The 72,089-nt window shown below is 36.4% G+C and overlaps 3 protein-coding genes, 1 long non-coding RNA gene and 1 pseudogene across 6 annotated transcripts; all 5 read right to left on the reverse strand.

The window, feature by feature from the left end:
- Positions 1–273: 273 nt before the first annotated feature.
- On the reverse strand, positions 274–15,252 carry LOC132306544 (lysine-specific demethylase JMJ28). 3 transcript variants are annotated; one of them, XM_059803983.1, is made up of 13 exons: positions 14,302–15,252; positions 14,031–14,176; positions 8,485–8,587; positions 8,261–8,393; positions 8,099–8,162; positions 7,271–8,021; positions 5,824–6,153; positions 3,132–3,692; positions 2,972–3,044; positions 2,757–2,842; positions 2,116–2,235; positions 1,954–2,022; positions 274–653 (listed from the first exon to the last, which is right to left on the reverse strand). In XM_059803983.1, exons 1-13 carry the CDS (start codon positions 14,905–14,907, stop codon positions 651–653), a joined length of 3,045 nt encoding a protein of 1,014 aa, XP_059659966.1. In that variant the 5' UTR covers positions 14,908–15,252; the 3' UTR covers positions 274–650. The 3 variants fall into 3 exon arrangements, with proteins under 3 accessions (XP_059659966.1, XP_059659957.1, XP_059659948.1); XM_059803974.1 differs by having other exon boundaries at positions 274–659; positions 7,271–8,018; positions 14,302–15,251; XM_059803965.1 differs by having other exon boundaries at positions 274–659; positions 14,302–15,251.
- Positions 15,253–17,590: 2,338 nt separating this feature from the next.
- LOC132306560 (equilibrative nucleotide transporter 3-like) lies at positions 17,591–22,323 on the reverse strand. The gene is made up of 10 exons (XM_059803994.1): positions 22,242–22,323; positions 21,577–21,628; positions 21,379–21,483; positions 20,769–20,924; positions 20,488–20,631; positions 20,259–20,364; positions 20,013–20,176; positions 19,773–19,933; positions 18,805–19,063; positions 17,591–17,986 (listed from the first exon to the last, which is right to left on the reverse strand). The coding sequence occupies exons 1-10, from the start codon at positions 22,247–22,249 to the stop codon at positions 17,876–17,878; spliced, it is 1,266 nt and encodes a 421-aa protein (XP_059659977.1). The 5' UTR covers positions 22,250–22,323; the 3' UTR covers positions 17,591–17,875.
- A 5,048-nt stretch (positions 22,324–27,371) lies between these two features.
- On the reverse strand, positions 27,372–30,286 carry LOC132306568 (equilibrative nucleotide transporter 3-like). The gene is made up of 9 exons (XM_059804006.1): positions 30,245–30,286; positions 30,025–30,129; positions 29,402–29,557; positions 29,167–29,310; positions 28,942–29,047; positions 28,694–28,857; positions 28,433–28,593; positions 27,817–28,075; positions 27,372–27,703 (listed from the first exon to the last, which is right to left on the reverse strand). The coding sequence occupies exons 1-9, from the start codon at positions 30,284–30,286 to the stop codon at positions 27,593–27,595; spliced, it is 1,248 nt and encodes a 415-aa protein (XP_059659989.1). The 3' UTR covers positions 27,372–27,592.
- A 9,084-nt stretch (positions 30,287–39,370) lies between these two features.
- On the reverse strand, positions 39,371–40,552 carry LOC132307514 (uncharacterized). Its single transcript, XR_009482255.1, has 3 exons — positions 40,307–40,552; positions 39,972–40,156; positions 39,371–39,891 (listed from the first exon to the last, which is right to left on the reverse strand). It is a non-coding gene; the product is annotated as an uncharacterized LOC132307514 (long non-coding RNA).
- Positions 40,553–68,658: 28,106 nt separating this feature from the next.
- Positions 68,659–71,860, reverse strand: LOC132306622 (equilibrative nucleotide transporter 3-like; annotated as a pseudogene).
- Between the last annotated feature and the right edge of the window lie 229 nt (positions 71,861–72,089).

Raw genomic sequence — 72,089 nt, forward strand, 5'->3', positions numbered from 1 at the left:
TAGAGACAGCTGGTCAATCATCTGGTTAGGCCCAGTACCCGGCCCAGCCCCAGGTTTGCTTCAACTTTTTTATTTTCAAATACAAATATACAAAAGTATACATTATAAGAATACACCAATATATAAATATATTATTGTATTATACATTGCAAAAATGAGCAAGAAATTTATCCACAATGACCGTTGCAAAAATATATTATTGTTTGGCATTCTTTGTTCACCTCTGAGCAAAAGATCATTACTCTTATATATTGATTATAATAGCAAAAACACTAAATACAAAGCTCATATATCATTCAGCCTGCATTATTGTTTGTTGTTTCACAAGTGACAGAGCTACCAAAAGGCCTTTGAAACATACATAAAATTGTTTAGGAAAAAAAAAAAAAACATACATAAAAATTGTTTCTATCCCATTTTATTTCATGTACTGACAGATAATTATTTTGTATACATAAGCAAAATGCGAAGATGGAGGAGAGGGGTTAGGAAAATGGAAGGAGGGAATGCACAGATGAAGCAAAAAATGTTACACAGAATACATGCTACTTACATAACAAAATTGCCATGTAGGTCACGATACGGTGAATGATGATGATATAAGGTTCCCATGAATCTCTTGGATTTTCGGTCGTCGCTTCATAAACTCATCACTGGTCCTGGATTGTGTAGAGTTATAAAAGAAATGGACATAGAACCTTCTTGCTAAACTTATCATAGATAAAATATATCAAAATTTTCTCAGATATTTAAACTTGAGCAGACTAACAAATAACACATCATATAAGCATTTACCCAACACAGCATGTCGGAACATTATGGTTTAAATTGTATTTATTTTCTTTTTAAAATAATAACTTATAGAATAACAAGTAATATTACATCCACCAACCGTAGAACATGAGACATAAAGTGATAAAATTATCGCATTTCAAAGAATCAAAGATCTGTGCTACTACACAAAGTAATTAGTGGTTACAAAGCATACATTCCCAAAAACCCTATTCCTCCTAAAAGTGGATTTCAGGTGGCAGAGATGCTAATAAGCAACATTATTGAGTGCTACGTTAATTAGACGGGTTTGTAGTGTGTGTGTTTATTTAAGTGTCCAATTATCAAATACTCAAATTCAAGGACACAAGAACATGACTAGATATTCATATTCTTTAAAGTCATTATTTTTTTTTTTTCTAAGGTAAAATGATTTTATTTAAGTAAAATAAAGATAGCTAAATAGAGGGGCTTCATTACTTTTCAAGCAATAATGTAATAAAAAATAATTTGGTGCGTTCAGGTTGTGTCACGACCCACCCCATTGTGTAGATATCATCCGCTTTACACACACTCCATGTTTCGAGTTTTCAAAATGCGTCAACACAGTTAGGAGGCATCCATACATGTAAGTGCCAACAACTTCTCCCCCAGGCAATGTAAGACGTCGCACACTCCCCCATTTCTGGCTAGGGATTGGCTTTGATACCATTTGTCACGACCCGCCCTGTTTTGTAGATATTGTTCTCTTTGTACACTCTTCATGCTCGAGGTTTTCAAAATGAATCTACATAGTTAGAAGGCATCCACACATATAATAGCCTGCAACTTCTCCCCAGGCAATGTGGGACGTGATATAAGGGTACTTAAAAGAATTATGTAACGTATTTTAAGTGATAAATAATATGTGTGGAAAACTTTAATTGTAAAAGATCTAGCAGTTAAAATCACACATCCTTATTCAAGAACATGACATTTTTAATCGTTTTATACTTAAGAAATGCCACAAGCAATACAACACTGGCAGATTTGAAGTAGATACCCTGGAAGGATTACCTTTGACAAGCATGTGCTATATGATGACTAATTTTACAGAAGCTTATCAACACCAAAGAATTGCAAGCAACAGAAATCAGTCATGAGGCACAAAGTAAGATTTCGTGTTTCAAGAAGATTACTCACTTTGCACGTGTTAGGTTTACAGACTTCTTTAATTGCTGCACTGATACCATAAAGGGTCATTTTCTTCACCTGTTAAAGCCATTTTTTTATTTTGATGCATTCCAATAAGAATAATTATCAAGGAATGAAGATACAAGTAATTAAGATTGTTATGAAATTTACCTCTAACATTTTTGCTTTGGCTTTATGATGTACAGGAAGTAGACGCAGTTCATCAATCAAATTGATGCATTCTTTGGCATTTTCCGGTGAAATGAAGTCCAAAACGACATTAACACAGGACTGCAGAAAAATACATTAAACTTACAGAAAAGTCTTACTCCTTAATCAAGCTGATGCTGTAAGGTTGTGTTGACTACACTAAATGAGAAACTCTTTTTTTTTTTTTTTTTTTTTTTTTTTTATTTTTTATAAGTAAAAATTTTATAAAAAGTGCTCAAAAAGGGGAGCGAATCCCAAAGAAACACAAAGCCACATATTGTCTCAAGCCTTCAAAGAGGCCAAAAAATAACAATCTCCTCCACAGAACGAAAATCTCTCCCAGAGACCGAACAAAAAAGAGTGGAAATAATGGAGAACTTGAGCATAGAAATAGGCTTCTCCTTTCCATCAAAATATCTCCGATAACACTAAATGAGAAACTTGCGTGCAATTAAAAGCTTACTCTACAAAACTTAAAACAGATACAAACACACATGTTGCACATGCCAAAAATGTCAATATATATATATATATACACACACACATACATACATATATTGATAAGTGCCAAAAAAAGTCAACATATGCCAAAGTGCCACTACCTTAAGTTTTCTAATTTGATACGGACATCCAGCAGGAATGATGACAGCTTCTCCAAGGTGTTGTTCAAAAGACCATGGTTCAATATCTGAAAGAAGTGATAAGTAGGTTAACTCATTAAAGTTTATGCTAATTTTAACAACAACAACAAAAAAAAATATATAAATAAAAATAAATAAATAAAAATAAAAATGAATGACTGGAAAATAATACTTACTAAACTCGTCCTTAAGCCTCATTTTATGAGCTGCATCAAGGAAGAAACACTGATCAAGAATTGGATGAACAACCTGTGGCAGATGCACAACTAAATCAACATTAGCTCTGATAGTCTGATCGCATAGTAGAAGCTATGGTTTGCTCTGTTCTTATCTTACTTGCTTTGGAAAGCAATATGTGTGGCTGAACTCATTAGAGTGTCTTCTGAGGTATTCTATAAGCTTTGGGGCATCCTGTCTCCGGAAAATGTCCCATTGGGCACCGCAAGAATTATATTCTAGTTTCTTTCTAGAATAACCAGCGCTCTCTATATCATCCTGGACAGAATTCTGATCATCTGATTCTTCAGAGCTCTGAATGGTTCCGCTAAGAAGTATTGAGGCCTCAGAATCAAATTCAGGATCATGTTCCTTGGCATGGGACCTATCTTTGTCTTCAACACTTAAGATACTGTCTTTATGTGAGTCACCAGAGTATAAAGATACACTAGCAACTCCATTGGGTAAGTCCAACCCTTCTCCAATCATGTCCTGCAAACCTAACTCTTCAGTATTTTCACTATGCAGTGGTGATTCTCCTTTCACTTCATTTGTTTCTTTTTTATCAATGGTAGCAGCCTCCCTATGATCTCGAGCCTTATACTTCTTCATTAACTTTTTGATGTTAGAAAGCTGTTCTGTGGAAATAGGAACATCCGTAGCATGTGCCAGAATATTAACCTGAGCACGAAAGGCAATAGCATGAATGACAAGTATCATTTAAAAATTAAAAATAATAAAAAACCTCCAGCATATATACTGGCTAGATTCTATTCCAATAGGTACGAGGATAATTTTGGATAATCCCCGAATTATATATACAGGAGGGCGTGCATGAGAATTGAAATGTACATTATGATGCTTCAATATAAAATTCATATAATTACTTTTTTAATCTATGGCAATAATTAAAATTTAAGATGTTTGTTCAGACAAGAAAAATGAGGACAATATAATTTAACTTGCTATGTTGCTACATCCTCATCCTTCTGTGCATAGAACTTGGTATATTTAGTAGGGTGGCAGATGGTGCCTCCATTGTCCTCTAGCAAGTAGTGAGATCACATACTTCAGTTAAGACCAAAAGTTTCCTGCCTATGAGATATAGCTAATTCTCACCCATCTTCCATAAATAAAAAATAATAATATTACAATCTACTAAGATCTACAAAAAAATAAATGTGTATTACTTGTTAAAATGTGAACTGGGGGCCATCTCTTAAAGAACTAATTTTTTGCCTTCAGACCAACATACAAATAGAGTATCACAGAAGAATCCACACGAAGGACAAAAAGAAACACATTAGCACAGAGAGACGGCAAGAAACATATTAATTGAAAGAACTCTTTGAACTCACCCAATCCAAATAATAGAGATTAAAGAGCTACTCCAATCATTTCAAACATTGATAACACCAATTTTAAACCAGCCTCTGGATAGAATCATCCCACAATTTGAAATGAAGGATCATCTGCAGTACGTTGCAAATAGGATCCATCCTTCTAGGCAGTGGTAAAATAAAAAATATGGAAACACATAATCCTCCAAGCCCAGTATGTAAGGATAGGATTGTCCGAAGCGGAAAAATATATTACAGATGATATCATAAACCATTAAGATTAAAAATAAAGAGTGTGAATATCAGTATCAAATAATAATGCTAACTGAGAAAGATTTTAGTTTGTAACTCATTGCAGCACTGCTAACAAGAGACACACAGAATGTACACATGGTAATGAGTGGAGACAGAGGAAATTCCCCCACTTATGATCAGAGGTGCCACATATGGTTTGAGGGAGAGATGATTATCTTCAAACAAGTAGTGCTAAAAACCATGACTTTGACTTGGGCTGCCTTTGGTGGTGTTGGTAGTTGTGCTGATGCCAATGGCAGTTGTGGGGCAACCATGACAAAGAATGACCATCAGTTTCATATTTACTATATCATTTATCTGAAATATACGACAAACGCAGAGAACCAAGAACGAATTATGAATCACGACTAAAATGTAAACACGCCACACACAAAGAACTCAAATATTCACGTGGTTCGACACAAGTTGTGCCTACGCCACAGTGAAGATCTGATGAAAGATTTCACTATGCAAAAATCAGGAGAATACAAGTTCCAACCCCGAAACCCTAGCTCTTGCTCTCTCTCTCTCTTCCTGTGATTTGAGTGTCTCTCGTTGTTCCACTCCAAACCCCAAGTGCCCTTATATACCGGGCTACAAGAGAATATTAAACAGGGTCCACAACCAGCAAGCAAAAAACGGGTTAAAAAAAAATTTTGAGTCACGACATAACCAGAGCCGAAACAAAATTTGGACCACAGCATAACATACACACACACATATATATTTTGCCTAAAAATGTTTTCAACATTATTGCTAAATAGATGGGATGGGGCTTTGTATCCAAACAAACTCTGTGGGGTTCTTCAAAAAAAATATATTTTATGGACTAAATAAGGGCATGGCAGAAAACAGTATGCCATAGCACATAATTTTTGGACTTTTTCATAGAAAAATAGAAGGGATTTGGGCATCAGTTTAATGTGTCGCAAAGAACAAAAAAATCTCAGATTGCCAACTTCTTAGAAGGATGAGTGTTCTTCACTAAAAATCATTGAAGCGATGTACCATGTTGCAGAGATGCATATCATGCCTAATTGTACTGGTATAGTATACTACTGAAGAAAAAATTCATTAGGGTGCAGATATGTTGAAGATGAAATGCATGAATCCAAAATAAATAGAACAATGCAAAGGGAAAAAGTAATTGCAATGCAACTGGAGGGAAGTAGACCTACCACATCATAAGATTCATAACATAGTTTTGTCAAAAAATCACCCTGCATAAGTTCCTCAGGTCCTCCATATGAGATATAAATGCATGGACCTAAGTCAGGCTTTGGTATTTCCTGCGGCAACTTCACAGCTACATTTAGCAGACCGGATGTTGGATTCATATACTCTTGAAGTGGTAGAGAGCGTATTATCTCAGAATAATGAGCTGGAAACTGTTCTTGAAATATATGAGAAGAAAGCCAACCTTTAAATTTCAGCATCTCACGCCACACATTTGCATGTGTCCGCCCCTCCAGAGACCCCATAAATATCTGCTTAACCCCAATTTCTATCTGCAAGAAAACAGAAAACTAAAATATAAGAAAACTCACTTTCCTGAAGAGCATAATGTGGCGAAACAAAATTTTCCTTTTATAACATAATCAGGACATATACAGCATATAGATCAAAAAATATAATCTTCAAAATAACACCATGCAAGTTCAGTTATCAACTGCAACTCCTCCAAAACAAGAAGTGGTACTTTTTATTAAGTGACACTGAATCCCATGAGAAAATCAACAAAACACCAGTTGAATATCGTATTTGTAGCCTTCTTTTCCCATGGAATGAAGTTAAGCCACCACACAGCATATGACAATGTACTTCCACACCCACCCCCCTTGAAAAGGTACCTTTTACAACTTACAAAGAATTGTTTGGTATGCATAATCAGGTGTTAGGCCTAGGTTGCAAACTTTATTGATATACTGCCTTCCCATATCTAGGTTTGGAACACAAGGTCATATCCTTAACATCAGCCAAACGCAATGAAAACTAAATGTTGAGTGAAATAATGAAATTAGAATCATATTGGGGCAACATAAAAAGGGTCAACAAGAGATGTCAAAAAGTTTATATAATAGATGGTGAGATATAAAATAGAGGGTTCATGTTAATTACCAAAAGAAAAGGTGCAAGTACGCATAAAACTCTAGAAACTTTTAATGGAAAACCCCAGAAGATCAGCTTGAAATTCACAAAAGCTTCATAATGTTGAAGAAACCATGTTTCTTATTGCCTCCACATGTAAGTTGTGAAAAGCACTGACATATTGAGGCAGCATTTTTCAAAGGTTTCTTAGATCCAGACATCATAAATGGGATAAACAAGATATTGCTCATATGGAACCTTGAAATTTTGGTATGCTTTCAAAGAACTTCTAGATCTATTTTAAAACAAGGAGCCATAATTCTGTAGGCACTCTTTTGCATCATAATTTTAACAGATTCCTGCTGTTAACAATGAATAATGTTCAAAAAGTCTCTACAATTGTTAACTGTCACGCGTGCATGCACACACAGGGACGTGGGGGGAGGGGGATATTGCATTTCTTCCTATGGTTTGACAATGGAAAGTAAGCAACCAAAAAGTTCAAAAATAGTATATGACTTGACAAAGAACACTGACCTCACACCAATCCAAGCAATTTGTAGCTTTAACGGAGTCCTTGTCACTTTGAGGTTTGGCACTGCTCTTCTCAAGGTAAGTACAGAACATGACAACTGGATCCCAACTCAAATCCGAAGCACCCTCAATCACATTTCGAACTATAACAGGATGACCTTTACCCCAGTGCTTCTGGAAGTGTTCAATTCTTTCATCACAAAGATCCTGTACAGCAGGATAATATAGAAGGTTGTCATTGGAATCTTCTCTTGCAACCACTCCTTGCAAGAACTTGGTGCCACCAACTTTATGATCCATGCCTCTACATGGTGAGCAGCATGAAGAAACATCTGAAGTCCCTGGAAAGTCAGAACTGGAAACTACTACTTCTGCACTTACTTCAAGCTCTTTGGTCCAGTTGAAAGGGAAGACACATCTTAAATCAAGAAGGCCATCACCACAACCACCAAAAGCCACAGGTGGGCAAGATATACTGCCATCATCACAAGCTTTCCAGTTTAGCAATAACATGGAAGAAGCAAGGTATGTACTGTCACAGCTTCGCCTTGAGATGCTTATATGCTTCGCATTCGACAGAAGCTTGTCACCAGTCATACAAGCTTTCCTTCTATTGGGGTTTTTGGAGAGAGATTCTTGAATATTTCCCAGTGCACTTCCTCGACAAATCTCCAAAGAACAACTTAAGCATAACTTGTAGGAACAAGTTGTGCATTTTCTATGGAAATCCACAATAGAACTTTTGCAGTTACTGCTGCGTAGGAAATCAAAGGACACCACACTTGTAAATTTTCATAATTACATTAAAATTTTAAGCAGTATTAGACATACCAGCAATATAAGTTATTGTTCCCAAATCCAATATGCTGAATCTGGACTTCTGAGGGTGTTTTGCCTGTTACAGGTAGATACAACTCGGGAAAATATATTTATAATATAAAAATAAAAATATGACTTGGGAGGAGAATCTGGGACAAAATACTCAACCTTTACCTTTTATTTTTGCTTCTATTTCCAGCTCAATTCTCTGGTCTTTATTTATTTGTTCCAGTACCGGAAGTAGCATAAAGATCAGATAATGAAGAAGATAAAGCTTGTCAACCAGCTTTCTATCCCTAAAAAGATCCTGAAACAGGATTTATGTGTAAACAGAAGTGTCAGCATAAACCTAAGCAAGTATGCCATAGTTCACAATTCAGCCAACTCTGACATCATACCTTGTGTTTAGGGTCTTTAGATTGATTTTTTGAGCATGCCCTACAGCTGCAAGTTCCACGACATACTGGGCATGACATCCTAACTTCTTGCTTGTCAAAATTCCTAAATTGCATGTCAAAGATTATAGTTTGCCTGTGATCCTAATCCCATTTAAATTATACACTGCATGAAAGTAAGTTTGAATTGGTGTGTGTAAAAGATTATAATATATTGTCCCTGCTTCAAAGGATACCTAAGAAAAAGTTTGCTTTAGGGATGCTGTCTCAGGAGCCCAACAGGGTCACCAGGCCTATTTGTCTGGTTTCTGGATAGGCTCTTTTGTTGCGTATCTCAGAGCCCAGTGAAAATCCCGTTACATGTGTAACTTGTGAATCACCAACTTCTCTTAAGGCCAAAGCTCAAGCTATTAGAGAGAATGTAAATTTATTTATATCCACTAACACTCTTCCTTACTAAGCTTTGAAACCACGTTAAATACAATTCTTCAAAAAGCTTAAGCTAGTAAAGAGTGTTTAATTTATTAGATTCTTCTAAAGGAGTGTAGAGAAGGGCGGAACTTCCAAGAGGGTAGAGACCGAAGGAGCTTGGATGGCCAAATTAAGCCCAACCGGCTTTGAATGGGTTTCATCAGTTATTTTTGTTGCTTAGGCTGGCAATTGGGTTGAAGATTCTCAACCTGACCTCAATTCATATTCAAGTTAGGCTTGACCAGAGGTGCTGAGAAGCATGAACCTGACCTATATAGTAATAATGTTCTTATTAAAATATGAGTAATCCGAGCCTAACTTGACTAATGTGACCACCATCATCATCATCCTTGCCTTTATTCCATTCTTTCCAACCCTTCCTCTTTTAATAGGTGCATCATCGAGTCTACGTTAAATATGACCATACCACCTAAGTCTACCATACCCGATTTTATCATTTATGGGCACTATACCTAATATTCCCCTCACACATTCATTATTTATCTTATCTCTTGAGTGATTCCTGTCATCCAACGTAGCATCCTTATTTTTGCTATACGATTGCATTGCACTTGTGTCGTTTTCAACGCCCAACACTCCACTCCATACAATATTGTCGGCCTAATAACCAATCTATATAATTTTTATTTTTATTTATTTGGTATTTGTTTGTCACAAAGGGTACTACTAGCTTGCTGCCATTTTGTTCACTCGGCTCCAATCCTACGTACTACATCACCATCTTTTTGTAATATAGATCCTAGGTAACAGAAAGAGTTCTTTTAAGTAACTTTTTGGTTTTGCAGTTTAATTTTTATATTGTCATTGTTTTCTACATTATCAAATTTACATGTCATATATTCTGCTTGAGTTTTACTATTTCTTTGGCCCCTTGATTCTAATGCCTTTCTCCATATTTCTAATTTTGTTGCTAAGGCTTTGTATCTATTAATACCATGTCATCCCCAAAATAACATACAACATGGGATGATGTCTCGAATGTATATTTCGTTATTTCGTCTATATTATTGCAGATAGGTATGGACTCAATACCAATCCTTGGTGTAGCCCCACCTTTATTGGGAAGTCATTAGTTTTCCTGCATGTAGTGTTAGCTCTAGTCAATGCCTCACTATACATATCCAGAATAAGAGTTATAAGTTTTATAGGTACTTGGTCTCTTGTAGAGCCCACCAAATTATGTCTCTTAGCACTCTATCACATGTCTTCTCCAAATCTAAGAAAACCATATGCAAGTATTTTTGTTTGGAGGAGTGCTAGGGGCAGTCGCTTAGGTGACTATCCCTCCACACTCGCTCTTTTTATTGGTGGAAAAACCAATCATTAACTCTTTCCAACTTTATGGAACTTTAAAAACTTAAACATTTTTTGACAAAATTACCCTTTTAAATTTTTACTTTACATCTTTCTTTTCTTTCCTACATGTATATAACCCTCATTCTTTCCCTTTTTTCTTTTTTCAGTTGCTTTTAATTGTTTATATATATATACATATGCTCACCGTGGTTTTTTCCCTATCCGCTAAAACTCAATCCCATAATATTATTTAAATTAAATTTTTCAATGATGAAAACCCAATAAAGAATCCATCCACAATGAGCATATATATATATATATATATAGAGAGAGAGAGAGAGAGAGAGAAAAGAAAAGGAAGAGGGAAGATCTTAAAAGGGTAATCTGGTCCTAAAATGTTAAGCATTTAAAGTCCCCTAAAAGTAGGAAAGTGTTATTAATTATAACTTCAATGATCGGTTTTTTTCACCAATGGAAGGAGAAGTGTGGAGGGACAGTCGCCCAAGCAACTGCCCCTAGCACTTCTCTTTTGTTTATTCCTATGTTCTATAAGTTGTGTTATTAAGTATATGGCTTAAGGCTTCCATTGTGGATCTACCTGGCATAAATCCGAATTGGTTATCAGATATTGATGTTTTTATCCTTAATCTTTGCTATATTATTCTTTTTCCACAATTTCATTATATGATATGACTCATTAATTCAATTCCTCCATAATTTCCACAACTTTGTATATCCCCTTTATTTTTATAAATTGGTACTATGGTGCTTTTCTGCCAGTCTCTTGGCATTCTTTCTTCTCGTAGAATTTTGTTAAACAACCTTGTTAACCATTAAATGCCTATCTTTCCAAAATTCTCCAAGCCTCTATAGGTATGTTTTCCAGTCCAAGGGCCTAATTTTTACCCATTTTTTAAATATGACATCTACTTCCTTGTTATGAATTTCATTTACCATTCCTACATACAAGTCGTTACTTACGACTTCTTCTCTAGTATAGTCCTCATTTAGTAATTGTTCAAAGTAATTTGTCCATCTTTCTAATATATCTTTATCATGTTTGATTTATATCTTTAATACACCTAACTTGATCCATGACTCTCGTCAACCTCTCCCTATTCTTTGCTAATTTGTAAATAGCTATTTAACCCTCTTTTATTCCTAACTTTTCATACATGCTATTTAGTGCCTTGCCTTTAGCTATTGCTACCATCTATTTAACTTCATATTTAATTTGTTTTGTATTTCTTTAAATTCTCTTGTTTCTTACTTTTTTGTCATTCTTTAGAACTCGTTCTTTAGTTTTTTATTGCTTCTTGTATTTCATCATTCCATCACCATATTAATTTTTAATAAATTTCTTTCATTTAGTTTCTCCTAGAGTTTCTTTTGTCACATTCCTAATACAATCCGTCATTCTAGACCACAAGATATATATTTTCCTTCCAATCCCATTGTGTTCTTTACTACCTTTCAAGTCTTTCCATTTTATGCGTTGAAGTCCTTTCATTACATTTTGATTCATTGACTAAGAGGTCTAATACTAAGGCCTAGCTTGGTATTCAGAAGTGAAATGGAATGGGAATGGAATGGTCATTTTCATTCTATTGTTTGGTAGCAACTATGAAATGAAATAAGAATGAAATGATAATCATCATTCTATGTAGTGGTGGTGGAAGGCAACGACGGTGGAAGCGGTGGAAGGCAACGACGGTGGAAGGCGATGGTGGTGGTGGGGGAAGGCGGTGGCAGGGTGAAGGCAGTGCAAAGCAGTGGTGGTGGTGGAAGACGGTGGAAAGCGGTGGCGACGGCGGTGGTGGCAAAAGACAAAGGTTGTGGTGGTGGTGGAAGGCGGTGGCAGTAGTGGTGGCGGAAGCCAAGAATTTCATTCCATGGAATGAATGGTCGTTCCCATTTTAAATGCCATACCAAACAAGGAAATGATTGGAATGTGTACCAAAACTAGGCCAGTCTATTTTGGTTTGTCAAACTTTCTCCCGAGATAACCCCATTATCCCGGAAGATGGTGGAAAGCAGTGGCGGTGGTGCTGGCGGAAGGCGGCGGCAGCAGTGGAAGGCGATGGCGACAGCGGTGGTGGCAGAAGGCAATGGTGGTAGCGGTGGCGATGGCCAAGAATTTCATTCCTTGAAATAAATTTCCATTCCATCCGTTTAGATGTGAAATGAATTTTTATTCCTTGGAATGAATGGTCGTTCCCATTTTAAATGTCATACCAAACAAGGGAATGGTTGAAATGGAATACCCATATCAACGCCTAGCAGTACCAGGCTCCTACTTCCCAAAGAGAGGTCAGGGGTTCAAGCCTTAGTGGAAGTATGTGTGTGTGAATACCAATTAGGAAAAAAAAAAAAAAAAAAAAATGGAATGCCCATTCCATTACTGCATACCAAACTAGGCCAGCCTATTTTGGTTTGTCAAACTTTCTCCGAGATTAGTTTACAATCTTTACATGTACCCCATTCTCCTCTTCCATGTAAGCAATAGTCAAATTTTGTTTTTTTTATGCCACTCTTATATAGCAAGGTTGGGTATGAGTCTAACTCATCGGTCGGAGGCATAGTCGGGCTCCGGCTTGGTTGGCTATTTGACACCTTGGGTTGTGCTCCAGTTAACACCCGTATAACCCGTCCAAGTTGCATCTTTAGGCCATGGATCCCAAAATTTTTACATGATAATGATAAAGCATCCAAAAGTCGGACTAAGGTTACTTTTTTGTGAGTGGAGAATGACATGAGCCATTATGATGACGTCATTCTTCACACACAAAAAAAGTTGGATGCCTTAGAACTAAAAATGAAATAGTGAGATTAAACTATTACCTATGTTACATAGACTTTTCAAAAGTAGTGATGTACCCGTGTCAGACACCTATTGCTCAGACATTGATATAGGAGAGACACTTCTGGTTGAACATATACTTAAAAAGCATATCCAATCATTCAGTTATATTATATTATTACTTTAAAATGAATTAAATACCTATTTTGAACATTTTATTAGATAAAAACATTACTTTACTCTAAAAAATAAAATAAAGTAATTAAAAGCATATCCAATCATTCAGTTATATTATATTATTACTTTAAAATGAATTAAATACCTATTTTGAACATTTTATTAGATAAAAACATTACTTTACTCTAAAAAATAAAATAAAGTAATTAATAAAATGAATATTTAACCGTATGTTTCGAAATTTGAAAAGTCTGACCCATGAATACATACCCGTACCCGACACATGTTTCAGAGTCCATATAACATAGACTATTATTACTCTAACCCTTATAAATAGTGAGATTGAAAATAATAAAAATGAAAAATAAAAAATAAATTTAACATGTGGGCCCCAAGCCTATAAAAAACTCAATTTGACTTCCAAAATAAATAAATAAATATATATATTTTAGTCTTTTCCTCACCTTTTTTTTTGTTTTTTATTTTCTAGCACACTAGGGGGAGGGGAACCACTCTAGGCCACCAAATGATGCCCTTTTTAACTCTATATATATATATATATATATATTTTTTTTTACCACACCCTTTTTTCCTCTACTTTTGGGGGCCTACATTTTAAGAAGAATGTTAAAAGAAAGGAAAACGAAATAAGTATCTCCTCTCATTTTTCAATTTATAAACTTAATAAATTGATGCAGATACATGAACGGTTGACCTTTGACCTGTGAAAAAGTACCACTTAAACTGAAAACTATATTTGTGATCCAAATGAGGAAAAACAAACCGTTCTGTGATACAATCTGTGCAGAAGAATTCTTTTCGGCAAGTCGAACACTTTATTAGAATCCGATAACTGCTTTTACGACACCAATGGCAATTCTTCCTTCTTCTTTTCTTCAAATTCTTGTCCTTTCGCGCACAGGGTACGATCTAAAGCACAAAAAACAAACAAATGAATCAAAATTAAAACAAAACAAAACAAAATCATATTCAAATTAAAATTCAATGTTCAAAGTTCAAACAAACAATACAACAAACAGGTCAAAGAACAAAACCTGAAATGAACCAATCGGAATTGGCTCGATGTTCTTCGATCGAAAGCACCTCCTTGGAAAAGAACTCGAATCAAGCCCTAATTTGACATTGCACGGACCGGCATTGCCGATTTGTTGCTGCGGCGACGGAGACGGCGGCGAAGGCGATATTGCCATGAGTCCATAGGGCAATTCTCTCGTCACTTCTCTGTCACTTCTCTCCGATTCTCTCTCCTTCTTCTTCTCCACTTGCCTCTTCAAGAACTCTCTGATCAGCTCCAACTGCAAATCGCCTCTCTTCAGTTTCATCTTCTTCAATGCCTCGTCCAATGCCTCGGAAGCGCCGATCGTTTGGCTCCGCTTCGCTTTCTTCGAAACTCTCTCTCTCTTTCTTGCCCTAATTTCAAGATTCTGAAGCTCGGAGTCTTGATTTCGCCTTTTGTTCTTCGGCTTTCTTTGGAGTTTCAGAGACTCCGGGTCTTTTCCCTTGTGTTGGTGGCGACGGCCTTGGATGTAGTGAATCTCACAGAGCTTCTTGTCGTCCATGACTCGCCGTGTGCACCGCCATTGTCGGCCGTCGGTTCTGCGGCAACGCAAATTGTCCGGTAGAGCCTCATCTTCCTTCATTGAGTTCAATTTTCCCGGAAAATAACAATTTTCTCGGGAAACCGATCGAAAAAAGTTTGGCGGAACCGTCAATTGTGACACCAGAAAACGGTGGGGGAACTGGGAAGAAAACAGAGAGGGCAGAATAGGGTTTTGGTGTGTACTTATTGAGTGTTGTTACAGTGGGAATTGTGTAAAGATAGGGCATATATATATTGTTTGTGTATATATAAAGTGATAAAGAGTCCAATTTTGACTGGATTGCTTTGATATGGTCACAGACTCACAAGTGGCAATGCGAGTCTGATTGATGATTGTCCAATCCAATAGATTTTTATCTAATTTTAGATTTTTGGGTATTATTCAGAAGGAAATTTTGGAAGAATGCCATTTGAGTGATCAAGGTCTCTGTCCTCGGATTTATATACTCGTATATTTATATGTTTTTAATTACGCATTGACATACCCATATCAGATTTATGAATCTTCTGTGTTGAAGATTCAATTTTGATTAGTGGGTCATGAAATTTCTGAACAATTTGATGATGATAGTTCTATGTTTCTGGTTTATTTTGATTTGCAGTAGTTTCAAACCAAGCTAACACAACTTTTAAGAAGCAATTTTGTAATTGCAGAGGAGAAAATACGAAAATGTAATGTTGTCAATAATGTGAAGAGTTGCACTAAAATGTTCCTGTAAAAATGATTGTAGGCATGCAAGTTTTAAGTAATGACAGTAAATGATGGTTAAAAAGCTGTCACTGTGATGATTTGGGGACATAATTAGACTTGATTGCATGTCTTCACATCTAAATGAGTCAGTTTTTTTGGCGCCTAGGGAATTTTTTATTTTTTATTTTCTGCATGTCCAAATTCAGTAGGGATTTGAGAGTAAGTAATTCCTGTACAGAGTAAACTCTTTGTAGTTAGATCATTGCAGACCAATTTTTAATGAGTTGGAAATTTGGAATCCTTTGCAATTCAATACGATTATTGTATTGTATTGAACGGATCACAATTCACACACGTGCAACTTACTAGGATCCATCTGATACATTTAACTCGTTTCATGATGCATAAAAGAAATGAGGCAAGGTAGCTGCATTTTGATACAGAGGAAAACTACTGATATGTGGTCTAGGTGGAGCAAGGAAATAATGGAGGAATTTGTTATGCTAGTTGGGCTTTGCTAAAAAGAGAGAAACAAATATCCACCTATATTTCTAACTTAAGATATTTTACAAAGTTCTGCAGATACTGTTTTTTTTGGGTACAAATGCTACAGAAATGATCAGCAGTCAATTAGTACTGTGAATTTCAATTTTATATTGCAGAGTCCAATATCGAATTTCTATGCTAGTTACATTACATTAGGATGCTCATATTTTCTTATAATTCTGCATTGAAAGATGTCTGCTTGGTGTTAAAGATTCCAGACAAGTTTGTTATTTTTATTTATTTTCCTTTGTCCAAGAAGTTCTTACGAAATTTGTACCCCAAGAACCTCTATGGAAGAGCACCCAATCTGTAATATAGCACGGGTGCTGTACTACATCCGACAGCTCCCAGTATGCATACACGTTAGTTGTAGTTAGATGCAGTTGTCCACTAGATCCCAACACTTGCTAGAAACAGTCTTTAGAAAGAAATATATATATACATACAGCGAAGGATCACTGCTGAACAAAGAGGATATTATACATGTGATGAAGAGGATATATTTGAAGTGCTCTCAAAATTGAAAATTGGGGCCATCAGAAGTCATGACAATGCTTAATAAAGTAACTATATAAGCTGGTTTCCTTGTGCTAAGCAAAAATAACTAAATTACACCTAGAATTACACAATTGAACAATACTATATCCAACAACAAATGTTTAGAATTACTCATTTTGAAGAGATACTAGAATAAAATGCTCAAAATTTATAAAATTAGAAGTCATATAGGTGATGGTAAGTTCTAAAGAGAGAACAAAAACTATGATCTTACTGTTCCATGAGACAACATAACCTAGTTGAACAATCCAACATACTATGATCACACTATGCTTTTGCTTGTCACACCACATGAATGAACATAAGATACATGTCACTTGTTATGCTGTGTGTTAAAACCACATACATTTATCTTCATATGTAATAAATGTCCCCATCACCAACTTGCACACAAATGCACAGACCAAAAAAGAGAAATGGAAGACTACAAGGAAGAGAAGAAAATGATAATAATAATAATAATAATAATTCATACCCGCTTGGAGCCTCACTTTTTAATACATTCTACAGATTTGACTACTTAAATTGAAATGACTTGATCTATTATAACCATAAACATATTTGTATTCATTAAATATAGAACTATGCATGCAGATTAAATGGGGAATTTCTAATATATGAAACAGTCAAGTAAAGTACACGACAAAGTGAACATTTTCCAAAATTAACTAACTTGATTTTATTTCCCATTGCAACTGTTCAACAATATATTAGATAATTAATGCAAGAATGAAAATTTGATATAAATTTTTGAAGGACTCCAAAAAGGCAACAATCTCTGGATCAAAATTAAACTTCCCTGATCTGTTTATTTTATGAGGTATTGAAAGCTCAATTATGATTAGGTGAATAATTTCATATAGAGGCTTCAACCACCTCAAATTAAAAGCCATAGCAGTAATTCAATTGTGTATAACTGCAAGTTGCATAAGACAACAATTCTTGATCTTTATTTATCATGTCCACACAAACTATCATCTGGCATACAACGAAAAAAGACGAAAAATCATCACATTTCTAATACATGGAAACACATTCCAGTTGAAGGGTTGGACAGCTTTTAACAATAAATTAGTGATGCATTCAGATTCTGCTGCGAGCCCAGCAGTAATTTCCTGTAGTACTCAGTTTGGCTCCTGCTTTATCTCCATCCAGATTTGAAGTACTTTGTGTGGGGAACTGACTTTTTAATCAAGGTCAAGAATTTGGCTCTTCAAAATTTGTCATTCCCAATTAGCCACAACCAGCCAAGAGCAACCCCTGCAAATATGCCACCTAAAAGACATAACACTAGCAAATTGCCCAATGCATTTTGCTCCGGACCCTACAAAACAAGAAACCAAATAAATTTCCGAAGGAAAATTTTGAATTATTGCACATTTTGGACGTTTATACTATGTACCCGAAGAACTTTAGGTGGAATAATTAGGGATGGCAACGGGGCGGGTTTGGAGCGGGTTTCTCTAAATCCCGCCCCGCCCCTTTTAATTTTTGTCAAGTCCATGCCCGCCCCGAGACCCGCGACGGGTTGGATTTTCATATCCAACCCCGCCCCGTTAGGAAATACTGTACCCCCGTGCCCGCCCCACTAACAAATTTTTTTCTCCCACTTTTTGGAACTTAAACTCCTGCTATTTAAATGTGCAAAGCCTAGGAATGACACAACATAAATAAAATTATGTATCCTAATAAAAAATAAATAAATAACATGCACGTAACATAATTCAGAGAACATAATAAACAAAAATAAAAGTTTAATACAACCAAATCACAAGAAGTTCTAAGCTCCAACTTCCACCATAACCAAAACAAAAGCAAATTTAATACCAAGTTTATATCCCAAATTAGGATTATAAAATATGGGTAATTGGGTAAGCCGCTAAAATAACTTATTAATATATATATATATATATATATATATATAAAATATAGTTATATGCGGGGCGGGGCGGGGCGGGGCCCCTAGGATATGTATATTGAACCCTTACCAGCCCCGTGACCCTCGACGGGTACAAAATTTATATCCATGTCCGCCCCAACGGTATAACAAGTGTTCACATATCCGTTATTAACGGGGCGGGACGGGGCGGGGCCCCGGCGGGGCGATAAAAATTGACATCCTTAGGAATAATGTTAACCAACCTTGTAGCCTTTGGGAGCCACTGTGAGGACACAAACGGTAAGATAACCATTGGTTAGTCCCAAGATGGATACAAGCATTATCATCCATCCCTGATCACCGTATTTTGCAGTGAAATAAAATGCAGGGATGAACAAGAAACGGGACAGTATTGCAAACATAAGGCCCTTCCTTGACTCCAATTTCAGGCACTTCACGAGGGGAATGTATCTTGATATTAGATCCCAGACGTTGTACATTGCTATCAGAACAAGTGGATACCTGAAAGATCAACAAGGTGCAAATTTTCTAATTAAAATTTACATGATTCACCAGCAGCGTCAAATTTGAAGTCAAACTCATTGAATCTAGAAAATATTTAATGAAAAAGGTGATTGTCAGAGCCACATTGTTTACTTCCCCCACCTGCCCTAAAAACTGTCAAAGCAATTGAATCTCTCTGCTCATATCATTAAGGAGCTTTTAATTGTAGGCATGTTCTTATCAATTTTAAGTGAGAATTCCAAGGAGTGTTGGCTCCACGGCTATCAAGTATATGGTCACGAAATAGTATGCCGCTAAGTTTCAAACTACATGACAATTAAAATGATGTTTGGAAATCACTGATAGGAATTATGAAACTGAACTTGTGTAACATATGTTTCAGTTACAACTATTATAGGCCATTTGGTGACCACAAGAAAATGATGTAATCCCATTTAGTAATCATCTCTCTTGATGCACAATCCCAAAGTTAAGAATTTGTAAAGAGAAGAATTGTTACAGTAAACCAGTAGGTAAAAAAGAAATATCAAGCTACTTTCTTTTTTTCTTATTAATTCTTAAATCGACAGATATTGTGAATGCTATGAAAACATCACATACTAACCATATGCTTTCGAAGAATTAGTGGTTCCACAGGACATGACAAAAATGGAAGTTAATTAACCATTAAAGATGCTAGGTACCATTGTCATAAACGAACACTTACCATGAACCTAGCTGGTGTGATCCAGTGTTTTCATATAAGAACCCGGGGAAAATCGAAAGAGTCAGGACATATATTAAAAACAAGTCTAACGCATAATCTATGTTCTGAAAGAACAACTGTTTGTTGCTCAACCGCTCCAGTGATTTAGAATGATCTTCAGTCTGCATGGATTCCAAAAATTATCTTAAAGTTTGGGAAACTAAGAACTTATTCAATAAATTTCCTACTCTTTTAACTTGCCTGTGTTTGAATGCCAGCAGCTTTAAGATCAGCTGAAACAGTTTTTGATCCTTCTGAGGCTGCTTTTGAGCGGTAGTACTTCACAATTGGTAGTTTGGGGAAGTAGATTGCATAAAGAAATATACATAGAAACTCGAAGAATGTGGAGATGGCAAGGAATAGCACTGCAAAAGAAGTAGCAGAAATAGTTATCAACATAACTTTTGAAAGCTCATGATAAAAAATCTGAAATTATTCCATACATACTTGCCCCCTTGCGAAGACCATTATCAGATTTTTCGAAGGCTGCTTTTGTGACTAGCCTCAAAGCAGAGGTGAGAGCCCCTGATGCAGCCAAACCAGCTAGAAATGACTGCAAGATTCGTAACAGGAATATTCATAAATCTAGTTAGTCGATTCAAATAGCTAGAAAGTGAAGGCAAAAGTGGTGAAAGAACATATGAAAAAGGAAAATACATCTAACCACAAGACTTACTTGGATGAACTCAGGGCTCATGAATGATAAGTCTCCCACCATTCCACCTTCAACATGAGCATCTGCAACCCCAAAAGCAGCAACTATGACACATATACCAATGTAAGTTCCAATCCCTCCTTTTCCGGATGTGGCTAAATCCAACTGCCAAAAAGTGAAAGCAAAATGGAAGAACAATTCTGAGTTGAATTTCTTTAAAGCATGGATTTCTAAAACAAATTGGTGTGAATTACAGAAAATCAACAACAAAATTATACAAATCGAGTAGTGGCAGTACTTACAACTAGGAGCAACAAAGTACTCAAGAAGAAAAGGGTGTATCCCAATATGTTACGCCATCTGGTATCAATCCTTGCCTCATAGTATGAAAGTATCCCGATTGTACCCAATGCAAATGGCTCATAAACAAGGGTAAGTACCCTGGAAGGATGGTATTTCTGCCACGCAAAAGAAACATCTGATTAAAGAAATTGGTGCACGTACATCTAAAATCAAATTTACACATTAGATAAGTGTTTTGTGACATTCAATTTCTTTTTGTGGGAAATTTGTGCTTAATATTATGCTGTAGACTATAATGAATCAATTTAAATTGGTGAAAGTTGGAGGAATCCAAACTTCATTTCAACTTTCATTTGACTGAAAATTATATCAATATCTTCATACTCTACAGCATGGTAAGAATCATGAAGCCACCACAAACCACTCCAACTCGAGTGCTCTAATCTTAAATCAAGTCAATTCAGAGACTTTTTTTTTGGCAAGTAATTCAGTGAATACTTAATAAAACAATACACCCTTATCATCTAGAACAGTACTAAATCAGTATAGGAAAGAGTCATATTCTGAAAAGAAAAAAAAAATGATAGAAATTGATTATCGGCTAAGTACCGGGAACAATTCATAATAGTAGTCTCCAATTGTCAGCATACTGTTCCATGACACGAGGGTTCCCAATCCAAGAATCCAACATACTACCATTGCACTAAACCTTCCCTGAAAAAAAAAAAAAAAAAAAAAAAAAAAAAAAATCACAAATTAGTTATTTTCATGTATAATTCCACTGTATAACCAATTTGTGTCACAAACCTCAAGCCTGTTTGGAGCTCCATTTACTTCAGTAATAGTCATGTCTTCTTTCCTATTAAGAAAAATAAACTATAAAATCAACAAAAGCAGTATCCCCATGTTTTTATAGTATTTGACACAAAATGGGAATGATTTTGTAAAATATAAAAGATGGACACAAAAACTATCATGGTGCCATTAGGTTAAAAACCAGAACAATTCAATTTACATAAATCTGCAGTATGAAATATCCAAAACAAAAGCTCAAATATGCTAAGAAGTTAAATCTGACAAACTTCAACCTGCTTTTGCACAGCAGCTTCCAACAACAATATAAGGAAAAAACAAATCAAGATTCAAATAGTGATGATGTATATATAATACTCCGTGTGTGTGTATATATATATATATATATGGCGATAACATCAGAAGGATGAAGAAATCCTTCTGTGGGATTGATGTCTTTATCAAAATCTGAAAATTTGTAAAATTTCCAAATTATAGTTATAAACAATGGAGTGAAATCCAAATATAAGAAGCAAAGAGAACTGTTCCTATAGTAACTGTTACTGTGCTGCTCGAGTGAAACATATAATTTTCAAAAATCATTGTTATAAGGAATAAATAAATCTTTTTCTTTTTTTTACTTATTATTTTTTACTGAATACAGGAGGAAAAAGCTTTACCTTCTCATGACACTCCACCTCTGACTACGATTGTTTCTGTGCTAAATTTACCTCCGATGGGCGGCCAAGTGTTGGGAAACAATTGTGACTCGTATTTGTTTTATAATTTATTTTTATTTTAAAGCTATTTTATATAGTAATTTCTTGTAAGCAGGACAGAGGCAGTACGGGAACGCGTGCCCTGTTCTTTTAATTCCCTTATTTTTCTATATATATTTTTTGGAAATATATAAAAATACTCCCTTAAAATTTCTCCTTCACTTATATATTTTATATGTTTCTTTAAATTGTTTCATTATTATATTTAATTTATTAATTTACCTCATTTAAAAATATCTGTCCCCTTTATATATATATATACACTCCATAAATATTTATTTATATGTATATATTCATTATTATGTAAATATTTATTTTTCCAAAAAAAGTTTCTGATTCTAAAGTATTGAAATTAGGTTTTGGAACCCTACAGGGTGAAGTGTAAAAAATTTTCTGTAATTTAAAAAGAGTGCGACTAACATCCCTCGCATAACTCGTGGTCAAATTTAATCTTGTAATTTCAAAAGTATACAAATAAAGACCTCTGAGCTCTTAAAATGAAATGGCTCATTATGTTATTAAAAATTATCCTTTAATAACCAAACTACACTTGTACACTACCTAAAACTACCGCTTACTCCTTCTCTATATATAAATATGGGTGTTTCTATAGTTACAATATATATTTTTTAAAGTATTCTATATATAATATATATAATACACTTATTTAATTATTTGTTTATATATAATAAAAATATTTTCTCTCTCCACTTTAATTTGGCTCTCTCTCTCTCTCTAAATAATTTCTATTTTTTTATTTGTTTCTCTCTCCTCTCTAAAGTCTCTTTTGCTCCCTAAATAATTTCCATTTTTTAATATTTTCTCTCTCCGCGTCGTTGAATTGCGCCCGGAGAAGCCTCAACATCGTCACCGGCCGAAGATGGGTCGAATTATGGAGTGTCGCCGCCGTGGCGTGAAAGAATGGATTGAAAATGATGAGAGATTTAGTGAGAGAAAATGTAGATAGAAAGTAAACAAAGGTAAAAGAGGGACAGATCGTGAAGAGGAAGAAGGGAAGGTAGTCAAAGGCAGATCTTGCATGCCGCGCCGCCCTCACTGCGGCCCAGAAGCGCGACCTGCAACGGAGCGTCCGTCGCCGGAATGCTAGGTACAACTTCGAAATTAAGAAGACGATTCTGAGTCGCCGCCGGGTCAGACTCGGCGCGAGGCACACATGCCTGATGCTTTGACATCTTCATTGGACTCTGGCGATGGCGATAAGCCACCGAAGAAGAGGAGAATTGACGACGACGATGAAATTGAAGGCGATGTTGATGAACGAGTTGAACCTTTCTCGCAACCACACCCACCAATCACTCCCCATAGTGTGCGAACCAGACATAGGCCAAGATTTCTAATTCTCATAGCCCAAACTAGTGTCAACCGGCGAGCTCAGATCGGAGTACGGCGTAGCAGAAGAGCCAAACCCATGAAGATATTCCAACACGCAGGGACGGATCGGCAAATTTTATACAAAGGGTTCTTTCATAATTTCAGTAGGGTAATTTTAAAATTTTATGGATATAAATATAAAAAAAGTATAAATTTAAGGGTATAAAATGCAATAATAAAAAATTTCAGTTAGCGTTTCAACTTTGTGCCATTTTTTATTATTATTGTATACAACATCTTTGGGGTGTTATAGTCTTTTTACCGAGCACAATTCATTTCTTCAACAAAAAGCACGCTAAGGGATATTATTTACACATTGTTAAAACTAAAAGGGATTTTTTGCACTACACCCCTCTATAAATAGATACTTAGGGTATTGTGGGATGTTATTTACACATTGTTAAAACTACAAGGGATTTTTTGCACTACACCCCTCTATAAATTGATACCTAGGGTATTGTTAAGGTTGCCTAGTAAGGGAGTTATGAGTGCATTGAATAGGTAGAGAGAGTTAGGTTTGGTAGAATGGATACGGAAGACAAGATAAGAGAAGATGTAAGGCTTAGGTATCTCCTTCACAGTATACGGTGTAAGGCTTTACACCGAGAAAGCTACATGTTATTCCGATGGTGGTAATTCCCAACAAATTATAATGTCTCCTTATCATTATAGTGGAATCTCCTTCTTAATGGACGTAGCCTTGAGTTAAGGTGAACTACGTAAATCTTGTGTTGTGCATGTGTGTTATTGGTTTATTGCTTTGTTAAGATTTTCCATGATGTTCTTGTTGACGCAACTACATATCTCGAAAAAGTTTGACTAGTCGCACTTTCTTTATCACGTTGTCTATGATGTTCTGTAGAGTGCGACCGGCTACATTTGCCCAATTCGTGGTTTTGCGTCTTAGTTCGTGATTCTTCACTTGTGCTTGCCTAACAAGTGGTATCAAAGATAACAATTCGACTGAGATGGTTATTCAAAGAAGATCCAGAAAACACAAGTCTTAACAAGTGGTCTTACAATTGGATTTAGTTGCAGGTGGACTTAATTAATCAGCTTGCTTGATCACAATTGCCTATATGGTTCATTCTTAGACTTGAAAAGAATAGTTTCTCTCTCAGCCACAAAGAGAAGGATTGCTCTTAACCAAGGTTTGGTTTAAGCCTTGAAAAGAGTGGGTTCTCTCTCAACCACAAAGAGAAGGTTTCCTCTCAGCCAAGGTTCGTTTTTAGCCCTAGAAATAGTGGGTTCTCTCTCAGCCATAAAGAAAAGGTTTGATCTTAGCCAAGTTTCACTTTCAAAAACCACAAAAAGAGTGTGTTCTCTCTTAGCCACAAAGAGAATGTTTGCTCTCAACCAAGGTTTGCTTTCAGATTTGGAAAGAGTGCATTCTCTCTGAGTCACAAAAGAGAAGGTTTGCTATTTAGACCATCTCCAATGCAAAATGCCATTTTTGCATGCCAAATCTATATTTTGAAAGAAACTACAGTATCAAAATGGTATATTTTAGCAATTCTACTCCAATAATATATTTCATCCAAAATGTTTTTTTTTTACACAACAACTATTATTTTTTAACTACTATTCTCAACTACAATTTTTAACAACCATTTTTTTTTTTTTTTTTTTTTTTTTTTTTTTTTTTTTTTTTTTTGTGAATGTTTGTATTTTATTTAGCTTATTTGCCTTATTAAAAATAAATAAATAAAAACACTAACATATATATATATACACACACACACACATACAAACACAACAGACATATACAAACACACAACAAACATATACATATATACACACACAACACTGACATATATATATATACACAAGCACAACACCAAATTGGCAACCCATGCGAGAGAAAAGAGAGAAGGAAGAGGGCAATAGCAGATTTGGCAATAGCTACATGTTGTGTTATATTTGGCATAACATTTAGTAAAGTTATATTTTGGCAGCCTATTTGGCATGCCATTAGAGAGCCCATTTTAAACCCACATGCTATATTTTGAAAATAGCAGCCTAAATAACAGCTCATTGGAGTTACTCTTAGCTTGCAAAAGGAGCACGCAAGGCCAAAAAATTTTGATACGTGGCATGGAGCTCGAGTTGTCAAGGTGGAGCCTTGAATGATGATTAAAGGTGCACAAGATTGAAGCCGCATGAGTTGTTTGATGCAATTGTCGTGGGAAACGGTAGTTGACTGAATGAAATTTGAGGCAAGGTGGAGTTTGTTAGGAATTGTGGCTCATATTCCTACCATAAATGTAAGGACAACCTCACGAGGGATTTGTGAGTGAATTGGATACGTAGAGAGAGTTAGGTTAATTTGGTATAGTGGACACTGAATACGACAAGAGGTTTCTCACCGTAAAAACTCAAGTATCTCTTTCCTCTGCCCTGGAATGCAGATTACACATGGAAAACTCTAGGCAAGAGTGAGTATGCATATTATTCCAATGTTGGTAATTCTCTACAAATTGTACGTCTCCTTATCATTATCGTGGAATCTCCTCATCTGTGTACGTAGCCCTGAATTAGAGAGAACCGTGTAAATCTTATGTTGTGCATGTGCTCTTTATTGTTTTTGATGGAACTTCCACGGTGTTCTTGTTGACGTGGCTGCATATTCTGGAAAATTCCGAAGGGTTGTTCTAGTATCGACGGGTCACACTTTCTCGGTCACGTACAATGTCCATGATGTTCTGAAGAGTGAGACCTGTCACACTTGCTTGGTTCGTTATTTTATGCCTCACGCTTCTTCTGCTGTGCTTGCCGCAACACACCAATTGAACACTATTTTTTCATTCGATAGGTAAATCACACACATTTGCACGCATTATTTTCTAGCTAAAACGTGGTACCATTTAGAACTAAAACCGAAAAACGTAATCCAAGTACTGCAGATGCAAGTCATTGAAAATTGTTCTTGACTACATATTTCTGCTAGATTGGCTTAAGATGGAAAATCTCTTGTTAACCTACCCATTGTCATCCCTTCTAAAAAAATAATTTCTATTTTCCAAAAAAAAAAAAAAAAAAAATGAAAAACAAAAGAATACAGTAGAACAAGAAAGTAAGATTAAAAAATGTAATTATATCTTCTTCTTTTTAACTTGTGAATGTGGTGACACCAAAACAAACAGAAAGTACGACAATCCAATTGGCAAAAAAAAAAAAAAAAAAAAAGGAGATGAAACGCAAAAGTCTGAGCCCACCCACAATTAAAGTAAGTTGTGTTGCTTCATCAGTGAAAAATTAAGAGCACTAAGTTTATAAATTGATAATGACTAGCCCCAAAAGCAAGGTGATTCCACTTGATTCATTGATGTAAAGTCAATCAAGCATAATTATGGTGCTTCTTATGAAGTAATGATTTGGTGAATAATTTCAATAGAGGTTTCAAACACCTCAAATTGAGAGTCATAAAAGTAAATTCAATTGTGCATAACTGCATGTAGGAAAATGACTGTAAAGTTGAACCTCTCCCACATGTGGCCTATAAGGTCCTTAGTGCTCAGCCCTGATTTTGTATCTTCTGCTTAAAAGTCCATCAGATTTCTAAGTAACTGCTTGACCTATTTCTCTAGTTTCATTAGCTGATTTAACACTCCATAAAAGTTTCTCGACCTTTATTTCATGTCCACACAAACTACCATCTTGTATACATCAAAAAAGACGTAAAAACATCACATTTATACTATTTGGAAACACATTCCAGATTAAGGATTAAGATTCTGCTGCTAGCTGCTCTGTAATTTTTGCTAGCAGTAGAGTATGGCTCCTGCTTTATCTCCATCCAGATTTGAAGTACTTTGTGTGAAGAACTGACTTTCTTTAATCAAGATCAGGAATTTGGCTCTTTAAAATTTGTCATTCCCAATAAGCCACAACCAATCGAGGGCAACCCCTGCAAATATGCCACCTAAAAGACATACCACTAGCAGATTGCCCAATGCATTTTGCTCCGGACCCTACAAAACAAAAAACCGGGAAAAAATTTAGAAGGAAAATTTTGAATTCATGCAGATTTTGGACTCTAATGCTATGTATCCGAAGAGCTTCAGGAAGAATAATGTTAACCAACCTTGTAGCCTTTAGGAGCCACTGTAAGGACACAAACGGTAAGATAACCATTGGTTAGTCCCAAGAAGGATATGAGCATTATCATCCATCCCTGATCACCATATTTTGCAGTGAAATAAAATGCAGGGATGAGCAAGAAACGGGACAGTATCGAAACCATAAGCCCCTTTCTTGACTCCAATTTTAGGCACTTCACGAGGGGAATGTATCTTGATATTAGATCCCAGACGTTGTACATTGCTATCAGAACAAGTGGATACCTGAAAGATCACCAATTGTGCAAAATTTCTAGTTAGTATTTAGAAGATACACCAGCAGCATCAAATTTGAGGTCAAACTCATTAAATCTAGAAAAGATTAAATGAAAAGGGTGATTGCCAGAGCCACACTGTCTGCTTCCCTCAGCTTCTTTAAAAATTGTCGAAGCAATTGAATCTCTCTGCTCATATCATCCAGGGGCTTTTAATTGTAGGCAAGTTCTTATCAATTTTATGTGAAAATTCCAAGGAGATAGATAGACGGCTTTTAAAAGTGGTTTCACAGGGCATGATAGAAATGGCTGTAAAATAACCATCAAAGATATGCTAATGCTAGCAATGTCATAAATGACCACTTACCATGAACCTAGCTGGTGTGATCCAGTATTTTCATACAAGAACCCGGGGAAAATTGACAAAGTCAAGACATATATTAAAAAAATGCCTAACATATAATCTATGTTCTGAAAGAACAATTGTTTGTTGCTCAACCGCTCCAGTGTCTTAGCATCGTCTTCAGTCTGCATAGATTCCAAAAATTACCTTAATGTTTGGAAACTAACAACTTATTGAACATTGAGTTTTGCATGATTGAAAAAATTTACACTTCTTTTAACTTGCCTGTGTTTGTATGCCAGCAGCAGCAAGGTCAGCTGAAACAGTTGTCGATCCTTCTGAGGCTGCATTTGAGCGGTAGTGTTTCACAATTGGCAGTTTGGGAAAGAAGTTTGCATACAGAAATATACATAGAAACTCAAGGAATGTAGAGATGGCAAGGAATAACACTGCAAAAGAAGTAATAACAGATATAGTTATCAACATAATTTTTGAAACTTCACAATAAAAATCTGAAATTGTTCCATACATACTAGCCCCCTTGCGAAGACCATTATCAGATTTTTGGAATGCTGCTTTTGTCATTAGCCTCAAAGCAGAGGTCAGAGCCCCTGATGCAGCCAAACCAGCTAGAAATGACTGCAACATCCGTAATAGGAATATTCATAAATTTAGTAATTTGATTCAAATACCTTCAAAATGAAGGCAAAAGTGGTCAAGGAGCGTAAGAAAAATATATATTTAACCACAAGACTGACTTGGATGAACTCGGGGCTCATAAGTGACAAGTCTCCAACCATTCCACCTTGAACAAGGGCATCTGCAACCCCAAAAGCAGCAACTAAGATACATACACCAATATAGCTTCCAATCCCTCCTTTTCCTGATGTAGCTAAATCCAACTGTCAAAAATGAAAGAAATCTAAATCAAATGGTGGGAATTCAACAATATGGACAACACCATCATACAAATAGAGCAGTGGCAGTACTTACAATTACGAGCAACAAAGTACTCAAGAAGAAAAGGGTGTATCCCGTTATGTTACGTCGTCTGGTGTCAATCCTTGACTCATAGTATGAAAGTGTCGCAATTGTACCAAATGCGAATGGTTGATAAACGAGGGTAAGTACCCTGGCGGGATGATATTCCTGCCATGCAAAACAAACACTTCGTCAAAGAAATTGGTGCACATACATCTAAAATCAAAATTTTACTTAGATAAGTGTTTTGTGACATTCAATTTCTGGTGGGAAATTTATTCATGATATTATGCTGTAGATGAGGGAAAAATGTCTGCAATTGTTTTAGACTGAATCAACTTGCATTGGTCAAAGTCGGAGGAATCCAAACTTTAATTCAACTATCACTAAACTGAAAATTATAAATCAATATCTCCATACTCTACAGCATATTAAAAATCATACAAACCACTCTAACTCGAGTGCCAAGTAATCTAATCCTATAATGTCAATTCAGAGATTCATTTTTGGGTATGTAATTCAAAGAACACTTAACAAAACCTTTCGCACATCCTATGGAATAGTACTATATTAGTATAACAAAGAGTCATAATCTGAAAAGACAAAGGGTTAGAAATTGACTATGGGCGAAGTACCGGGAACAATTTATAGTAGTAGTCTCCAATTGTCAGCATACTGTTCCATGACACGAGGGACCCGAGTCCAAGAATCCAACATACTACCATTGCACTAAACCTTCCCTGAAATTGAAGGGAAAAAAAAAACAAATTAGTTTTTTTCCAGAATAAAAACACAAATTGCTTCTCTTCTTGTATAAATTCCACTCCTCCGTATAAATCAATTTGAGTCACGAACCTTAAGCCTGGTTGGAGCTGCATTTACTTCAGCAATACTCATGTCTTCTTTCGTATTAACAGAAGTAACCTATAGAATCAACAAAAGCAGTATTCCCATGTTTTTATACTATTTGACTCTTTAAATGGAAATGATTTTGCTATAACAGAAACTTATAATAGATGGTACATGAAAACCAAAACAAAACATAAATATATATGCAGCATAAAAATCCAAAACAAAAGAAATATTCTAAGAAGTTAAATATGACTAATACCAAGAACAATATAAGTGAAAAACAATGCAAGAATCAAATAGTGATGATACATATAACAGAATGCCAAACAGGTGAAAAACCCATACACCCAAATTACCAACTTCTCGAAGGAAAAAGAATGAACACCTCAATAGATTTATGCCTAAAAGATCAAATCTGGAGCAAAATATAGGAATGCAACATGAAATAACTATATCATATACATAACACACAAACACATGTATTATTATTATATTCTTTTTAACAGCACAAACACATATATTAATATATATATACACACACACACACACACACACAAACATATTATATGAAGAATGTAGATCAGAAACATTATCAAGAATAGAGAAAAGATGAGCTTACCTTTGCGAGGATGGGTGTGTACTGTGATGACTTTACACTGTAAAAGAAAAAGTAGTGAATTAAAGATTCATTTTCTTCTAAGACAGGTATGGAATCTGGGTATAATGGTACCAATTGGATGATTTAAAAGGAAAAAAAATCTCATAATACTCGATAATAACTTTCCAGAAAGAAAGTACTTTGGAATACTCGATGTTTAAATGAAGTAAGTGGACTTTTTTTTTCGGCAAATATGATCGAGAAACTCTTACAGACTGGCGAGAAATCAATTCACACACCGGCAATCAGGGCGGAGGCAGGATTTTAGTTCAGTGGCACAATCCATTTGTTGTAAAAAAAAAAAAATAATAATAATAATAAATATGACAAATAGGAAGTATAATTTTTTTAAATAAAAAAGACAAATAAGAAAAAAAATAGTTGTAAAATAGTATGCTAAATAAATACTGTAAATAAAATATAGTTACAAATATAAGAATCAAAATATTAATTAATAATATTTTAATTAAATACAATCACAAATGTTATCGATAAAAAGAAATAAGTTAAAAAAAATACAAAAATACATAATTATATATAAGTAAAAAAAGAAATTTTTTGAAAAAGAAACAAAAATTAGAAAAGGAAAAATATATTGTATACTTGAAGAAGGAATATATATAAATTGTTTTTTTTTCAAAAGGAAATTAAAAGAATTTGAAATTTTGAGAGGGGCACTATTTAAAATTACCATAAAAATATTTGTATATACCAAAAATATATACCTATGTATAGTAAGTTAGAGTAACGTGAGGGGGGCACGTGCCCCGTTTGGGCCTTAATTGGCTCCGCCTCTGCTGGCAATACCACGAGATAATAACAAAAACTCAAGTTTAACTTCCTCTTTTTTTTTTTTTCCATGGTATCAGGAGAACTGACTAGATGCATGAGGTTCTTTTTTTTTTTTTTTTTTTTTTTTAATCATTTAATTTAGAAATTTGAACATTGAACTCAATCACCAAGTAGGATATGCTCCAAAACCATGAGTAATTTTTTGTTATGAAAATGAATTTAGATGATTTGGACATTTAATGTTTTATTTGGTTAGGTTTGACACCTCAATAATGTCCACGATTATGCTGAGCAATTAATAGTAATTAGTTTGGACGCCTTAATGTCCACGATTATGGTGAGAAATTAATACTAATTTGTTTTGCAAGAAAGGGCTAGAAAGACCAAAATGCCATGCTATACAGATAGAATTCAAAACATAAGGAGAAGGATAAAACTGTCTTTCTGCGGGATTACGATGTCATTATTAAAATAGGAAAATCGTAAAAGGTCCAAATCATTTGCATAAACAATGGAGGAATGGAATAAGATCCAAATATAAGAAACGAAAGTGGTCCTACAGGCTATGATAACGGTTACTTTCCGTCAATATATATAAAAAAAATTGATTAAAAAATAGAAAGAAATATATGTAATATATTTTCACGCGAAATAGGAATACCATTAAACAGAAACAGGAATACAATCAAAGATTAAGAGCATTTAATAACCACTTGGGCCATATACTCCAAATCAAATCACTACACTGGGCGTCCAAAGCCGTTCCACTCAACAGGTGAGCCACCAAATTTCCTTTTCTAGGAGTCCAGGCAAGAGAAACGCCCACACAAGACTCAAGAAGGAGGGAAATATCCTCATAGACAACCACAAGAGCTTCTTCAGATGGGAACAAATGCATTACAGGTTTACAGTCACCTTCCACCATGACGTGATGGTATCCCCATGCCTTCAGCATCTTGAGAGATTCCCTTAGCACCAAACATTCTGCTACAGAAGGGCTGCAAACATTTCTGAAAAAAAACAGAGGCTATTCTCACAGGATGACCACAATGGTTTCTAAGAACCATACCACGTCCACAAGACTTAGAAGTCACATTGAAAGAGGCATCAAAATTTAATTTAAGGCTTCCAAAACTTGGGGTGATCCACACGACGAAACGAATCTGATGAGGAATGTGAGGCAACGAAAACAATTCATTTTGTTTACACACATCCTGAAATTCATGGAAATGATTGAGAGCTCGTTGAACAATAGCAATAGGCTCCCACCTCTTACTGTTAAACATAAAATCATTTCTACTTTTCCAAATAGACCAACAAATGAATGCAGCAAGGCCAATGCAATCCGTTGAGGCATCACATGAGTTCCATAAAACAGTAAGATCATACCAACTTTTCAGCCAAATAGAAGTATTTTTATAACTAAAATCCAATCTGATTATGACTCTTTGCTATACTAATATAGAACTATTCCAGAGGATCGTGTGAAAGGTTTTATTAAGTGTTCTTTGAATTACATACCAAAAAATGAGTCTCTGAATTGACGTGATAGGATTAGATTACTTGGCACTCGAGTTAGAGTGGTTTGTATGATTCTTAATATGCTGTAGAGTATGGAGATATTGATATAATTTTCAGTTTAGTGAAAGTTGAAAAGTACGGATTCCTCCGACTTTGACCAATGCAAGTTGATTCAGTCTAAAACAATTGCAGACATCTTTCCCCTCATCTACATCATAATATCATGAATAAATTTCCCACCAGAAATTGAATGTCACAAAGCACTTATCTAAGTAAAATTTTGATTTTAGAAGTATGTGCACCAATTTCTTTGACGAAGTGTTTGTTTTGCATGGCAGGAATATCATCCTGCCAGGGTACCTACCCCGTTTATCAACCATTCGCATTTGGTACAATTGCGACACTTTCATACTATGAGTCAAGGATTGACACCAGACGACGTAACATAACGGGATACACCCTATTCTTCTTGAGTACTTTGTTGCTCGTAATTTTAAGTACTGCCACTACTCTATTTGTATGATGGTGTTGTCCACCATTTGATTTAGCTTCATTTTTCTTTCATTTTTGACAGTTGGATTTAGCTACATCAGGAAAAGGAGGGATTGGAAGTTATATAGGTATATGTATCTTAGTTGATGCTTTTGGGGTTGCAGATGCCCATGTTCAAGGTGGAATGGTTGAAGACCTGTCACTTATGAGCCCCGAGTTCATCCAAGTCAGTCTTGTGGTTAAATATATATTTTTCTTATGCTACTCGACCACTTTTGCCTTCATTTTGAAGGTATTTGAATCAAATTACTAAATTTATGAATATTCCTATTATGGATGTTGCAGTCATTTCTAGCTGGTTTGGCTGCATCAGAGGTCAGAACCTCTGCTTTGAGGCTAATCACAAAAGCAGCATTCGAAAAATCTGATAATGGTCTTCGCAAGGGGGCTAGTATGTATACAATTTCAGATTTTTATCGTGAAGTTTCAAAAATTATGTTGATAACTATATCTGTTACTACTTTTGCAGTGTTATTCCTTGCGGTCTCTACATTCCTTCAGTTTCTATGTATATTTCTGTATGCAATCTTCTTTCCCAAACTGCCAATTGTGAAACACTACCGCTCAAAGGCAGCCTCAGAAGGATCAACAACTGTTTCAGCTGACTTTGCTGCTGCTGGCATACAAACACAGGCAAGTTAAAAGAAGTGTAAATTTTTTTCAATCATGCAAAACTTAATGTTCAATAAGTTTTAAGTTTCTGAACTTTAAGATAATTTTTGGAATCTATGCAGACTGTAGATGGTGCAAAGACACTGGAACGGTTGAGCAACAAACAATTATTCTTTCAGAATGTAGATTATATGTTAGGCATTTTTTTTAATATGTCTTGACTTTGTCAATTTTCCCCGGGTTCTTGTATGAAAATACTGGATCACACCAGCTAGGTTCATGGTAAGTGGTCATTTATGACATTGCTAGCATTAGCATATCTTTGATGGTTATTTTACAGCCATTTTTGTCATGCCCTGTGAAACCACTATTAAAAGCTGTCTCGGGCCAATTGTCTATTTATCTCCTCGGAATTCTCACATAAAATTGATAAGAACTTGCCTACAATTAAAAGCCCCTGGATGATATGAGCAGAGAGATTCAATTGCTTCGACAGTTTTTAAAGAAGCTGAGGGAAGCAGGCAGTGTGGCTCTGGCAATCACCCTTCTCATTTAATATTTTTCTAGATTCAATGAGTTTGACCTCAAATTTGATGCTGCTGGTGTATCTTCTAAAGGCTAACTAGAAATTGATTTATAATTTCCCGGTTCCAAATATTCCAGAGAAGAATATGCCCACTCCCTTCGATAAAGAACAGAATTAAGATGATTAGAACACACAAGACATTAACAATTACAGAGTCAGATAGGTTGGTGCGTAGTCTTTGGGGTGGAAGATTTGTGGAGTGGGTTGTTTTGGATACTGTTGGCTCTTCGGGGGGCATTTTGATCATGTGGAATAACAGATGGCTGTCTAAGGTGGATTCTCATGTTGGGAGATTCTCTGTCTCCTGCGTGTTTTCTTTGGTGGAGGATGGTTTTCCTTGGGTCTTTTCTGGTGTTTACGGGCCTACAGAGGATAGTGTGCGTCATTTGCTTTGAGAGGAATTGGGGGAGGTTCGAAGGAGATGGTTGCTTCCCTGGTGTGTTGGAGGGGACTTCAATATTGTTCGATCTCCTTTCGAGAGATCGACGGGGGGTAGATGGACTTCTGATATGGAGGTTTTCTTTTCATTGATGAGTTTAGATTGATTGATCTGCCTCTGGAGGGTGGGCCTTTTACCTGGTCTAGTGGTCGCTCTCCCCCTACTCTCTCTCAGCTTGATAGGTTCCTTGTGTCCGGGGAGTGGGAGGAGAAGTTTTCTGATGCTGTGCAAGCTATTTTGGCCCATCCTATCTCTGACCATGTCCCGTTGATGCTGGATTGTGGCGGGTTGTGAAGTAGGCGCTCTCCATTTCGTTTTGAGAATATGTGGCTTCGGGATGAGGGTTTTCTGGAAAGGGTCCGATCTTGGTGGGCGGGGTTTGGGGTGATTGGCACCCCAATTCATTTGCTGGCAGATCATTTGCGTCGTTTGAAGGGAAATATTAAGATTTGGAACAAAGAAGTCTTTAGGAATCTTGTGTGGAGGAAAAATTGGGTTCTGGCTGAGATAGCTGATATTGATAGGATGGAGGGTCAAGGGGATTTGGCTGATGCTTTGAAAGTTAGGAGGGCGGAGTGTAAGGCGGAGTTTGCTGAGATTGCGATCATGAGGAGATCTCGTGGAGACAAAAGTCTAGAGCTTTGTGGCTCAAGGAGGGGGATAATAGCACGAAATTTTTTCACAGATTGGCCAATGCTCATAAAAGGGGCAACCATATTGGGAGGATTCAGGTGGAAGGGGAGCTTCTATGCAAGGAGGAGGATATTTGCAAGGGCATCTCAGAGTTCTACGAGAAGTTGTTCACTAAGACTGTTGAGTGGAGACCCTTGCTTAAGGGGCTTCAGTTTGCCTCTATTTCTAGTGAGGAGTGCTCAGGTCTTGAGGAGCCTTTCTCTGAAGAGGAAGTTCTTTCTACTTTGAAGAGTTGTAACAGGGATAAAGCCCCATGTCCTGACAGTTTTACCATGAGATTTCTTTTGGAATGTTGGGAGGTGGTTAGAGGGGAGGTGATGGGTTCATTTCATGCTTTCCATGCTCAGGGTTCGTTTGAGAAGATTTTGAATGCCACTTTCATTTCTCTCATTCCGAAGAAAGGAGGGGCGATGAATATTATGGATTTTCGCCTTATTAGCCTGGTAGGGTGTTTCTACAAGTTGATTGCCAAGATTCTTGCTTCTAGGTTGTGGAAAGTCCTGGATGGTGTCATTTCTGATTCTCAGAATGCTTTTGTGGGAGGTCGTCAGATTTTAGACTCAGTTCTTATTGCTAGTGAATGTGTGGACTCCCGATTACGCAGTGGGGTCCCGGGAGTTTTGTGTAAGCTTGACCTGGAGAAGGCTTACGACCATGTGAATTGAAACTTCCTTCTTTACCTGATAGAGAGGATGGGGTTTGGTGATCGGTGGAGGAGATGGATTCTTTTTTGTATTTCCAGTGCTCGCTTCTCGATTCTTGTGAATGGTGCTCCTACCGAATTTTTCTCTAGCTCGAAGGGATTAAGATAGGGGATCCGCTTTCCCCTTTCTTGTTCCTGTTTGTGATGGAGGCCTCAGCAGATTGATGAGGAAGGCTATTGAGTTAGGGTTTCTGAGAGGCTTTCAAGTGGGTAGGGATGCTGCTCCCCAGTTGGAGGTCTCCCATTTAATGTTTGCCGATGACGCTTTGGTTCTTTGTGATGCGAATATGTCCCAGCTTAGATATTTGAGATGTGTCTTGATTTGGTTCCAAGTTGTTTCTGGCCTTAAGGTGAATGTGGGCAAAAGCGTTTTGGTGCCGGTGGGAGAGGTCCCTGAGCTTGGGTTTTTGGCTGATATTCTTGGCTGTCGTACTGGTTCCTTTCCCATCTCTTACTTAGGGATGCCTTTGGGGGCCTCGTCTAGATGTGTTGGGGTTTGGGACCCTGTGGTGGATAGGTTTGAGAAGAGGTTGGCGGGTTGGAAGAAGCAGTATCTCTCTAAAGGAGGTAGGGTCACTCTGAGTAAGAGCACCCTTTCTTGCCTCCCTACTTATTTTATCTCTTTGTTTCAAATTTCCTCTTCAGTTGCGGAGAGGATTGAGAGATTGCAGCGTAATTTTCTAGGGGGAGGGGGGGGTGAAGAGTTTAAGTTCCATCTGGTTTGTTGGGATCAGGCGTGCTGGCCAATTCGTTACGGAGGTTTGGGTCTTAGAAGACTGGTGCCTTTTAATACGGCTCTCTTTGGGAAATGGCTGTGAAAATTTGGTGTGGAGAGGCATTGGCTTTGGAGAAGGGTCGCTGCTTGTCGATTTGGGGAGTCTAGAGGAGGGTGGTGTTCTTTGGAGGTGCGTGGCACTCGAGGTGTGGGGGTTTGGAAAGTCATTCGGAAGGGTTGGGACGAGTTTTCCAAACACGTTCGCTTTCAAATCAGGGATGGCACGAGGATCAGCTTTTGGGAGGATGTTTGGTGTGGGGAATCTCCTCTCGCCACCGCTTTTCCTCATCTTTTCAGGATTGCTATGGATAGGCAGACTATGGTGGTTAACTGCTATCATCTTGACAGTGGGTCATTGGTTTGGGATGTTCGATTCAGACGGTTGTTTCAGGATTGGGAGATTGAGGAGGCCATTCGTTTTCTGGAGTTGTTGTATCGCCAGAGGATTATGGATGGGATTTCTGATTGTTGGTCCTGGGCTGCCACCTCTCATGGGCGTTTTGAGGTTAGATCATTTTTCAGATGCCTCACGGATAATCATAGAGCTCGCTTCCCTTGGAAGGCTGTTTGGCGCTGTAAGGCTCCACTCAAGGTGGGTTTTTTTGCTTGGACCTCTGTTTTGGGACGGATTTTAACCCAGGATAATTTGAGAAGAAGAAATCAAGTGGTGGTCAATTGCTGCTATATGTGTCTTCGGGATGAGGAATCTGTGGATCACCTTCTCCTCCATTGCAACATGGTTAGAGACTACTGGAATTTAATGTTTGGCTTGTTTGGGATTCTTTGGGTTATGCCTGGATCCGTTAGAGGGTTGATTGAGGCGTGGAGAGGTTGCCATGTGAGGGCTCACATTGTGGATGCTTGGAGGGCTACGCCTCTTTGTGTGTGGTGGTGTATTTGGCTCGAGAGGAATAGAAGATATTTTGATGGGAAGGAGTTGTCAATTTCTACTCTTAAATTTTCTATTATTTCCACACTTTTTTGTTGGGTTTATGGGAGAGATCATAGATCTTTAGATGAAATTGTCGATTTTTTAGCTTCTTTGAAGGCATAAAGGTCCTTTGTGGCCTTGTGTATATTTTCAGGGTTTCGCTCCCCTTTTGAGCGCTTTTTTAAAATTATTCTTACTTACCAAAAAAAAAAAAATTTGGAGAAGTACTTTATGAACATAATTCATGACCAAAAGAATCGCATTCAAAGTGACATGACAGATTAGTTTCCCATTATTTCAAGACAGAGCCATCTTTAGTTAAATGCCACTACTATGTCAGATGAAAATTTTAGTTAAATTACGCGTGAACCATTCTTTTTAGTTGGGGGGAGGTTCAACAATATTGAGTTGGCCATTAATTTTAATTATTTATTTTGGAAGCAGCCCATGTAAAAATTGAGTGGAAAATTGCGCCATATCTAGAGTCTTTTAGGCTTAGCATTGAGGTGTTAACGAAGGAAAAAATACAGACAAAATTATCACTAGGTCAATTTCACCTGCCAACCAACACCGCGACTGAGAATAGAAAGTGGCATGGGAGTTGCACTTGCATGCCTTGACATAGCAATGAAGGCACCAGTGGACTGTTGACATTTCAAAAGTTCATAAGAGATCAATAAATTCGCGAAGCTAACCACATTAAAAACTGCCAAAGAAACCAGTGAATCGATGTGGCTATGCAAAGTACAAAATGCCAATTATAAAAGCATCAAACTCTTCATACTTAAAACAACAATAAAAAATATATATGTGTGTAAGTAAAAGAATCCAGAAATGAACTAGGCAATGTGAACTCTACTTGGAGAATGGTTAAGAAACACAAAAAATTGCATGGAGATACAATACAAGTATTATATAACTTAGGCTCGTAATAAGTTTCAAAGATGGATGTAGAAAAGTGAGGGTTTATGCCATTAACAGGGAGGAAAGTGTTGCAATAGAAATATCAAAAAGATTCTGCAATAGTGTGCTTGCTTCAAAAGTCAATACAACTTTGGATAAGATATTTCATACAAATTTTGCAGAAACAACTCAACTCACAAACAAAAGTTTTACGGCTATACACTAACTATTAAGCTACCTAACAAAACCAACCTCCATTCTAGGGAATGGTACCAGCTGCATAAGAAGAGAAACTAAACACAACACAAGCACATAAATACCACAACGGATGCATAATAGGAGACAACAATATGAAGTGACAAGTTGATGGTTCCCTGAGAAACAATCCAAATGTCTAATGATGTATCTCAGGCTTCAACTAACAAGCACAATACCTCTACAAGAATATGGGAGCTCCCCATTGAAATGGATATGGGACTCTAATCCTGAAAATGACCAGAAGAAAAATAAGTCACAGTTATCAACAATGACACCACACAATTAGAAGACAAACAACTAGCCTTACCATGGAGCAGCACCTATAAGTCCTGCAAGATCTGTTCAGCAGCTTAATTGAGTTTTCATAGGTGCGTTCTTATATGCCCCACCCACAGTAAGTAGGTGAGCATAAATCCAAACAATCACCACTGAGAATATAACAGCAAAGCGGTCAAAGAAATGCCTTTCCCCACTCATTAGATGAGGTATAAACTGAAAACATTAAGATGTGTGACGCTGATGAGATAAAACACCAATCTGCTTAAGATGATTTAGGATTCTAATGGAGAAAAAAAAAAAAAAAAGTATAAAGCTCGAAACCTAGACCATTGTAATGAAAAGCAATACACAATTAAACATTACCTGGGAAAAAATAACTAGAAATATGAGCTGTGGCAATCCAATCTCGATACATTTTGCAAACTAGATATCCAATTCAAGAATCAATAGCCAACGGTGACAAAGCAGATTGGTGTGGGAAAAAAATGAAAAAATAACAACACATATATTACATATATTATATCAAGTGCCAAGTAATACAGAAATACCAAAGTGAAACATTATAGAGACATTATGTGGAAAATACTGTCAACGGCTGGATTATATATTTCCCGCCGCATTTCAAGAAATACTTATATTATATGTTATTGGGTGTTTCTAACTACAGATTTTCTAACATCTATCACAACTTGAAAGGGAATATTATAGGGCAGAGTTTATAGTAATGTGGTAGAATTACAATTCTTATCATTAATGTGGTAGAATTACAATTCTTATTAGCTTTCATGAATATTTTCCATCAATATTTTCGATTTGAATTTAATTATATGTGGATCGACTAAGACAGTTTCCAATGTGAGTACAATGAATATTAGATCAAGCAACGTAAAAGAATCATATGTATGAACAAAGCACAAACTATCATTTGCTTTCATTCTAAACAGAGCACATTATCAACCCAAAAGACATGCCACGTTCATACATTGTTTTTTTGGGGGTCAATTCATTCATGCGCATACACTATTGGCACAGCCTATTTTGGAGTTATGGGAACACAAACATGACATTTTTATTTTTTATGTTTATACCTCAATTTTTAAAATGATCAATACTCCGTCTACTTCTTAGTAGAATAAGCAAAATCAACCTGAAACTAATCAAAGCCATAACTGAAGCTTAAAATGATTTGCAAGCAAAGAATGTAGGGGTTGTACGAATCAAATTTAGAAGACGGTAATCAGAATAAATAACTAAAATAAACAGAAAAGTAATAACTACGATAACGATGAATAACAAAGCAGCCGATAAATCACAGAACGAAAAACTACGCATAATTTAATTGAAGAGAAACGAAGCTAATAGAAGCAAACCCTAAAAAAAACACACCTAGGACTTCAATCTATCACACCACAGCACAAGGTATTCTGAAATGTTTCAGACAAAACTAGGGTTCCTCATTTCGCAATTGAACAAATTATCAGTAAAATACACACGTTTCTCTCTCTCTCTCTCTAGAACTGTTGGCACCAAAACTTGGCAGCCACCTCAGTGGTGACGTGGACCAGTGATGGGCCGACACCTGTTTAGTATGGTTTCAAGAAAAGTCGGCCAATTGAGAAACAAGAGGAGAAAATCTTGGAATTTAGCCACCTTATCCAATAAGGTTGTTGTTGAAATTTGGTAATTAATATTTGAGTTAATTCAAATATATTATTTCAGTTGAGATAGAAGAGATTTAGTTGGAATGAGATTCCTATGAAATAGGAATTTCGTTGCAAAGGAATAAGGAATTCAAAGGAGAGGCCGTCACGTGAGGGATAATTTGGGCAAAAGCTATAAATGGTCTTCCAGCCATTTAAGGGAAGTTTTCAGCCTAACTTAAGGAAATGAGTTGCTAAAAGTTAGCAACTTTTCAGCAACTTTTCAGCATGTTTCTCGACAACTTGCATTTGACTGGATCAAGGAGAGATTTCAGCAAGGACTTTCCTATTGAAGCAAGAAGAGAAGAGACGCAAAAGACTACTGGAACGTGGTTTAGTTTGAGTAATAAAGTGAAGAAAATCAAGGAGCAAAGAGATTTTCTAGCAATTAATTAGGAAAATAAGTTGAGATAGAACTTCTATAAATAGAAGTATTGTATTCCATTCTAATTCGTCCAGCACCACCACAAAACATGCATTTCAACTAAAAATGTTTTCAATTGACTCTACGTCATTTTTCCTATCAATTTCTTTATTTCAATTTAATGGCAATTGATTAGATCATTGTCAACTATTTCGATTCAGCCATTTACTTTCTTTCAATTTCAATTATGCCAATTTTAATTACGCAATTTTAGTTAGGCTTTCAATTCAATGGCAATTGATTAAATTCTTGCCATTGAATCGTAGTGACAATTGATTAAATTCTTGTCATTACTTGGCTGATGGCAATTGATTAAATTCTTGCTATCACGTTTCAGTGGCGATTGATTAAATTCTTGCCATTGTGTTTGGCTGATGGCGATTGATTAAGTTCTCGCCATCACGTTCGGCCGGCGATCGATTAAGTTCTTGCCGCCTGTCTTCACTCGGCCATTCCATCCATTCAAACATTCATCAGCCGTTGCATTTCTTTAGACACTCTAAAAAGTCCTTGCTACAAATAAGGCATAAAAGAACCTTGCTGGGAGTTCTTACTAGTCTCTCTCCCACACAATCACCTGAGAGTCAGCCATCGGAAAAAGGGATAGGCTGGTGTTCAATTACATATTTTGGGTATTTTGTACAAATACTCTGGCACGCCCGCGAAGAGTCCATCGACCAGCGTAGGGAACAAAAACCGCGCGAACAAGAACATACCTGTCGAAGGAGAGCAGACAGGTCTGAGTGAACAAGGAGGAGGCTATCGAGCGCTTCACCTCTGACTGTATTGTGATACCCCTCGGATCCGAGACACGGGTTGATCAGGCCCAGGCCCAAACCCGAGGGAGTATCAAACAATTAATATGTTATAGCGAACACAGAATACAAAATGAATTAAGAAATGAAAGTTTAAAGCTGAAAAGAAACTAAAAGATAATCCTTAAATAATTAAATATGTTAAATTTGATAAACCAAATATCCATAATTTGAACAACTCGGGAATCCATCTCTAGTGGACCCCTAATAAAAGTCTCACACTAAATGAAAGTAAAATAAACGATAAAACCCCAAATCCAAGATCTGGAAAGAAACCCTACATCTTCGGTAGAATGGAAGATCGTCTCTGCTCTGCACGAACAAGCTCAAGCCTGGAACTGACGTACACCTGAAAAATAGGAGTGGGTCAGGCCCACGAACAAGTTCTAACCTACTACAATCCAAGCAGAGACTCGATACGCATGTACATACTAAATAGGTCAACAATAACTAATAATCCGTACATAAATATATCCACACTACTGGACTCTCGCTAGGCCATGAAGGGGGTCTCAACCTGGATAGAAGGCATCACACAATACGCACCTGAGTGGGTATGAGTACCCAAACCTAAACAGGGTATACCTCAACCTTCACAGTCAGCTACACATCCAACTGCATATACGCACCCTAACCGTCGACACTGAGACTCAAGCTCATGACACGGTAACATAAAAATATATCTAAACTCCGTTTCTATCCATCCACCAGAACTCCAATAAGTCACTCGGCGTAGTCAACCGTACCGACTTATATATATAAGGAGGATTGTATTTTATAACCCGTGCCCTTACTCCAAAATAGGTAGGACTTAGCAATTTGAGCTAATCCAAACCCAGTATGTCACCGTCCCATACCGGTACATACAATCCAATCCGTCCAATAGTTGATAAAGCATCGATAATTATAACAACAATATCAACAATTCCATACTACACATAATAGAATGCATTAGCAACCATTCTTAAAAATACCAATAATTGATTCACATTGAAAATATAAATATCAATGTCAACTACTCCTTACTATGCATATTGAAATAGATAATCAACATGCTTATTTACATTTACAGTTGACAAAATAATGACCATATAAATGTCAATACCAACAGTTCCAAACTAAACATGTTAGAACAGATTAACAAACATGCTTAAGTAAGCCAATTCAGAATCCATAATTTGATCATACAGGGCTTTATTTATAATGATGACCTATTCCCAGTTTCCATAGAATTAACAGAGCCTAAATAGACATTTTCCCACTCACATCTATAGCATGCAGAATAAATATAAGTAATCTATTATACTTATAGTTTCCTGTCCAACAATTTGCCGCACTAACCGTTAAATTTAATCATCAACTAATTTTCAGTGAAATATAAATTTTTAGCATAGTTTCTATTTTCCATGAACATATAATTCGAGTGGACAAGCTCTCACAGAAAATTTCTAATATAATTAAGAAATTAGAAACTCCAAATCTACACAGTCTACAAGACCTTCGTAATTAACTCCATGTAATCCTAATGGTTAACGCTTTGTGTCCAATTTTATGTTAATCTGGTCTTTGCATATTTATGTTTACCCTAGACCACTCCTAAATCACCCATTACAGTATTCATTCACCAATAAACACATTAAAACAATCAGTAGGAAGCCTAATCACTGAAAAAAATTTGGAAAAACAACCCACAGAAACAAAGCTCACGCATAAACAACCTGGAGCCGGCTCCAGAATATTGGAGCCGCCTCCAATGGCCCTGGAGCCGGCTCCTAGACCATTGGAGCCGCCTCCAGTCCAAGGGGAGCCGGCTCCAATCCAATAGGAGCCGGCTCTCTCCCTCCTCTTCTTCGTGTTCTCCTCTCCGGTCGCCGTTTACGCCTCCGACACTTCACAGTAGAGGGTTTCAGAGAGTTTCAATTAGTCCTAGAAGATTCCAGTCCTTAACTCAGTCCTTATTATGCTACTAATATGGATTAAACCAAGAATTAAATAAGACAGTTCAAAGTTTAACAGTTTACAAGTTTTAAACCAAAATCAGTTTCAGTTACACTCTAGGCATGACACAGACAACGTCTTTTATTTTTAAACATGTAATTCATCCTGGAACCATTGAGTATGCAAAGAACACGAGTATAAGGGAGAGAGTAAGGTTAGAACTTGCCTTGTGAGATTTTTGTTAAAATCTCTACGTTGTCGTCTACACTCGCCGGCGACTCCTACTGCAACTTCCTCTGTTCCTCGTTTCTAATTCCACAGACGTGTTTTGGTTGTATTATTTTGTTCCCTAAGCAGACTTATCTTATATATTTATAGGCAACCAAAACCCTAAGTCCAATTATACCTACAGTCTGAAACGAGGCCCATAAACTCAACCTAGGTTATAAACCTTGTCGGCTCCTTAAATAACCCTAAACCTAAACAGAACTAAAACCCTAACCACACTTTTTTTACCTAGTCACAAATTAAAACATGTAATTACTAATTCAACAATAAAAATTCCAAGTTAACTACTAATTCAATTAAAGAAACAAATAAAAATTCCAATTAATGTAAAGAATGCAAATAATTAATTAACCCAAAGAAAACAAATAAACTAACTAATTAATTCAAATAACACTGAACAGAAAACAATTAAACAAATTAATGTCAAATAACACTGAACAGAAAACAATTAAACAAATTAATGAACCAAAAATAATTAATAAACAGAAAACAATTAAACAAATTACCGAGACTATCCTTTCAAAAATTAGGGGTATTACATTCTTCCCCCCTAACAAAAGGAATTCCGTCCTCGGAATTCGCTCTTACCTTCTTCCAAAATATCAGGAAACTGCGAGCGAATGACATCTTCCCGTTCCCAAGTAGACTCAGCCTCATTGTGATGACTCCACTGAACACGAACCAAAGGAATAACCTTATTACGAAGAATCTGATCTCGTCGGTCGACAATACAACACGGTGGCTCTAAATAAGTTGCATCCGGTTGCAACTCAATTTCCCCAACATCGATATGCTGATATCGATCCTCATCTCGCAGAAATTTCCGCAACATGGAAACATGAAATACGTTGTGAACGCGATCCAAAGTATCTGGAAGTGCCAACCGATAAGCGACAGCTCCAACGCGATCCGTAATCATGAATGGACCGACAAACCGCGGAGACAACTTCCCTTTCTTCCCAAAACGCATAACACCCTTCATAGGAGATACTTTAAGAAGAACCTGATCCCCAACCTGAAACTCCAAAACACGAGTGCAACGATCAGCATAGCTCTTCTGCTTACTTTGGGCAGTACGCATGCGATCTCGAATAAGAGCAATCTTTTCAGAGGTATCCTTGATGAACTCAGGACCTAAGAATCGATTCTCTCCAACCTCCATCCAACAAACAGGTGATCGACACGGTCGACCGTATAACGCCTCAAAAGGTGCCATCCCAATAGTCTTCTGGAAACTATTGTTATAAGCAAACTCCACAAGTGGCAAATATTCCTCCCAGTGGCCCTTGAAATCCAGAACACACGACCGAAGCATATCTTCCATAATCTGATTCACCCTCTCAGTCTGTCCGTCAGTCTGAGGATGGTAAGCAGTACTAAGGTGTAACTCCGTACCTAAAGCCTGCTGAAAACTCTTCCAAAATCCAGATACAAAGCTCGAATCCCTGTCCGATATAATAGACAATGGAATGCCATGTAGCTTCACAATCTCTGAAATGTAAAGCCTCGCCAACTGCTCCGAAGTGTAGTCAGTGCAAATAGGCAAGAAATGAGCTGACTTGGTCAACCTACCCACAATGACCCATATGGAATTATGCCCCTTGAAAGAATTTGGCAACCCTTCCACAAAATCCATAGATATGCTCTCCCATTTCCACTCTGGAATTGGTAGTGACTGTAGAGCTCCTGGCGGCCTCTGATGATCAATCTTAACCATCTGACAAGTACTACACTGAGAAACAAAAAGAGCAATGTCCCTCTTCATACCTGCCCACCAAAATTGCCGCTTCATATCTTGATACATCTTATCGCCTCCTGGATGAACAGAGAACTCAGAGTGATGAGTCTCAGTCATCACATCCTTCCTCAAATTATCAGCAGAAGGTACCACTAGCCGTCCCTTGTACCTTAAACCTCCATCAGCCCCAACATAGTAGAATGGAACCTCTCCGGAGGCTATCTCTGTGACCTTGTCGACACATTGCTGATCAGTGAGTTGTGCTTGTAAAACCTTGCGAATGATGGAAGGTGTAACCACCATGCAAGCCATAAAAGCATCTGACAACTTATCTACATTCTTCAAAGCATTCCACTCAGTAGTGAATAGAGCAGAAAGACTACCAACGGGTCGGCGACTGAGTGCATCGGCCACCACATTCGCTTTCCCTAGATGGTACTGTATAGAAAAATGATAGTCTTTTACAAACTCCAACCATCTGCGCTGTCTCATATTCAGCTCCCGCTGAGTGAACAAGTACTGCAGACTCTTGTGATCACTGAATAATCTGAAAGACTCACCCAACAGATAATGCCTCCAAATACGCAAGGCAAAGACCACCGCTGCCAATTCCAAATCATGTGTCGGATAATTAAGCTCATGAGGCTTAAGTTTCCGAGATCCATAAGAAATCGGTCGCTCCTCCTGCATCAATACACATCCAAGACCCTGCAACGATGCATCCGTGTAAACAAGATACTCTATCCCGCTTTGCGGAGTAGCCAGAACCGGTGCAGAAGTCAACTTCCTTTTCAGTTCATCAAAAGCCCGCTGACATTGTTCATCCCACACGAACTGTACACCCTTCTTGGTCAGATGAGTGAGTGGTCCTGCTATCTTGGAGAATCCCTGGATGAATCTCCTGTAATATCCTGCCAGACCGAGAAAACTCCGAATCTCTGTAGGTGATGTAGGCTGTCCCCACTCAACCACCGCCGAAACCTTGGCCGGATCCACTGCGATCCCCTTTTCTGACACCACGTGACCCAGAAATTTCACCTCCCGCTGCCAAAATTCACACTTCTCGAACTTGGCATACAACTGGTGTTCACGAAGCGTCTGCAAGACTATGCGAAGATGTCTAGCATGATCGTCCTCCGACCGAGAATAGATCAAGATGTCATCAATAAAGACAATAACAAATTGATCCAAATAAGCCCGGAAGACTCTATTCATTTAGTCCATGAACACTGCAGGTGCATTAGTCGTCCCAAACGGCATAACACGAAACTCCTAAGAACCATATCTCGTGAGAAACGCTGTCTTAGGAACATCCTGCTCCCTAACCCTCAGCTGATGATACCTAGAACGCAGATCAATCTTGGAGAAGTATGTGGCTCCCCTTAACTGATCAAACAAGTCATCAATCCTGGGCAAAGGATACTTGTTACGAATCGTAACCTTGTTCAACTCCCTGTAATCTATACATAGACGAAACGAACCATCCTTCTTCTTCACAAACAGAACTGGTGCTCCCCAAGGTGATGTACTCCTACGAATAAAACCCTGGCTGAGTAACTGCTGAATCTGATCCCTCAGCTCTCTCATCTCCACCGGTGCCATCCTATAGGGTGCCCTAGCAATAGGCGCAGTGCCTGGAGCTAAGTCTATCACAAAATCGATCTCGCGACTAGGTGGCAACCCTGGAATCTCCTGAAATACATCCGGGAAATCCTGTACAATTGGTATGTTATCCGATGACACAGTAATCCCCTCCTTATTTTCCTCTTCCACATGGAACAAATAGGTGCTACCGCCCCCTCTAGAACGTGGCATAGCTACTACATACATATCCTGACCAGGTATGGTAAAAATAATAGATCTATCAAAACAATCAACTTGGGCATGGTAGTGAGACAACCAATCCATCCCAAGTATCACGTCATAAGTGTGCATGTCCAGGACCAATAGATTAGCTAGAAATCTGAGTCTGCCAATATCTAGTGTCACAGGCCCATCACTCTCATGTATAATAGCTGTATCACCCAATGGTGTAGAAATACCCTGAGGTCTAGTGCATACCCTCGTCCTCATCCCAGATAAAGCAACAAAAGTCCTAGCTACAAATGAGTGTGTAGCACCCGTATCAAATAAAACACGTCTATGTAAACCATGAATAGGAAACTTACCCTCAATAGTCTGAGGTGCCTGAACATCCTGTGGCTTGGGGTTATACACCCTGCCATAATGCAACTGCTGTGGCGCCTGTCCCTGAGTTTGCGGCGGTGCCGGTAAAGCCAGATGTGTCTGTCCCTGAATTCGTGGAACCTGTGGAGCTGGTAGAGGCACTAGCCCCCTCTGTCCCTGCTGCACATACTGTCCCTGTCCCTGTCCCTGTCCTGCTTTAGGACACTGCCTGGTGGTATGACCATACTCTCCACAAGTGTAACAACTACCCTGGAAAGTACCAAATGGCCTCCTCTGTCGGTTAGCCTGTGGCTGACCCTGTCCTGCCTGTGGTCCCCCATTCTGTTGCCTCTGAATAGGTGCCCCATTCCGATGAGCATCTGAACCACCCTTGTGTTTCTTCCAAGGCTGTTGCCCTTGGAACTTGCCTTTGTCATTCTGCCGGTGACCATTGCCATTCCCCTTTTCAGCTGACTGATTAGTAGAGTCTTTATCTCCTCGCTTCTCACCACGAGCCTGTCTGATGTCCACAGTCAACTGATACTGTTGTAGAGCGGCGTCTACCACCTGAGCATAGGTAGTATAAGCTGGACTACCTGTAATAGCTCTCTTGATAGACCACATCAGTCCCTTGACAAAACTGTTGCGCTTCTTTTCCTCTGTATCCACCTCCTCCGGTGCAAAGAGAGACAAGCGTGTGAACTGCTGCTCATACTCCGCCACTGTCATGTTTCCCTGCTGCAGACTTAGAAACTCGGTCTTCATAGCTGCCCTGACTGCATAGGGAAAATATTTCTCATCAAAGCGAGCACTGAACTCATCATAAGACAATGTCATCCTCTCCTCTGAGGTGGTAACTGACTCCCACCACTGTAGTGCATCCCCAACTAACTTGAAAGTAGCAAGCATCTGCTTCTGAACCTCCGTGCACTGAACCAAACGAAGATGACGCTCAATGTCCTGTTTCCACTGGTGAGCTGCTCTCGCATCGGTTGAGCCTGAGAACACAGGTGGACTCCCCTTTGTGAAAGAGCTCCTAGCCTTTCCCCAAGAATCCGTCTGAACCACTGGTGCTGGTACAGGTTCCTGCTGAACCTGTGGTTGGTTCCGGAGTACAGCTGTTACCCCAGCCTCTATAGCCCGAGCAACGAGGTCATTGAGGTGAGGAGGAATCTCTGGATCTCTGTCTCGACCCTGAGTCTGTTGAACTTCCTCCTGCTCCTCCTGAAACCTTGGCATTTGCTGCTCTTCTTCTATTTGCTGACGCTGTAGGAGATATTGTTGCCTCCGTGCCGCTCTCCTTTCCTTCCTAGTTCCTTGCATGTTCTGTCCATTTCTAGCGTTAACCATCTGTTAACACGAAAAGACAGACATCAGTACTATTTCTATACGAACCATAAGGAATACAATGAATCCTAACTTAAGCTCTATTCAAGAGAATGCTACGCGGAAGACTTAATATGAAAACATCCTAGAGACACTTGAACCTGGAGTGCTCTGATACCAACTGTGATACCCCTCGGATCCGAGACACGGGTTGATCAGGCCCAGGCCCAAACCCGAGGGAGTATCAAACAATTAATATGTTATAGCGAACACAGAATACAAAATGAATTAAGAAATGAAAGTTTAAAGCTGAAAAGAAACTAAAAGATAATCCTTAAATAATTAAATATGTTAAATTTGATAAACCAAATATCCATAATTTGAACAACTCGGGAATCCATCTCTAGTGGACCCCTAATAAAAGTCTCACACTAAATGAAAGTAAAATAAAAGATAAAACCCCAAATCCAAGATCTGGAAAGAAACCCTACATCTTCGGTAGAATGGAAGATCGTCTCTACTCTGCACGAACAAGCTCAAGCCTGGAACTGACGTACACCTGAAAAATAGGAGTGGGTCAGGCCCACGAACAAGTTCTAACCTACTACAATCCAAGCAGAGACTCGATACGCATGTACATACTAAATAGTTCAACAATAACTAATAATCCGTACATAAATATATCCACACTACTGGACTCTCGCTAGGCCATGAAGGGGGTCTCAACCTGGATAGAAGGCATCACACAATACGCACCTGAGTGGGTATGAGTACCCAAACCTAAACAGGGTATACCTCAACCTTCACAGTCAGCTACACATCCAACTGCATATACGCACCCTAACCGTCGACACTGAGACTCAAGCTCATGACACGGTAACATAAAAATATATCTAAACTCCGTTTCTATCCATCCACCAGAACTCCAATAAGTCACTCGGCGTAGTCAACCGTACCGACTTATATATATAAGGAGGATTGTATTTTATAACCCGTGCCCTTACTCCAAAATAGGTAGGACTTAGCAATTTGAGCTAATCCAAACCCAGTATGTCACCGTCCCATACCGGTACATACAATCCAATCCGTCCAATAGTTAATAAAGCATCGATAATTATAACAACAATATCAACAATTCCATACTACACATAATAGAATGCATTAGCAACCATTCTTAAAAATACCAATAATTGATTCACATTGAAAATATAAATATCAATGTCAACTACTCCTTACTATGCATATTGAAATAGATAATCAACATGCTTATTTACATTTACAGTTGACAAAATAATGACCATATAAATGTCAATACCAACAGTTCCAAACTAAACATGTTAGAACAGATTAACAAACATGCTTAAGTAAGCCAATTCAGAATCCATAATTTGATCATACAGGGCTTTATTTATAATGATGACCTATTCCCAGTTTCCATAGAATTAACAGAGCCTAAATAGACATTTTCCCACTCACATCTATAGCATGCAGAATAAATATAAGTAATCTATTATACTTATAGTTTCCTGTCCAACAACTTGCCGCACTAACCGTTAAATTTAATCATCAACTAATTTTCAGTGAAATATAAATTTTTAGCATAGTTTCTATTTTCCATGAACATATAATTCGAGTGGACAAGCTCTCACAGAAAATTTCTAATATAATTAAGAAATTAGAAACTCCAAATCTACACAGTCTACAAGACCTTCGTAATTAACTCCATGTAATCCTAATGGTTAACGCTTTGTGTCCAATTTTATGTTAATCTGGTCTTTGCATATTTATGTTTACCCTAGACCACTCCTAAATCACCCATTACAGTATTCATTCACCAATAAACACATTAAAACAATCAGTAGGAAGCCTAATCACTGAAAAAAATTTGGAAAAACAACCCACAGAAACAAAGCTCACGCATAAACAACCTGGAGCCGGCTCCAGAATATTGGAGCCGCCTCCAATGGGCCTGGAGCCGGCTCCTAGACCATTGGAGCCGCCTCCAGTCCAAGGGGAGCCGGCTCCAATCCAATAGGAGCCGGCTCTCTCCCTCCTCTTCTTCGTGTTCTCCTCTCCGGTCGCCGTTTACGCCTCCGACACTTCACAGTAGAGGGTTTCAGAGAGTTTCAATTAGTCCTAGAAGATTCCAGTCCTTAACTCAGTCCTTATTATGCTACTAATATGGATTAAACCAAGAATTAAATAAGACAGTTCAAAGTTTAACAGTTTACAAGTTTTAAACCAAAATCAGTTTCAGTTACACTCTAGGCATGACACAGACAACGTCTTTTATTTTTAAACATGTAATTCATCCTGGAACCATTGAGTATGCAAAGAACACGAGTATAAGGGAGAGAGTAAGGTTAGAACTTGCCTTGTGAGATTTTTGTTAAAATCTCTACGTTGTCGTCTACACTCGCCGGCGACTCCTACTGCAACTTCCTCTGTTCCTCGTTTCTAATTCCACAGACGTGTTTTGGTTGTATTATTTTGTTCCCTAAGCAGACTTATCTTATATATTTATAGGCAACCAAAACCCTAAGTCCAATTATACCTACAGTCTGAAACGAGGCCCATAAACTCAACCTAGGTTATAAACCTTGTCGGCTCCTTAAATAACCCTAAACCTAAACATAACTAAAACCCTAACCACACTTTTTTACCTAGTCACAAATTAAAACATGTAATTACTAATTCAACAATAAAAATTCCAAGTTAACTACTAATTCAATTAAAGAAACAAATAAAAATTCCAATTAATGTAAAGAATGCAAATAATTAATTAACCCAAAGAAAACAAATAAACTAACTAATTAATTCAAATAACACTGAACAGAAAACAATTAAACAAATTAATGTCAAATAACACTGAACAGAAAACAATTAAACAAATTAATGAACCAAAAATAATTAATAAACAGAAAACAATTAAACAAATTACCGAAACTATCCTTTCAAAAATTAGGGGTATTACAGTATCTTCGTTTTTGTTGCAGTGAGAGAGACAGGATTGGGGGTTGAGAGAGAGTGAGGAGCGATTGGAAAATAAAAAATGAAAAAAGAAAAATTAAAAATGAATAACGAATAATAAAAATAAAAAATGGGGCCTACAACAATAATATGAATAATGAAAATAAAAAATAAAAAATGGGTCCTCGCTGTTACAGCAATTAGGTGCAGCATTTATTAAAAATGCTGTTAAAAAGTTAAACAGATCAATAACAGTATTTTTTTTATAATTGTTATTAAAATTTTGCCACCAAATAAGTATATTGACTGTATTCATACAAAGTTACAACCACATGTTTTTCGGTCTATCATTATATTTGTTTTTAGAAATGGATCACTTAGAGATGTACAAGATAATATTTTGTTCAAATTTCTTCTTCAACTCAATCAATTTTTTATTTTGTTCTTCGGTCTATCATTATGTTTGTTTTTAGAAATGGATCACTTAGAGATGTATAAGACAATATTTTGTTTAAATTTCTTCTTCAACTCAATCAGTTTTTTATTTTGTCAACATCGTTTTTGCCTTTATTTGTACAAATAAGAAAAATATTTTCAGTATCGCTTTTGTTCAGTGAATCATGTAACCTCAACTACAAAAACAAAAAAAAAGAAAAAAGAAAAGAAAAGGAGAGTAATTTATAGTCTTTGTATCCTGTAATTCACTTAAAAGAAAAAGTAATTGCAATGAATTTTAAGCGAAAGTGAAAATTTTCTGCTATCAATCCGACCACCAATACTATTCATTATATTTACCCGAGACATCAGTTGCCTCTCATGTGTTAGTAGAGTCTGACGTGCAGTAACTTGGGTGTTAGGTCACAAAAATCAGACCAATAGTAAAACGAAATCTAACTGGACCGGATTAGACCAAATAGTTCAGTCCGATAACGGTTTGGTTCGTAAAATCAAACCATAGGACCTCCATTCGGAACCAAACCGTAAATTTATGAACAGAACCATTAGAGTATCGGACGGAACTATTTGGTCCAGTCCGGTCGAGTTAGATTTAATATATATGTTATATTATATTATATATTTATAAATTTATAATTTATATGTAAGTTAATTAACAAAGACTTAGGTATTATCTAGTTGCTTAATTGGTAGAGTATCCACCTTCCCATGTGGGTGTGCGCGTATTTGAGTATCCTCCCCTAATTTATCACGATTAAATCAAATCGTGCGCACCACCCGATGTTGGTACCACGGTGAGAGGTGAATGCATGAAGTATTGTTGTAGGATGATTGGACATATGCAAAAATGGTTTGCCAAACATAGGAAGGATTGCTTTTTTATTTTTGCCATGGTTATTAAGAATGGAACTATAGTCTAAGACACTTCAATCATCTTTGAGGATAACCCAACCTAAGTCAAGCAACCAGCTCTCCATTGTTACCTACTTCATCTTTGAGTGATCCAGGTACTTGTATTTCACCAACACAAAGAAGGAGATTGTCAGCAAGGAGTCTAAAGAAATTTACAAGAATGAAAAACAACGACTTTCAAGGGTTGATCCCAGAGGGTTCTTTAGCAAGACCAAGGCATCCTGGAGGTCACTTCTCTCCACCCTTCTCATGATTTCTCTTCTCACATGGAACATTAAAAGTTTGAATCAACCCTCTAAACAATCAGAAATTAAAAAACTAATTTCTGAAAGGAAACTTGATTTAGTCTCCATAGTGGAGACCAATGTGGCACTTTCAAATGTGGCAGCTATTCATAGATTTATAGCCCTTCAGTGGTCTATCATAGATAATTATCCCTTCTCAGACCTTGGAAGAATTTGGATTATGTGGAATCCAAACATCATTAACCTATCAGTCATTCACTGTAGCAGACAAGATTGTTCCATTTCTGTCATTAGTCTTAACATCTCCTTCTTCACTACATTCATCTATGTAGCTAACCGTGCTATTGAAAGACAGATCATATGGGATGATATCACTTACCATGCAGCCATTTTTGCTCAGCTCCGTTGGTTGTTAATGGGGGACTTCAATGTCATTCCCAACATAGGTGAGAAGCATGGAGGATCAAGGAAGTGGTGCGCAACAATGACAGACTTTAAAGACTGCCTTCAAAATGTTGAATTAGAGGACCTAAAATTCAGTGGCATCTTATACTCTTGGTCAAATAAGAGCATAGGAGATGCATGCATAGGAAAACAGTTGGATAGAGCTCTGGTAAACCAAACATGGACTTCTTCCTTTCCAATCTCAGAATGCAAGTTCCTCACCCCAGGTATCTCTGACCATAGTCCAATTTTGGTTACTTTAAATCTTAATTCACCAACAAGACATGTTCCCTTCAGATTTTTCAATGCTTGGACATCCCATCAACATTTTTACTTCTCATTCCATGAAGTTTGGAGTACTTATGTCAAAGGAACTGCAATGTTCCAAGTTGTCCAAAAGCTCAAACAACTAAAACATGTTTTAGGAACAAATGTGGGAAAGAATTTTCAGAGATTGACTCTAAAATCCATGCTATCCAACTTGAACTCCAGTCCTGCCAAATGGATCTAGATTCATCTCCCATTGATCCCACCCTTAGAAAGTTGGAAAGAGTTTTTACCACTGAATTCTTGAGACTGGAGAAAATCCAAGAAGATGTCGTAAGATAAAAGTCAAGAATGACTTGCTTAAAGCTTAGTGATTACAACTCAGCCTCCTTCCATAGATCCCTCACTTCAAGAAACAACAAGAAGAAGATTGTGTCTTTCACACTTGATGATGGCCAGACTATCCATGACATGGATGACATTAAATTTCAGGTGGTTAAACACTTTCAATCCTTACTAGGCCACTCTCATCTTCCAACACACCAACTCTCTGACCTGGCAAACTTCATTACCAAAGTTGTCCCTAACTCCCTACACTCTTATCTAGATGAGATACCATCCAATATGGAAATCCAAAGCTGTTTGTTGAACCTCAATAAAGATAGAGCTCCTGGCCCTGATGGTTTTAATGCATTCTTTTTCCAAAAGGCTTAGAGTATTATTGGCAGGTCAGTCACAAAAGCAATCTCTGAATTCTTTAGGAATGGAAAGCTCCTAGCTGAGGCAAACAATATATACATTGCCTTAGTTCCCAAATGTCAAAATCCAACCTCATTCCATGACTATAAACCTATCTCTTGTGTTAATACCGTTTACAAGTGTATATCAAAGTTGCTTGTAGCTAGGTTATAATCTACACTGCCACATCTAATTGATCAAGCTTAATCTGCCTTTGTACATGGAAGAAGAATCACAGATCCTATCCTTCTTGCACATGAGCTACTAAGAGGATATCATAGGCATAGCACACCACCAAGATGTGCCATCAAGGTGGACCTCAAGAAGGCCTTTGATTTAGTGAACTGGGATTTCATTATAAGCTGCCTATCACTACATAATTATCCTCCTAAGTTTATCTCTCTCATCAATGCCTGCATCTCTTCACCCTCCTTCACCATAGCTCTTAATGGTGAATTTTAAGGATTTTTTAAAGGAAAGAGAGGTCTTAGGCAAGGGGATCCTTTTTCCCCTTTTTGTTATTATTATGGATGCATTCTCATCTATTGTAGCCAATTATGTGGGAAGGGTGTCTTCCTTCAAGTATCATTGGAGGTGTAAAGAGCAAAGAATCACTCATTTATCCTTTGCAGATGACTTGCTACTTTTTTGCCATGGAAATATTTGCTCAGTCTCAGTCCTTAAGTGTGTTCTTGATTTCTTTTGTTCAATGTCTGGACTTGACATTAACCTATCTAAAAGTGCAGTGTACTTCTCTGGAATAAATGATCACACTCAACAATAGATCTCCTCTCTACTTGGCATTCAAACAACTTCTCTCCTTGTTAGATACCTTGGTGTGCCATTAATTTCTTCAAATTTGAAGGCTCAGCATTGCGGTTCTTTGGTATGTAAAATCACCCACAAAGTTACAAATTGGACTTCAAGGTCATTTTCCTATACAGGCTGGCTGCAATAGATCAAGTCAGTTCTAGTATCTACTCAGAACTATTGGTGTAATATTTTCATCCTGCCTAAGGGGGTTATTGATGAGCTAAATAAGATCTTTAGAAGGTTCCTTTGGTCAGGTCCAGAAATGAAATTTTCAGGTTCAAAGGTTACTTGGAGTAGGGTTTGCACCCTTAAGCTTGTTGGTGGGCTAGGAATTCCTAACTTTGAAATTGCAAATAAGGTAGGTATCTTGAGGTTTATTTGGGAACTTCAAATAGATCAATCTAATAGGCTCTGGATCAAATGGTGTCACTCTCATTATTTAAAGTCTAGGAGCTTATGGACTTTAAGCTTCCCACAGCTTTGCTCTTGGAGTTAGAGGAAAATGCTACAACTAAGGCACACTGCTAGGCTCTTCATTAAGCACTTTATTGGCAATTGAGCTACTACATATTGCTGGTGGGATAATTGGGCTCCAGGAGGGCCTCTATGCTTTAGATTCACAATAAATATTCTATCAGAGAATGGATTGAATGAAGAAGCAACAGTGGACAACTTAATTTATTGTTGATATATAACTCCTGGGTTTTCCCTACCACCCTCACTAATGCCATTCTAGAACTACTCACTTTACCTGCCCCTCGCACATTTAGAAGTGATACTAAAAGGTGGACTCCATCCCCTACTGGCAAGTACTCTTTTAGCCGCATAGCTGCGCAATTAGCTGAAGCCCTTCCCAATGTCCCATGGCACAACCTAGTTTGGCATTCCCCATCCATTCCAAGAATGAAATTCATTCTTTGGTTGGCTGCTGTAATACCCCTAATTTTAAAAGGATAGTTTCGGTATTTATTTATTTGTTTTAATTGTATTTTTAATTATTTAATTAATTATTTGACTAATTGCTTATGTGTTTAATTGAATTAGGTATTACTTGATTATTTTGATTATGTGCCTATGTATTATTTGTATTTGTCTATGTGTTAATTGTTTGATTAAATTATGTGCTTAAATGGTGTTTTGATTAATTGTAAATTAAATATTTTATTTTCTTTTATTATTTTATTTTATTTTTCTTTTATGGTTATGGTTAGTAGTAATGGGCCAACCAATTGGGTCCCATGGACTACTTGGATAGGAGGTTGGATGTTTATGGATTATTACCCATGGATAGTATATGTATATATATAGATATATATTATATACATATATAAAAAGGAAAGTAATTTATTAATTACTTTTATGGTAACTTGGGTAGTAATATTTAATCTGATGTATATGTTTTATATTTAAATAATAAAAATATACATAGATTTGATACGTGTTATGTTTTAAGTTACTTTATAATATTATAGTAACTTAAATATTATTGGATAATCCATTAATAAATAATGAAATGTATATAATTTATTTATTTAATAAACATATATATAAATTATATACGTAACATATTTTACTTACCATTTTAATATATATATATAAAAGGGAAAGTAATTTATTAATTACTTATATGGTAACTTGGGTAGTAATATTTAATCTGATGTATATGTTTTATATTTAAATAATAAAAATATACATAGATTTGATACGTATTATGTTTTAAGTTACTTTATAATATTATGGTAACTTAAGTATTATTGGATAATCCATTAATAAATAATGGAATGTGTATAATTTATTTATTTAATAAACATATACATAAATTATATACGTAACATATTTTACTTACCTTTTTAATATTTTAATATATATTTTTTTAAGTTGACTTGGATTGGAAAAAGGGTTAGGGTTATTTTATTTAGCCTATAAATATAAAGTTATAGGTTGTAAAAGGGGGTTAGAAATATTCACGTGATATATTATAGAGAGAGAGAGAGTTAGAGAGGGAAGGAGGAAAAAAATCCTGTAGAGAGAAGATTAAGAAAGACGAAGTTTAACTTTCGATCCGAAGGTTTAATGCAAGTTCTTCTTCTATCTCTTTCCCTTTGATTCGTGTTTCTGTACATGCCTAGGAAATTCCAGGATTTATTAAACACATAAAATTAAATAATTATGCATGTTTAATTGGGTTAGAACATAGGTTTTATGAAATTGGTTCATATCTGTTCTTGTGTTATGAATTGATAAAATGCATGATTTTGATTTGATTTCTTATGTGAATTTTTACATGTTTAAATTACGTATTTTTCATATCTGTGGAATGATGGAACGTAAAAACATGCCTAGGATTCCTAAACATTAAATAGGGACTAGGTTTGAGTTTTAATAAATTTAAATAGACTCAATCATAATGATGCTTGCTATTTGAATGTTTTAAACAAACGAATGGATTTAATCTTTTAAAATATTTTAGCAATTGAGATTAAATGTGTAGGATGAATTGGATATAGAGAATCCTTATTTAACGGTATAATAAAATATCATCATGTATTCAGTTTGTGTAGGACATATGATATAGGAAGTTTAAAGAAATAATAAGTCATTCCTATTATGTGATAACTTGATATCATATTTATCATAGTTATTTATGGAATGTTTGATGTATTTCCTTAATTGTTACATCAATTGTTGGATTGTGTAGTTTAATGCACCGGTATGGGACGGTGGCATTCTAGGGATGGATTAACTTATCGGTTAAGTCCTACCTATTTTATATAAGGGAATGGATTAACTAAAATGTTAAGTCGTACTTATATTTAAGTCAGGTTAGCTGAACAAGTTGAATGACTTATGGAGGATTAATTTATTATATAAGGGAATGGATTAACTAAAATGTTGAGTTCTACTTATATTCAAGTCAGGTCAGCTGAACAAGTTGAATGACTTGTGGAGGATTAATTTATACTGGATAGGATGATTACTAGATTATATATATATAAGTATGGTGTCATGATATGAGCTTGAGTCTCAGGATCAATGGTTAGGGCGCGTATATCGCCAGGGATGTGTAGATATATATAGTGTAGTTGTGTACCCTGGTAGGTCTAGGTACTCATGCCCACTATATGTGCGTTTTGCATGTTGCTTACTATTCAGGTTGAGACAACCCTATAGTCTAGTGAGGTTCCTTTAGTGTGTATATATATATATACGGACTACTAGTTACTGTTGGATTGACTAGGATGTATACGTGTATCGGATCTCTGCTTGGACTGTAGTAGAGTAGAACTTGTTTGTGGGCCTGACCCACCATTATTTTTCAGGTGTTCATCACGAATAGAGTTTGTTCGTGTTGAGCGGGGATCAGTCTACTTCATTCTTCCGATGCTATATAAAAGTTCCTTTATGATTCAGTTTCCTGTTTTAGATTACTGTCATTTGTTTAGTTTGGATTTTCTAGGGGTCCACACAGTATGGATTCCCGAGTTGTATTTTGGAGGATCAGTTGTATCAGAAGAGTTTATTAATTAATGAAAATATATTATGAGGTTTATTATTAGATTATCATTTTAGTTTCTTGTCAGCATTTTATTTATTCTTCTTTATTCTTTTGTACTCTGTGTTCGTTTATTTTCAATTTGTTTTGATATCCTTGGGTATTCGGACATGGGCCTGGCCAACCCGCGTTCGGAAATCCGGGGGTATCACAGTTGGTATCAGAGCACTCCAGGTTCAAGTGTCCTTAGGAGTGTCTTTCGTTATGTGACTTCCGCGTTGCGTCTCTTAAAACTTAGAGCCCGTATTAGGATTCGTTGTACTCTATTTACGGTTCGTTAGGAGGAACTGATGTCAATTGTATTCTGTAGTTACAGAATGGTTGGCATTAGGAAAATGATGGGTTCAAGGCGAAAGCGATAAAAGGCGCAAAGGAGTAAAGGAATACGTTATCGATTTCGTTGCCAAAAGGCAGAGTTAGGGATCGATGGTTTAGGTTCGTTTGGCGTTACCTTAAAAGTATAAGCCAAGAAAGGATTTAGGTGTACGTGATAGGTCACCGCATATCGGGGCCGACATTAGTTGATCTCAAAAAGGAGACAAGCGGTGATTAAGAGTCCAAAGAAGATCCTAATGGAGGAGATTTCAGCGTATCCAAGAGAGAGGGTACTACATCTGGAAGATGGATGATCGTGTGAGGGTGATCTTGTTTGCTGGTTATATAGCTAATGTTATTTGTAGAATTGGTATTGATTAATCTACTATAATTAAACTGTCTTATCATCTCTAAAAGAGATATATAAGAAGTATTCTTCAGAAGATTGGGGATTTGATGGAGTTCTTATCAGAACGAAACGTATGATTTTGTATCATATTTAGGAAGGTATTGGTATTATGTTGTGACGTTCTAATTCGCTTTATAAAGCCAAGTTAGATAGTTTACATTCAGCGTGTAGGGAGGATGAGGGTTAAGCCCTTAGTATTTGCTTAGGCAAACATATGTTGCTTTTAAGCTCTGTTTAAAAGATATGTTTCGAGGTTGGATGATTACCTACGAAACTATAAAAGGAAATTGTGAAACAATTTGGTAGTGTTGATTTCAAATGAGACTTTCTTTTCTAGAAAGAACGATGTCCTAAGTAGGAGTATATTTTGTGCTAGTGTGTTTGTCATACGTGTTTTATTTTCGTTGATTATTTCGGTTAATGGTATATGGTTTAGTTGGGGACACAAATATGTGATCAGCCAACTATTGTTTTTAATAATATGGAGTAATAGCACTATTTACGCTAGATTTGTGAGCATACGATCGTAGGATTTGGTAGATACACATAAATCTAGCCAATCTATTGGACCTGTACATGTGTCATTATGGTGTGTTTTGGGATGGGATAATTAAACCATCACTACGAGTCAAACAATTTAGAACAATTAGTTTGATATACTTTACGTTAGGTATGGATTCGTATCATATTACAACGCCATGATATTGGTGATTGTTAATGTTTCGATATGCGTGAGGTAGTGGTAAATAAAGATCACTGTAACGCCATGATGATATATCAGAGGTGCTGGATTTGCTGAACATCTTCTTGAAAATTTCAGAAGTTGTTGCCAAGTCGGAAGGAGGATTTAGTACTGGATTAAGTACTTATTAGAATAACACAGAGTGAGGATAGGAGACTGAATAAATATTCATCAGTAAATTCTTAATCAAGAATTTATTCAAGAGGGTGTGTCATTAGGAGGAATTTGTCGATGTTGCACATGGAGGAGGAAACTAAGTCTATTCATTTTCATAAATAATGTGGAATTATTTTTTTTATTCACAATTTGCAACAATTAGCTGTTGCTAGGAAATTGATAACTTATGTAGAGGATGGAAAGAATTCATATTCTTTTGAAATTAGATAAAGATGTCGGATTGTCATTAACTTGTCTTAAAGAAGTAGGGTGTGTCACAAGATGGTGAGACCAAACACCTATATAAAGATGAGGTGCATGGTAAGTATGGAAAGGTCGTAGTTTGTTGACTTTTGTTGAGTTAAAGTCATAGTTGACTATTGATAAATGGAATTACTGATTAACTTTCAATATCAGTAAGTTTATCACAGATCAGTGGTGGATAGATTTAGTTGCAGAATTCGTTTTTGAAGATACTCTAATTTAAACAATGAGTACAGACGAAAGCTGGTGGTACCGGATTAACGGTATTTTCTGCAGACAAATTGGATAGAGGATGCAAGGACTGAGTTTCACAACTCTTAGTTCTTTATTTATCCTAGTGGAAACATGATATTTCATGTTATGAAGCAGACGTTTGGAGGACAGGCAGGAGAGGGGACATAGTTATTTTGTCTCCCAGTGTAATATTTATTAGATAGTTGAGATCGACCATCAGAGATCACTAGATCATTTGCAGCAATTCCCTATATTGAAGTGGAAATGAGAGCATTTTCTACGGATTTAGTTGAGGGATTGCTGACTTCGCACAAGGGTCATGATGGAATATTGGTTGACTGATAAGTTAGGTCAGCTTAGTTTTTGTATATTTCGAATTGGTAAGACTTCAGTTCATACGAATATAATGCATCACGAGATAGTTTAGATGCATAAAAGTGGTGATTCATACTTTATATCAAGTTCCATCTAGTAGAAATAATTATGGAAGTGGATGCTCTGAACAACCGATAAGATATTTAAATCTTTCGGTTAGTTGATGAGTTATCAGTTAAATTTATAGCATGTGTAATAATAACACTTGTTATTACCAAGATAATTTAGGAGGTCAACTTTGAATATCAGAGCTGACCCTGGAGAAGGTGTTACCTTACTCAGATGGAGTTTAAGGTATTGGAGAATGATTTAATAGTTTCTGTAAATAGTGTTATGATAGTCGGGCGACTGAGATGGAAAATTTATAATTTTTCTTGGTGTGCTTAGACGGTTAGAAGGTACATCATGACATCAAATGTCAATTTTGGTGAACAGATACGGAAAAGGATGAATATATAATTGCCCTAAGTGTAAAACCTGCTACAATGATTGAAAGTTGATCATCAGATATTGTAGGAATCTTTAGCCACTTCCTAAAACAAATATGGAAGTTGAACTAAACAGGAGTGACGGTCGGTGGGAAGGATCGACATTGATTTGGAATTTTAATTTTTCATATGGAATCCGAGTGGTGGATTGAGAAAGATCACTTGAGGACATAAATTTGAGTGATGCATATTTTAGAACTTCATAGTAGTTCTATAGTTCAGTGATAGTGGTGTTATAGCATGTGGATGTCCATATTAGTGGATGTAAAGTGCTATTTCGAATGAGCTTTATGAAGATTTTAGAGCAACAGCTCTACTTCATATCTATAGACGGAGGAATTAATCGAGAGATTAAATTAGACTATAAAAGATATGTTTGAGGCGTATATCCTAGATTTTTATGGACAGTTGGAAGTGTTTTCTTCACTTGTCGGAATTTTGTCTATGATATTGTTGGCACAAGGAGGTTAGTGTGACAACTTTGGAGGTTTTGTATCTTTCACAATGCATACCTCTCATTTGTTGGTTGGAAATGGAAGTAAGTGTTGTACAATCAGACCTTAACTTCATTTAAAAATATGTCGGAAAGAGATACTTCCCTTTGTAATGGACTGCGCACAATTTGGAGGCAGCAGTGAGATGTTGTAAATAGTCGACCTCATATACTAGATTTTCTGTCAGGGAGTAGTTTGCTCGTTATGTCTTCTATGTAGGAAGAAAGGCGAATTTTGGAGCAAGGTCAATTTTACTTATTATATTGACTTTTAGAGGATTGTGTTTCACAATTGATGCAGTCACCTCTGGATTAGCGTTACCAAATTATTGGTGCTGGGTGTATAGGAGTTTGTGCGTATATTCTATGGCACTTGGAGGTATGTAGATCATTCCCTTGTTGACATGGAAGGATTACGTTGTTATTTAATATAACCTATGCATCGTATGATTATTGTGTTTCTTAAAATATAAGAACCCTTTATACCATTTGGTATATTGGAGTTAAGTGGAGCCCTTATAGTGAGGTTGCGTCTACTTGGGAATAGGAAGATGTTTTTCGCTTACAGTTTCCAAGCATAATGGAAGAAGTAAGGGCGAATTCCGAGGACGGAATTCCTTTTGTTAGGGGGGAAGAATGTAATACCCCTAATTTTAAAAGGATAGTTTCGGTATTTATTTATTTGTTTTAATTGTATTTTTAATTATTTAATTAATTATTTGACTAATTGCTTATGTGTTTAATTGAATTAGGTATTACTTGATTATTTGATTATGTGTTTATGTATTATTTGTATTTATCTATGTGTTAATTGTTTAATTAGATTATGTGCTTAAATGGTGTTTTGATTAATTGTAAATTAAATATTTTCTTTTCTTTTATTATTTTATTTTATTTTTCTTTTATGGTTATGATTAGTAGTAATGAGCCAACCAATTGGGTCCCATGGACTACTTGGATAGGAGGTTAGATGTGTATGGATTATTACTCATGGATAGTGTATGTATATATATAGATATATATTATATACATATATAAAAAGGAAAGTAATTTATTAATTACTTTTATGGTAACTTGGGTAGTAATATTTAATCTGATGTATATGTTTTATATTTAAATAATAAAAATATACATAGATTTGATACATGTTATGTTTTAAGTTACTTTATAATATTATAGTAACTTAAATATTATTGGATAATCCATTAATAAATAAGGAAATGTATATAATTTATTTATTTAATAAACATATATATAAATTATATACGTAACATGTTTTACTTACCTTTTTAATATATATATAAAAGGGAAAGTAATTTATTAATTACTTATATGGTAACTTGGGTAGTAATATTTAATCTGATGTATATGTTTTATATTTAAATAATAAAAATATACATAGATTTTATACGTATTATGTTTTAAGTTACTTTATAATATTATGGTAACTTAAGTATTATTGGATAATCCATTAATAAATAATGGAATGTGTATAATTTATTTATTTAATAAACATATACATAAATTATATACGTAACATATTTTACTTACCTTTTTAATATTTTAATATATATTTTTTTAAGTTGACTTGGATTGGAAAAAGGGTTAGGGTTATTTTATTTAGCCTATAAATATAAAGTTATAGGTTGTAAAAGGGGGTTAGAAATATTCACGTGATATATTCTAGAGAGAGAGAGAGTTAGAGAGGGAAGGAGGAAAAAAATCCTATAGAGAGAAGATCAAGAAAGAAGAAGTTTAACTTTCGATCCGAAGGTTTAATACAAGTTCTTCTTCTATCTCTTTCCCTTTGATTCGTGTTTCTGTACATGCCTAGGAAATTCCAGGATTTATAACACAAAATTTTATAATTATGCATGTTTAATTGGGTTAGAACATAGGTTTTATGAAATTGGTTTATATCTGTTCTTGTGTTATGAATTGATAAAATGCATGATTTTGATTTGATTTCTTATGTGAATTTTTACATGTTTAAATTACGTATTTTTCATATCTGTGGAATGATGGAACGTAAAAACATGCCTAGGATTCCTAAACATTAAATAGGGACTATGTTTGAGTTTTAATAAATTTAAATAGACTCAATCATAATGATGCTTGCTATTTGAATGTTTTAAACAAATGAATGGATTTAATCTTTTAAAATATTTTAGCAATTGAGATTAAATATGTAGGATGAATTGGATATAGAAAATCCTTATTTAATGGTATAATAAAATATCATCATGTATTCAGTTTGTGTAGGACATATGATATAGGAAGTTTAAAGAAATAATAAGTCATTCCTATTATGTGATAACTTGATATCATATTTATCATAGTTATTTATGGAATGTTTGATGTATTTCCTTAATTGTTATATCAATTGTTGGATTGTGTAGTTTAATGCACCGGTATGGGACGGTGGCATTCTAAGGATGGATTAACTTATCAGTTAAGTCCTACCTGTTTTATATAAGGGAATGGATTAACTAAAATGTTAAGTCCTACTTATATTTAAGTCAGGTCAGCTGAACAAGTTGAATGACTTATGGAGGATTAATTTATTATATAAGGGAATGGATTAACTAAAATGTTGAGTTCTACTTATATTCAAGTCAGGTCAGCTGAACAAGTTGAATGACTTATGGAGGATTAATTTATACTAGATAGGATGGTTACTAGATTATATATATATAAGTATGGTGTCATGATATGAGCTTGAGTCTCAGAATCAATGGTTAGGGCACGTATATCGCCAGGGATGTGTAGCTAGATATAGTGTAGTTGTGTACCCTGGTAGGTCTAGGTACTCATGCCCACTATATGTGCGTTTTGCATGTTGCCTACTATTCAGGTTGAGATAACCCTATAGTCTAGTGAGGTTCCTTTAGTGTGTATATATATATATACGGACTACTAGTTATTGTTGGATTGACTAGGATGTATACGTGTATCTGATCTCTGCTTGAACTGTAGTAGAGTAAAACTTGTTTGTGGGCCTGACCCACCATTATTTTTCAGGTGTTCGTCACGAATAGAGGTTGTTCGTGCTGAGCGGGGATCAGTTTACTTCATTCTTCCGATGCTACATAAGAGTTCCTTTATGATTCAGTTTCCTGTTTTAGATTACTGTAATTTGTTTAGTTTAGATTTTCTAGGGGTCCACACAGTATGGATTCCCGAGTTGTATTTTGGAGGATCAGTTGTATCAGAAGAGTTTATTAATTAATGGAAATATATTATGAGGTTTATTATTAGATTATCATTTTAGTTTCTTGTCAGCATTTTATTTATTCTTCTTTATTCTTTTGTACTTTGTGTTCGTTTATTATCAATTTGTTTTGATATCCTTGGGTATTTGGGCATGGGCTTGGCCAACTCGCGTTCGGAAATCCGGGGGTATCACAGCTGCTCAATCTAAACTACCAAACCTTGACAATAAGTCTATGACCAACCACCAAAACTTATGTCCCTTGTGGATTATGTCTCCTGAATCTCAATACCAGTTACTACTTAATTGCTCATTCACCTCTCCTGTATGGCGTTTCATCAAGGATAAGTGCAAAATTTAGACAGCTATTACCAATTAGGAGAACCTTGTACAGTGGTCTAGTTCTCGGTGGAATGTAAACACACCTAAAAATCTATACAGGAAATTGGGCTTATCAGCCATAGTGTACCATACTTGGGAAGAAAGGAATGCCAGAATCTTCAGAGGGAAGAAAGTTCGCAGAGGGTTGTCTGTGCTAAGATCTCTTCCACCATTGCTGCCATCTTGAAGCTTGGCCGTCTCAAGGATTGCTCGGCATCTAGATCTATTCTCATGGATCGGAACATCTCACCGTCTTTTACAAGACCTCCTCCACGCTCTCCAGACTGAATCACGACGGCTCAGCTGTGAATTGATATCACTGGATTGTATATGGTTGCCATTGACAGCTGATGCCGTTAATGGTAGTTTTCCATTTGGGTTCGGGTCTTCCCTTGTTGGGCCGATTTTAACAGCTTCATGCTGTTTTGGGCTTGTAATGTTTCTTTGGGCCTAAGGCCTCTTGTACATACTTTTAATCTATGAAAATTGCTTTAATTTTTGAAAAAAAAAAACAAGTCAAATACGTGACTGAGCTGATACTTAGAACTCTTACTATTTTAAGTGGTTCCAATTTATATTTTAGTGTTTATTTTCTACAATGTAAGAGGATAAGTATCGCACTCTTATTAAGTCCATACATTTATTGATGTGATACACTGATAGATTGCACACGCGAGTTGTCAATGTGAGAATTGGAGTCAGGCCGCTCTCTATAGTAAAATACATGTGGCCTGTAATGCCCTTGTTAGCTGCAGAGAGAAAAATGAGATGAGTCAGTCATGCTCAACCCTGTTTTTGCAACTTCTGCTTTAAAGTTCATCAGATTTCTTAAATATCTGCCTCCAATAGTCCATATAAGTTTATGTTTCAAATGTTGCATAAGATGTCAATTCTTGATCTTTATTTATCATCATGTCCACACAAACTACCATCTAGTATACATGAAAAAAGATCATCACATTTATACTACTTGGAAACACATTCTAGATCAAGGGTTACTACTACTATAGTCCATAAAAGTTTCTGTTAAAAAATAAAAGCTAGCCCAGTAAGTTTTGCTACTACTCCAGTATGGGCTCTTGTTCTATCTCTATCCAGATTTGAAGTACTTTGTGTGGTGAATTGACTTTCTTTAACCAAGATCAAGAACTAGGCTCTTTAAAAATTTTCATTCCCAATTAGCCACAACCAATCTAGAGCAACCCCTGTAAATATGCCACCTAAAAGACATAACACTAGCAAATTGCCCAGCGCATTTTGCTCCGAACCCTACAAAACAAAATGAAAATTTTGATTTCATACACATTTTGGACTTTGATGCTATGTATCAGAAAAGATTTACGAAAAAAAAATGTTAACTAACCTTGTAGCCTTTAGGAGCCACTGTCAGGACACAGACGGTAAGATAACCATTGGTTAGTCCCAAGATGGATACGAGTGTTATCATCCATCCCTGATCACCGTATTTTGCAGTGAAGTAAAATGCAGGGATGAACAAGAAACGGGACAGTATTGCAAACATGAGGCCCTTTCTTGACTCCAATTTCAGGCATTTCACGAGGGGAATGTACCTTGATATAAAATCCCAGACGTTGTACATTACTATCAGAACAATTGGATACCTGAAAGATCACCAATGTGAAAATTTTCTAATCAGTAGCAGCGTCAAATTTGAGGTCAAACTCGGTGAATCTATAAATTATCTAATGAAAAGGGTGATTGCCAGAGCCAAGTTGTTTGCTATCATTCGGGGGATTTTAATTGTATGCAAGTTCTTATTAATTTTATGTGAAAATTCCAAGGAGGCAATGGTTCTGAAACTAAGAAATTAGTATATGCCATTAAGTTTCTCAGTTTCAAACTACATGACAACTATTATAGGCCGTTTGGAGAACTTGTGCAAGATGTTTTTCAATGAGAACTATTATAGGCCATTTGGAGACCACAAGAACATGATGTAATCTCATTTAATAATCTCTCTTGATGCGCAACCCTAATGTTAAGAATATATAAAGAAAATGAATTATTACAGTAAACCAGCAAGTAAGAAAGGCTAACAAAAGAGTATAACAAAAAATCTAAACAATGCTAGTTTCTTTTACTATATATTTTTTTTATTCTTAAATCGACAGAATTTTCTGAATGCTATGAAAACAATATAACATCACATACTAACCATATGCTTTCAAAGAAATAGTGGTTTCACAGGACAAGACGAAAATGGCTGTTAAATAACCATTAAAGATGCTAACTAGCATTGTCATAAATGAACACTTACCATGAAGGTCCTAGCTTGTGTGATCCCGTATTTTCATATAAGAACCTGGGGAAAATTGACAAAGTCAAGACATATATTAAATAAATGCATAACATATAATCTACGTTCTGAAAGAATAATTGTTTGTTGCTCAACCGCTCCAGTGGCATAGCATCATCTTCAGTCTGCATGGATTCCAAAAATCATCTTAAAGTTTCGAAACTAAAAACCTATTGAACATTGAGTATTGCATGATTGAAAGACATTTTATACTCTTTTAACTTGCCTGTGTTTGTATGCCAGCAGCAGCAAGGTCAGCGGAAACAGCTGTTGATCCTTCGGAGGCTGCCTTTGAGCAGTAGTGCTTCACAATTGGTAGTTTGGGGAAGACGATTGCATATAGTAATATGCATAGAAACTCAAGGAATGTGGAGATGGCAAGGAATAACACTGCAGAAGAAGTAATAACAGACAAAGTTATCAACAAAAACTTTTGAAACTTCACGACAAAAATCTGAAATGGTTCCATACATACTAGCCCCCTTGCGTTCACCATTATCAGATTTTTCGAAAACTGCTTTTGTGATTAGCCTCAAAGCAGAGGTCAGAGCCCCTGATGCAGCCAAACCAGCGAGAAATGACTGCAACATCCATAGCAGGAATTTTCATAAAAGTGGTCAAGGAACATAAGAAAAAAAAATACATTTAACCACAAGACTGACTTGGATGAACTCGGGGCTCATGATGATAAGTCTCCAACCATTCCGCCTTGAACATGGGCATCTGCAACCCCAAAAGCAGCAACTAAGACACATATGCCAATAAAAGTTCCGATCCCTCCTTTTCCTGATGTAGCTAAATCCAACTGTCAAAGATGAAAGAAAAATGGAGTCGAGTTGGTTGGAAGCATAATTCTGAGTTGACGTTCTTTGAATTATGGATTTCTAAAACCAAATGGAGCCAATTCAAGAACATGGACAACAACATCAGACAAATGGAGCAGTGGCAGTACTTACAATTAAGAGCAACAAAGTACTCGAGAAGAAAAGGATGTATCCCGTTATGATACGTCGCTTTGTATCAATCCTTGACTCATTGCATGAAAGTATTGCAACTGTACAAAATGCGAACGGTTGATAAACGAGGGTAAGTACCCTGGCAGGATGGTATTTCTTCTATGCAAAAGAAACACACCACAAAAGAAATTGGTGCACAGGTTTAAAATCAAATCAAAAATCATAATTTTACATTGGATAAGTGTTTTGTGACATTCAATTTATGTTGGTGGGAAATTTGTCCTTGATATTATGTTGGCGGGAAAGATGTATAAAATGAATCAATTTAAAGGAAAGAGTCATAATCTGAAAAGAAGGATGGAAAATAACTATGGGCTAAGTACCGGGAACAAATGATAGTAGTAGTCTCCAATCGTCAGCATGCTGTTCCATGACACAAGGGAGCCGAGTCCAAGAATCCAACATAATACCATTGTACAAAACCTTCCCTGAAATTGAAGGGAAAAACACAAATTAGTTATCTTCTTGTATAATTCCACTTCCCTCTGCATAAACCAAATCGAGTCACAAACCTCAAGCCTGGTTGGAGCTCCGTTTACTTCAGCAATAGTCATGTCTTCTTTTCTATTAACAAAAATAAAGTAAATATGCACTATGAAATATCCAACACAAAAGCTCAAATATATGGAGAAAACAATTCAATAACTAAATAGTGAAAATATATTAAAGAATGGCAAATAGGTGAACACCCTATGCACCAAGTTCAGAACTTCAAAGAGTGAATACCTTATCTGCTTAAAAGATCAAATTAGTGAAGCAGAATAATGGAAAGTAACATGAACTGCCCGTAGAATTCTTTTACATGATATATATATATATATATATATATATATATATATATATATATATATATAATTAAAGAAGAGAGAAACTACTATATATCAAGGCCTTTCAATCTTAGCCCCACGTCCTACTATCATATCATAGCCATGACTCACGAGAAGTATGACTG

This window comes from Cornus florida, unplaced genomic scaffold (assembly GCF_030987335.1).
Source record: "Cornus florida cultivar Cherokee Brave unplaced genomic scaffold, ASM3098733v1 CherokeeBrave_3.0.0_Hap2_Chr01, whole genome shotgun sequence".
NCBI classification, from domain to species: domain Eukaryota; kingdom Viridiplantae; phylum Streptophyta; class Magnoliopsida; order Cornales; family Cornaceae; genus Cornus; species Cornus florida.

What these genes read in the sequence shown, in the direction of transcription:
- LOC132306560 (XM_059803994.1), bottom strand. An exon ending in TGGTCTTCGCAAGGGGGCAA is followed by an intron (nt 20,177 to 20,258) that starts GTATGTATGGAA and finishes CTTCTTTTGCAG; the next exon opens with TGCTATTCCTTGCCATCTCC. An exon ending in TCACACCAGCTAGGTTCATG is followed by an intron (nt 19,064 to 19,772) that starts GTAAGTGTTCGT and finishes TTGATCTTTCAG; the next exon opens with GTATCCACTTGTTCTGATAG.
- LOC132306568 (XM_059804006.1), bottom strand. Translation starts at nt 30,286, where the DNA reads ATGAGTATTGCTGAAGTAAATGCAGCTCCAACCAGGCTTAAG. An exon ending in CTGCTGGCATACAAACACAG is followed by an intron (nt 28,594 to 28,693) that starts GCAAGTTAAAAG and finishes GAATCTATGCAG; the next exon opens with ACTGAAGACGATGCTAAGAC. An exon ending in TCACACCAGCTAGGTTCATG is followed by an intron (nt 28,076 to 28,432) that starts GTAAGTGGTCAT and finishes GTGATCTTTCAG; the next exon opens with GTATCCACTTGTTCTGATAG.
- LOC132306544 (XM_059803965.1), bottom strand. Translation starts at nt 14,907, where the DNA reads ATGAAGGAAGATGAGGCTCTACCGGACAATTTGCGTTGCCGCAGAACC. An exon ending in CTAAAGACCCTAAACACAAG is followed by an intron (nt 8,394 to 8,484) that starts GTATGATGTCAG and finishes ATCCTGTTTCAG; the next exon opens with GATCTTTTTAGGGATAGAAA. An exon ending in GTTATGAATCTTATGATGTG is followed by an intron (nt 3,693 to 5,823) that starts GTAGGTCTACTT and finishes TTTCGTGCTCAG; the next exon opens with GTTAATATTCTGGCACATGC.